The following is a 69,881-nucleotide window of genomic DNA, read 5'->3' on the forward strand; positions in this document are numbered from 1 at the left end:
ATTCGCTGTATTCATAGAAAGTGATCGTTAACAAATTTTAAAGTACGACGTAGAAGAAAATGTTTAATACGTTAAAAATGAAAATTATCGAACGAAATAGAAAAAAATATTTGTAAGAATGTGAACAAGTTCATTGTAACTCGCTAATAACTTTGGCAATTCTAAATAAAAAGAAATTACATTGTAAGTAGATTTTTGGTAAATATAATCCAAGATACATGTGGGAAAAGAACCGGGTGTGGTTATTTGCTAAAAGCTTCAGGAGTGCGTAGGAACATGAAATCATTGGGCGAAAACGCAGGGCTCGTTTTTTCAGCGATCGTCTTCTACTTATTGTAACGTCAATTCCTTCACGGCAACTAAACTGTTTTGTGTATTCGCCTAATTATACTCCTAGCAACAGCTCATAGATGGCGAGTAACACTTAATTGCGGTGGTAAGCATATATGTTAAATTGTTCCATTCTTACGCTTCACGAGCGCGAGTTCCGAGTTAAATGGATAACCCCGTATGGTTGGTTTTTATATATAAACTGGGTATATCAAGCGTTCTTCTGGCTTTAAAAGTAAGTTATTTTCCTTGAATAAAAAGATTACTCTATTTTATGTGAAATATATTATAATTTTATAAATTAAAACAATCTTTGTAGCAGTTGTTTTAATAAAATGTTATAATGAATATAAATATAATTCATAAATAAATTTTCAAATTTTTTCTTGAAAGTTTGTAACATTTTATTCAAAATATTTTTCAATCCTATTTATCAATTCATCTTTTTTACCAGATAATTTTAATCCCAATGTCTCTAACATATGCTTTAATTGTGGCACAGTAAAAGTTGTTATCTGTTAAGAAGAAAATAAATGTATTATGAATTGTATTTAGATATTATTTAAACTTGATATGCATCCATTAATGTACCTGTCCTGTTCTCAAATATTCTTGAATTTTATTCTCTGAAAAATCACTTGGTTTCATTACTTTGTTACTTTTTTTATGTTTTTTCTCTGGTGGATCATCACTTATATCATCTATCTCTTTCATAAATACTTTATCATATTCGTCTAATAAACCATTTACCAGTTTATACATCTTGTCAGTTTTTGGAACTAAGATAAAATTTTAAATTATGTTATAAAGTATTGTACAAATTATAATATGTGTATTCTTAACAATATAACTTACGTGTATCGTCAGGTAGAGGCTCAGGTTTTTCCAAATCCAAAGCTAGAGTTTCTATAATTTGATGTTGATTTTGTACATCAGGATTTGAAAACAATTTTGGATTATATTCGATATTTAATTTTTTTATAATTTGTTCTAGTAAGTCAACTCCATTTGGAACAATTGGAGGTTTCTTTTCATTATCATCATATATATATTCTGGGAAATATTTGCTAATGTTTTGCACATTTTCTAGAATAATTAAAATTAAATGTCAAATGTTTCTCAAATATTCTTTTTTTTTCTTTCTTATTTAGATATTAATATATTTTAAGAGACAAACCTTTAAATGGTATTTTATACAAATAAAATCCCCCACTTTTTACATTTGGTATCATAGTATATAGGCTTGTACCAAACTGTTTTCTGATTGTAACAGCACATATTATCATTAAATCTTTGGCTTCACATTTATTGAGTAAAGCACCAAATAGTAATTTGTTATCTAGGATGAAGAATGTAAAATAATTTTAGTAGATATTCAAACATATACAAGTTTTTAAGAATTGGAGAATAGATAATTGAAAGTACCTTTACGATAACTTTTGCCTGGTATGACAAAGTATGGTGTTTCAACATGATATAGAGGATGATAAGAAATGTGTTTTATATAAATTAAATCAATGCCTATTTCTCGTGTTGCACATAAGCATCTTACTTCTGCTGGTGTAAAATTTATTTTCTCACCACCAAATGTTTGATATTTTTGAATATCTATATCTAAAATAGGTAACGATGCTTGTTGACTTTCTTCATCCCCTACTTCATCCTATAATATAAACAAGAGAACGTTGAAAATTATCAAATCATAATCATATATATCAGTAACAAATTATTATAATACATACTATATCATCATTTTCATCCACTATATGATATCTATGTGAACTCAAAGGAATATTGCTTTCTTTACTTATATTTTCTTTTTTCAAATATGATGTTTTGCTGAAAATAAAGTGGATTTTTGAACTTGTCGCAACCTTCATTAAAATTTGGATCAATTGAAAGAATGAAACTAGTATAATAACAGAAGTAAATAAAACTTTATTTCTTACACAGAAAGACTGCGAAGGGATACATCTATAACCACATTTTCTCCAAGTCTCCAAGGTAGCTTTGCCATATTTCTAGATGGCAATTTTACTTGTTCCACTATATCTTTCAAAGATATTCTATTGTAATCATCTGCATCAATTTTTCCAAATTGCATTTCCAAATCTTTATAGAATAAATCATGATTCCAATTTTCACCCAAACCAACAACTAATAACTGAAGATCTATGTCACTATAACTCGTTGCTTGTACTCTTATTCTATGTTTTTCATTATCATCGCATGGAGGATTATCGCAAGACGTAAAAATAATTACTCTTCTCGTCGGCATAGTTATGCGGATAGCAGAGAATGCTTGTGCTGCATGCCAAAGTACATCATATAGTGGATAAGCCGTAGAGGAAGCAATATCCCTATAGTACTTCCACTTGTTTCCTTCATCTATGTATAAGATATAACAAAAGATACAAAAAAAGATTTAAAAAATTTGAGCACCAGAATAGTAAAGATTGTATTCTCATCTATTAACTTTTTCTGTAAAAATTTTGCCTCTTTCCTATCTAATACTACAAAAGATATCTTTCCTCTAAACTTGATACATAGCTTTTACCCTCAGTAACAAAAATTGCTTTGAAATTATTTTAGTTTTCTGTTACTTGTAGTAATATGTAATATATATGTTTATTAAACTTTATAATTAAGAATTGAACTTGATTTTTAATACCTATATTTATAGAAGTATCTTATCTACAGACTTTGAACCATTTACTCTCGTTCTCTCTCTTCCATTCATATTCTGACTTACTTTGATTAATAATTATCCTACTTATTGCACCCTTTCTTCCTCTCTAAAACTCTCTTTGCTAATACTCTGTCACTTTCTCTACTTTTCTTTTACAGTTTCTTGAGCCTTTCTACAATACTTCTATTCTTTCTTCAGCTCACTACATCTTTCAACCTTGTTAAGTATTGTACCCCCACATAGATCACATAGTCTTCCTTTCTCTTTTTCCCAGTACCTATCCTAATTTTTCAAATTTCCACACCTTGCTTGTGTTATTAACTTTTGACTTCTATCTCCTTTGCTTATATGTCCTGGTATTCCTATTCTCCAGATGTATTTATACCTATTATTGTATTTCGATTGTTCTATTTTTGTATATTGCCTTTATCATTGCACTTTTAGTTTCCTTATAGTAAGTATAGCAATTTACTTTACTTATAGTAATATATATACAGAATATTGATTACCTATTTTCATTATTTCTTTCAAGCTATCTCTTGAAGGTAGACCTAATTTCTGAAGAGTCAATATATGTTTGGTTTCAGGATCCTTGTCCCATATTTCAGTTCCAAATAAAACTAAACCTATCCAATCTTGTCTGTCCCATACCAATTTTTGCTTGAGGACCTCTTTGTATTGCTGAATTAAAAAAGACATAACAAAATAAATTAATGTTCAAATTGTTATTTGAATATATGAGTCATAACTTAATATTAACTATATTGTATAACATTTCTTAAAAATAACATATATTCAAAGACTATAGTAGAAATTAAAAGTATTAATATAATATATTATTATAAAACACGTAATACCTTAATACATTGTAAAAAATATGGATTATCTGGATCATTTTTAAACATTGAAGGTGTCGCATCAATCACAAAAAGTGTACCATCTCTAACACCATAGAGGTCTTCAAGATCATTTTCTATGTCATCATCACTGCACGATTCCATTGTTAATTACTCCTAAAATCATTATTATACAATACCACTCTTAATTACTCCAAAAATCTTCATTGTACGATGCCATTCTTAATTACTCTTAAAATCAATGAAAGTAAAGGATACTTTATATTTGTGAGTAATTTAAGCAGTAATTGAAATGTGAAGTATATTTGATTTGAAGCAAATATTTAGGAACTCAAAATTTTTCACACTGATTGTAACATGCAATGAAGAATCTTAGTGAAAATTCACCTTTAACTCTATATTTGCTTCTATCGATACGGGAGATTCCTTCTGAGAATTACCATATTATCATTTTAGTGTCACATGCAGCGTTATCGCTTTAAGATAGTACTGTTTGGATTAAAACTTACAAACAGTTACTGTTAAAATCGAAGTTTTGTATGAAATAAAAAATAAAATATAGAATACGATAAAGTAAGTAAAAGTTCTTTTTTTCCTCACGGTATGGGAGTTCAAGCAACAATGAGCTCACGCGCAAGTCGGATGTTCCTTATATATACAGGTATAAGGTACGAAATATCTGTATAATCGGTAACATACCCTTGACAAGGTTAGTCGAAAGGTAACGATCTTTGCCGATGTCGTGAAAAATGATTTTTCCATTCTAATACAATCAAATTTAATAATTTTTCAATTTTTATTGAAATTGGCGCTTCCAACAATTTATTGCAGTAATTATTTTTATAATTTTTGTATTTTTTACAAACTAGAATTAAATTAAAACTTCTGTGGCACTAATTTTTGACTTAGAACTGTGTTAAAATGTACTAAATGTCAATTTACGATAAGAATAGTTATACAGTAGTCAAAGATCAAATTGACCAGTGATCTTTAATTAATAATGACTATTACCATTGTATGTAAGTACGTAAGAAATTTCCTGGTTCGCGTAAGATTAAAATAAGTGAAGAAATGTATTACTTATTGTTAGAAAGTTAGCAAATTTAATTTTTATAAAAGATTATTCAAATTAAACCAATCCTATAATCGACGTTTATGATGTTTGCGATTTTATCGTTCGCTTGAATTACCAACCAAATCTAGATCTGAATGATGCGTAAAAATATTACAAATTTAAACTCTTCAAATTTGACGAAACGGTATTTGCTTATGAATCGTTATAGATGCGTTACCTTTTTAACTAACACAGAATCAATTTGCGACTTTTCTTGAGTTTTTGCATTAAACGGTATTTACTGCTCGTTCGATACGCGTATTTCGTTTTTACTGCTCACAACGTCATACAATAAGAACTTTGTTACGTGCACTGAAAGTGAAAATTACACAGTGTTATTAGTAATATTGTTGGAATTAAGTGATTAATATGTTCTCATTTTAAATGAAATATAGATTAGAATATAATCATAACTCGTATATTGTTTGAGTGCCTGATACAATTGTAAAATCTAAAAAACTAACAATTCATTGAAAGAATGGTGTTTATCGGCGATATAAATCCAATTTTTAGTACTGGCTTGCTGTTAGGATGTACTGTACTTGTCGCTGTAAAGAATGATATAAAATCGAGAAGATTTCGAGACATAATATTCATTGTGTTCTCGATGATTCTGTATTTAATTAGTCTCGTGGTATTGCACGTTTATGTATTTTCGTATGAAGATTTGTGTTTGAAATGGTGCTTGGTAATTGCGATATTATTATTCGAGTTTATTCACGGATGCTTCGTTAATCACTTTGTGGAATTGGGAGATTTGATCTATTCCATCGCAGTTACGTAATTTTGATGGAAGTCGACAAAATTTGGTGATTCTTCAAGAAGAAATAAATCGCGAATAATCTGTCGCATCACAGTGGTCACCAGTTTCTTGTATTGGACGATAGTTGCATATTTAACTTACAGGTAGGATTTTCAATGGCGATTAATTTTTTAAAAAGGATTAATGAATTTTTGTAACTTTAAGCGTTTGTAGCGAAAGCTGTTCTTTTGAATTTTATATAAACGTTTAATTCGTAAGAATATGTTTTGGATAACGTAGAAAACGTTTTGGATATTTATCGTCTAAGTTAGTGATCGGAATGAACTAGAGGCATTTATATTGGACACGATGAAAATTGTCGAAGAATCAAATCGCATTGACGTATTCCAGATAAATTTCTAACACGAACGATGCAGCTGCCGAAATGCGAATGCAAAGCAATATACATAGATATACATAGTAAAGTTTTATCGAGCAATATTTCCTTTTTATAGAATTGGACTCAGACTGCCAGTGTTTCGTGGGATAATATATTTCGTCATGGATGCTTCTGTCAATACGCAAATTCTAATATTCGTTTGCATTTCGTTTCTTATTGAGGAAAGGTTTCGTCATCTCTGTAATATGGTGCCGTTTTCTAAAGGTAATTTTATTTTTCTCATTTCTTTTTTAAACATGCAATCTTAAACTTTAGTCGTTTATTTATTTGCGAGTGTTTTATGTATCAGCTGCAGTCGATCCGTTTGCTTTAATCTATTTTCCCTCGTTCGTGGTGCGTGGCTAAGAATCTTGGCACTCTACGAAATCCATATTTTATTATGTTTTATACGGGATATTGATTATCATCACCGACGTTTGTTTTTTTTCAAATCTGCACGTTTGCTCTTCCGTACAGATCTTGCTGCAGGCAGCGATATCTAGGACACATGTTCCGCTATGAAATCGAAGATTTCGCCGGTAGATACGCAATTCCAATCATTTTCCTAATAACAGGAAAGCTTCAGATCTCTATCGATGAGTCAATACTGTCTCGAGCGACATGAATGATTTGTTTACACAAATTTTGATCGTATCCCTTCTTTATGTTCGAGGAAAGAGGGGATCGAACAATTATTTTCACTCATTTTTTCCGCTGTTAGCAGATGACAAGTTAATAGTAACCGACTGATCGATCGATCGAACAGTTCGACCTCTGGCAAATATGGTGGCTTCATTGCTCTCTCGTAAATGCGACCGAAATGTTAAATTCTGTATATGCGATTCAATTATTGCTTTGGATCACGGCTATGTCTTTCAATCTGTTATCAAGGATTTATTGGTTGAAAGTGCACAAATTATCGGTTTATTGGAAGATCAGGGAATTAATGCTAGTGACTGATTGGCGCGTGGAGGCTTATATTGATTATCACTATGTGTCATATGACAGCGAATCAGGTACATTCTAGTGAAAAGTAAAGTTTTGTCGAGATATATGTACACCTATATAACTGGCTATTTGTTTAGGGGAATCGTGCCGGTCAGCTTATTTTCTCTCCGTACTCTTCCGTTTCTATGAAACGCGTGTTTCCGCAGGTAAGCTGAATTCTAGCGAAATCGTTTGAATATTTCAACTCAAAGCAGAAACGTTGTATTCTCTTCGAGCAACTATAACAAACGAGAGTTGCAGACATTTTTAGTTCAATAACATAGCAACACAACCTCGCGACCTTTCTTCATTCTTATAGGTTTTATCTAGTCCTATAGTATTTCTTTCTTCCCTCGAATAATTAATTACATCAAATTAATAGCGCGCTTCTACTTTGTTGTCATAGGTTATACGCTCTTAACAAGGCGATATTCATCTTCCGTTCATTTTATCTACTTTTGGTGCCTTATATTGATTTTTCTAACGTGCGTATAATTACAGGAAAGCGTCGAGGCAGCGGCGTATTTCCAATTGCGGAAGGTCCGTATTGTAGCTATTGCTGGCATTAGAAGTGTCGATCTTCCTCGTTTACTTTCGATAAGTTTTGGCGAACAGACTTGCAGTTTGTGGATTAATACACGTAAATTCCCTTGAGAAAGAGCGGAGCAGTGGGAGTACTTCAGCGAATGATTTCGATTTCCATTCTTACAGATATTCTCAGCAGTGACGACCTTTCTAGTCATCCTTACTTGAAATGTGCCGCGAATGTCTCTACTTCTCTTATATTATACTCTTATCGCCCGTGAAAGAAGCGAGAGAAGCATAAAATACATGCATGTAGCATAAATAAAATGGTATTAGAAAAACAAGCATGAAATAGGGAACATAAGAAAGGAGCATTAATTTCGTGCGCTATCTATCTATTGATCTCAAATGACACTAAATGTCAATAGAGGCGATCGGCTTGCCGTAACAGAATACGCGTGAAACTTGCCTCGTCTTTTGTGAGTAAATTCACTGGTTGCGTAATAATGTCGAAACAAGCCTCTCATTGATATATTCGACGTTGAGTCAACTGTTCAATTGTGCAATAGTTCAATAGTTCGTATCCTTCTTCCATAGAGGTTAGGGATCAGTGGCTAAAGATGAAAAGTGTTTCAGATCAGAACGATTTGTGATAATTCGTAATCTGTTGAGGATCACTGTATCATTTTAATAAATTAATTCTGTTATTTACAAGAACAAAGAACGACTGAGTTTTATAAATTCTATAGCAGATAAATAAAGATAATATCTGCATTTATTACCGCATAGATCAAACAAAAAAGATGTTCTAGGTTAGCATCGTCGTTCTTAAAAATACCGTCTAGCTTTAACTTGACAATAATTTTATCATAACTGTCTCTTCTTAAACGGAGTTTAAGAGATAAATTTATATGAGGTTTAAGGTGAAACTTTGTACAACTCGGTCAAAGGAAGACCAACTCGTTTATTGCGTCAGCGAGTTAAATTTTCCATTTGATTGATAGAACACGATAAATGACAATTTGGAAGTTGAAATGAGTAAAAAATGGATAGAAAAAAATTCAACGATACTTTTTGCAGTATGGGGTTAAGTCTCTACCGAAAAGCCTATATTTGTCTAAAAACGAGCGTACTCGAATAAATGGCATGTAAAAAAAGTTAGAAGAAGAATAATTGTTCGAGGAACGGAAGTAACGGAGGAAGAAGTTTGCAACGCCTTTTAACAGCCTTTCTCGATGGACGATAACGTCGTCACGAGATAACGACGAAACTCGTCTGTCAAGTGTTATGGATTGAGGGATCAAGTCGGATCGACATTTTTTTAGATCCCATAGGTGGAGAATAACAGGGTGCACAGGAAGCAGAGGATACGAAGAGGATGAGAGAAGATGAACGTAACGCAGGCGCGTTTAAAGGAACTCGTGCGCGAGTGGTGTTCACGTCTGTAACGCTTTGAAGAACTCCGGCGGGAGCTGCGATTCTTCCTTTCAGTTTACCGTGGTCCCGCTTCCGAAACTTATGTCGTGTATTATTCTCGCCGGGTAGAAGGTAGTTCGATCGTAAATTTCGATTGTGCGCTTCATCGAAAATAGATACGGAACGATAAAACCGACGTATAAACGAGTTAATAGTTAACCGAGGAAGAAATTCGGAACATAACGCTAATAACAATTTTACGGGGGTTAAATATAGTGGAGATAAAAAGTTTACAACCCGCTAATGATTGTGGTTTAATATTCTCGCCCATTAATTATAGTGGATCGTAGAAACAATTGATAGAATTCGCGGAATATCGTTGATTAGAAAATGTTAAAAAGGATAGTCTATCTGATACGTATAAGGAAGTGATTCTGCAAAGCTGCATTTACTTCCATCTGAAAAAGTAAATATTTATAGCGAACATGGTGGAATTTTTTAAAGTATACGTGTAATTTAAACAGATACACTCAATGTCTCGTTCAATGCAAACCTTTTGCCGGTTTAAGTGGACGTCTCGTAACGTGTAAGGACAATTCATACGTATACTTCTTTCGGTAAATACTCGCGCCATGGCTGTTTGTACAACGACGAGATTTATAAATATCCGAATACAGTTATTTAGCTTGTTTAGTTTCGGGAAAATTTAGTGTAATTTTCAATCTTTAGCACGCTTCGTGTCGCGTTTTGTACATAAATTAGTCAATACGGGTTTTATCACATGCACAAAAATACCACCCTCGATCATCGCATCCTGCTTTTCATTTGCATATATAACATTCAGAAATATTTATAAAATACAGCCATTCTGTATCGCGATTACTTCCTTGAAATTTATTTACCCTTATCCTCACGTCGTCGTTAGTTGAATTACGAATACGAAATTGCTCGTATATCTCAGACGCGTATAGGTGTATATTACACACGATATATTTATGGAAAAACGTGCGATCACTATACAGGGCGATCCTGTTAGTGATAGTTTGATTCCTACGGGAAAAAAGGAAGACTCAATGGAAATGAGAAAACAAAGAGCTACATTTCACGCACTTATTCTCAACTTGGAATTCATCCTACGATCAAATTATTCAGCTATGTATAGTCCATTCTCTCGATTCTAGGCTTCGCGAGGAGAATAAATTGACCAGAAGCTATTTCATGATTGAGAACGTTGACAGCCTCGTTGAATTTTCACAGTTAGATAGATAACGAAATTGATGTTAACGATCCTCTCATACCATTATGTGATTGATCGACAGGTATACTTTTGAGAAAATGGCGAAGATAATGATACGTTAGTTCGTGCCGCGTTCACTCGCGTACCCTGTTTCCTCGTCGTAAATTGACAGCAGAAACGTACTTAAATTAACTTTTTAAATATCCGCGAAATCTTGCATGCGTTTCCCGCGATTGTTCTACATGCGACAGACGGATCGATCCTTTTCGACTTGCCGCGAAATATATCCACGACATAAAAGTTTCGATTCTAAATTCGTCAAAGTACACAAATATCATCGAAACGCATTGCTCTGACGAAGCAAGAATCGATGGATCGAATAAGCGATCAAACGGAATAACGAAATAAGAGAAACGGGGGCAGGGGATGAGCTATAGTCGCAGACGGTTCTCTTACAACAAATTTCCTCGTTAATTATTTGTGTAACAGATACAGTTCCCCTTGCAATCGCGTAATTGAGATTACTTGATCCTGCAATTATAATTACACGATTGATCGTGACAGTTTTCTCTGTCCGAGGTAAATGGTTGATATTCTCTATGCCCATTGAAGCCAGAAATCACTTTCGCTTGCGTTTCATTGCACGAACAAGATCGCACCAGAGAGTTCCATATTGGATTATAAAAACGAGGAAATCATGTCGACGAATGTATACAACGACTCGAGGATATCTTCAGCAGAGTTTAATAGCTCGTACAATGGGACGATGGTGTCTTCAAACGAAAGCTTCAGAATGGACATCACCGGGGATATACTTTGGTATTTTTACGACAAGTTTCACAGCGAAACTAATTACTTGTTGATCATCCTCTATATTCCTGTGATGGCACTCGCAATAACGGCCAACGTTCTCGTGATTGCGGTCGTTTTCAAATACCACTACATGCGTAGGTACGTATATATGGTCCTTTATTCGTAAAAGATTTGTTTGCTTTACGTCCGATTAGAAACATTTATTTAATCGTTTATTTCTTTGTTAGCTTGGTTAAAAATTAGTTGTTTATGTATAGACTTTCCAAACAGTATATTTAGAACAAATTCAAACCGGACACAAATTAAACGCCGTGCTATTCAAAACCCCTTTGAGAAAAGTGCGTGTTACAGTGGGTAACTCCGAAGTAATTTAAACTTTGCCAGGATCATTGTGAAGCGCTATTGAAGTCGGATGAAGGAAGATTTGACTAAATTAAGCGACGACCGAAATAGCCTGAAATGTATAGACTGTTGATTAGAGAGGTTGCTACCTCGTCACCTTGTCGATCTACAATTAGGATATTGCTTTCGAGACAACAGGGTCAACATTGACCGAGTTAATTATAATTTCGGCCGAGGCTCGTTATAGGGTCAAGCAAATTAGTCTCTAAACACAAAGGTAGATGCAACGTGGCGTCATTTTTTTGATCTTTCGACAGCTATTGAATTACCTCTAAAAGTGAGAGAAGTTCCCAGAAGGAACGTTAGATCGTCATTCTCCATTATTTAATATAAACACATCTTCTTGACCCAGTTCCTCTGAAAGGAACAAGATGCGAATGTCTTCAAGAAGGAAGCTAAGTCTACATTGACATCCAATTGTTCGCAGAGACGTATCTCAGCCAAGAACTATCTGTCTTTCTGTGGACTTTTCACGAAAGACAGGTAGCGATTAGCTGCAACATCTTTATACGTCTGTAGACAATTCTGTACAATTAATTAAATAATATACAGTAGTTTATGAATATAATTATTCATAAACTACAGACGTATGATCGAAGATGCAGATCGGACACGTAATGAATACCAATAGCGTGTAGATGCGTCGTGAGAATGTAAACATGTAATATGCATGCATCGCGTTGACAAACAATTGAATGTAAATTGAATTCTCTAATAGATATATGTCAACTCCGATATGAAAGGGTTACGGGTTACGGGAGGTTGTGATTTGCGAATGATGAATTAATAAAATATTTCGCTGGACACAGGGTTCTGGCAAATATATTGAATCGAGAGTTCGTCCGCACCGCGTTAATAGTCGCGATAGCCGGTAGAATGTACCTTGAACATTCTTGAGCGCGTAGACGAAGAAAGACGTAGGCATGTGTGCTTACTTCCGACAGCGGCGAAGCGTCGTGCAAATAAGCGATCGGTTCGTACTCACGATGCGTGAACGAACGTCATGGATATCTCGGTTTATTTGTGAAACAAAAATGATTGCCTTCTCTTTTCGTTATCAAAAGCAGGGATTAGGTTCCCTGTGAACGTGGATACGAATTTTGATATTAACCAATAATGCTTACATCTTTCAAGGATAACATTAAGCGAAGGGTACACGTTATTAGAAACTCTCCAGGTGGACGGACGTTCGGTATGCGAGTAGTTACGTTGAGAATTATTTATTTTTTGCTCGAGATTCGTCCTAGATCACGATGACGATTAGACGAAGAATGGCGGTAAGCCGGTGTTCTTTAGAATTCGAAAAACTTATTGTGTTTACGGAAAACTCGAAAGCCGATGAAAGTGATTCGTACGTTTCACTGAACTATCGAGCTTTATAGTGGTCTTAACATTGACAATGTCAATTTTGGTTATATGACATTCAACCAATGATGGACTTTAGATGGACAAGATTTAACATTCAGAACATTTTTTTTCATTTTCAGCGTGACTAATTATTTCGTGGTCAACTTGTCAGTGGCGGACCTTTTGGTGACTACGATTTGCATGCCTGTGGCTGTCAGTCAAGCAGTCTCTATAGTATGGATCCACGGCGAAATAATGTGCAAACTTTCCTCTTACCTTCAGGGTAATTTCAACGATCTGTCGATACTACAGTCGCGTTTTGCTTTACATATTTTAATTCGAATCTCGCTATCGTCAATCACTTAAATCAACGAAATGCTTTCCACGAACATCATATGGTGTGATATTTTTGGAGATACACTTTGCTTCAACTAGTTTTCTCGCACCAATGCAGGATTGCACAAAAAGGTGCAAACCAAGCCTGAAAAGATATTATAGCCACAAATTGTCGTGATGTAACGCATCTCCCTAAGCATACTTCGGCCTACACCGGTTCATACATAAAAGATTTTATGGTTTGTGTGTGTGTGTTAGTGCAATGCACACGTATATTCACATTTCCTGGGGTCCAATGTTTTCTCCCTTATGCCACCCCTTGGTGGATACAGTTTTAATTTCTCTTTCTATCCGTCGCGACCTTCTCGCCCACGTTCAACCGAGATTCTGTCCGACCGAACAAAGACTAAGTGTCTTATTAGAAGCGACCGAGTCTATTGCGGTCGCCGATGGTGATTGAAAACGATGATGACTCTATCTCGTAGGTGTTGCAGTCGCTGCTTCGGTTTTTACCATCAGCGCTATGAGCATCGACAGATACCTGGCGATAAGAAGTCCTATGGCATTTCGACGAGTGTTCAATCGAAGAAGCACGGTTCTCGTAATCGTGGCTCTTTGGTTGGTCGCTCTAATCATCTTTGCTCCTGTTCTCAGAGCGGTTAGTATTACATCTAACAATAATCACCTAATATCCGAAAAGAATTACTCGTAAATATTCCAACGATGAAAAATGACTCGGAAAATTTTATATTTATTTGTTAAAGCTGCGAATATTAATTTTTACTACGGTTATTGAAATTAAGGTATTTCTATTGCCAATGTTTGTCAGCTCTTGTTACTCTATGAACAAATTATATTTTCCAATCTTACTCCGAAAACGATTCTTCGATCGAATCCAACAGCTGTTCATTTTCTCTTTTGGACACAGTTGTTTCTGATTACTACCTTTGCAGAGATATATTTCCATGAATAGACTAAAAGCAAGCTGCGCTTTGCGTATTAAAAAAGGTTCTCGGTAAAAAAACTGGAAGAAGTTCTTCGGAGTAAAAGGAGCTTTGGCGTGAATAAATCTTATCAAGCAGATTTCCGTTTCCAAATACAGTTTAACAGATGAATGGTGCCTGATCTTCTTTCCAGATGACTCTCCACAGTCCGAGTACGGAACTTAGCAACATATCGTTCCACGGATCCTGGACAATGACGAAGAATTTTTCACAGAATACCTCTCGTGTTTCTCATCTACCACCTGTTTTCTACATTTGTTCGGAAGATTTTAAGCCTCTGGGCATTCAGGCGCCTCTTTTCGGTGCTGTGTGCTTTGTGCTGGTTTATGCGATTCCAGGTAAGACCGCGTGATTAATAACAAACTTAATCTGAACATACATTTTCACCCCATTCCCCTTTTTATTTTGAAAGAGAAAGACAAAATGGTACAATTCGGTCCTATTATCTCTCTGAAAAGGGAGCAATCACTTTGCCCACGCTTACTTTCTTCAACCTTTATGGTTTTCCTTTGTTTGGTTGTTTTTATTCTTCAGGTTTCGTCGTAATACTATCTTATTCCATGATGGGTCGAACACTGTGCGCCCGAAAACCACCTTTCGACTGTGATAGCGTCGAAGGGAGCGCCAGCTCGCAACAGGTTAGTTTGAAAATCACGTAGGCAATAATACCTAATTTTATGAACGTGAATTTGTCGTTTAGGAGCAAATCATCTAACGACACACAGAAGCGGCATTATAGCAAGGCTGACACAGACTTTGCACGCACTTAATTCAATTATATCCGGTCGATCGATAATATAGCACTCTCGTATCTAACTTTGCTTCGTTAAAAAGCCCATTCGTTGGTAATGTAATATAGAGATAACCAGAATTCGACGAAATTTTCGACTCGAGATTATAATATTCCATTATAGTTAGTTTCATCACTATGCGTATGATTTTCACGCGTCTAAATTTACTCAATGAACAGACTCATTCTGTCGCTATAAAATTTCATTTCCACTTTGTTTGGTCTGTTGAAACGGTTGTCTGTCCATCTTTGTACCCTTCTCGTCGATGATTAGATGATGAATCGATGTTGATCTAAATCTAGCCGCGTTTACGACCGAGTACGACTGCATTTTGTTCGCAGAGTTTCAGGCTGGTACGTGAGAGAAGGCGAATTGCTTGGATATTGCTTCTTTTGGCGGTGTTCTTTGCTCTGTGTTGGTTACCATATAACGTCTTAATGCTACTGATAGATCTGGGCGCAGTTGGTGAGTGATCGTTCATTGATGAAAGCGCAGCAATCGCCATACGCCTTTAAATCGAATAGCCCAGCATTACTGAAACGCGCAAAACGTCCACGGGCTTGTCAGTAATACGATACCGTTATTCGTGTCTCTTTTCACGGTGGGAGAAATAATAGATAACAGTCGATCGTTGCTAACTTTAACGAGCTTCCAGCTTTCTATCGAATTACTTGTTACTTTGTCACTCATTCCCAGCAACTACCAAACTTTGACGACATGTATCTAAAGCCTCGAAATTGTTCCATAGGGGGAAAGACAACGAGAGATGCTCTTTCCTATTGCCTGTTTCTGGGACACGTGAATAGCGCATTGAATCCTGTCGTATACTGTGTTATGACTCGTAATTTTCGGCGGAGTATATCGGAGATCCTTTGCTGTGGACCCTATGGGTTCACTCGTCGAAAACCCCGTCACAGGGTAAGTATCGGTGGTAGTGTTCGCCTTTGCGTCGAATATTTACGGGTTTAACAATTTAAAGAAGCCCTTTTGACGTCGTCGACACGGAAGTGGCAGAAGAATTTTTCCAATATACCAAAGTGATTCTCTTTGCCTGTTTTATCCCTTCCTTTGTCTTATCCCTTACACGATCGTAAATCAACTTTGTTCTTTCAAGAGAAAAATTCATTCAACCGTATTGATCATTTTAAGTTTAAAGGATGCCACTTACAGGAGGATATTATTTGTAACAATCCATGACGCGGACCTATGGTTGATAGTTTGAAGAAATTAAAAATCAGAATCAGTTTCGAGTGTGTTTTTTCTTATGTTGTATCCTTAGCCTTTTGTTGTACAGTTGCAGTAATAAAAACGCGTGCGGATTTGATACTGAACCGTCACAAAATTCATTCGGAGATTGACGATCTCAAAAGTTCTTTGATATTTTATGACACAGGCTACAATTATAATTCGTCGCACGACGCGAGCGTAAAAAGATTCGTAATAGGATACAGCGAACCTATTACTGTTGTCGTGGTAGTCTTTGAAAGATAAATGGAATTCTCTTTTTTTCTCTATCTGCGATTGGAATTTATAAATATAAAGCAACGTGAGCAGCAATTTTCGAAGGCGCGTGGGACTGTGATTATCCCAATTTCACCAAAATCCAATATGAATTCTTTACGTAAGCCTGCGGAGATTATAGTTGACGCGTGACATATCCTGCATAAGCATTTATCCACGCTATTTATGAGAATCGAATTGGCCGGCTTCCATGCAAGGAACGCTAGTAAAGTCGTATTCTTTATTATGAAAACAAACATTAATCCGATATATATAGTTCGAAGTCGGAAACTCTGACTAAATCACATAATATTATTGTTTTCTATATAGTTACCTGCAGAGATGAATATTTCACTAATAATATATCTGTTTTAAAAAACACTAAATGACACATTAGATTTCGATTTTGTTCGTATTCGCTGTATCGGATTACTACCATAGGTTCGCAGAGAATTTGATATTAACTCTGCAGTGAATTTTCTAACTTTCTATTATACAGGATACAAGCTCGTAAACGCAATATTTCGCGAACAATATCTCGTTGCATAACACATACCTTTGATATCATTCCTGTTTATTATCAGAATTCTCGAATTTTATTTCTATGGTTGATCCACGAAAAGACGTTTAATATTTTTCAATATCAATATCATCTCATTTTATCCATGACAAATCCCTCAGAATCTCTGTGGTAGTGTCATAGAATATCGATGAAAAAGTTCGCGACGCGCAAACAAAAGGATAGTCTAAAGGTGGAAGCAATAATAACTGTAAGAGATGTTTGACGTCCTATACCTTCAGTGGTTCTGACGTCCTGTTTCAGAGTGCTCAAGGAATCGCCGTGATCGATGACATGTGTGCAGGGTGTAGTGGTAGTAGCACGGTAAGACGCGGATTGCTTCGCAAGCGGAGGTTGTTACCTGGATGCAGATGCGGGCTACCGATTAACGGCCATCACGCAGTTTTGGCCCTCCGACGAACGGTCACAACTAGCAGCGGACACGACAGCTATCATAGCAGACACAGTCCTCATCGACGTTGTTACATGTTACGGAGTCTACGGGGAAGGCCGCAAACGGGGATGGAACAAGTCCAGGTAAACAAAACTCAAGAGACCTGCTACAAGAAGAACGAAGACAGCCAACCTCATATGAATATATTGATCACCACGGACGAACAACATTGAACATAGAAATAAATGATTTAATTTAAGGACTGATTAATGTTGGTTAATTTCTTATAGACGCGTAGAATTTCGGTGTCGTTACGTAAAAATATTTGATGTGCATACATGAAGATGGACAGAAGAGATGCAGTGTCAATTACGATATCTCTCTATAGAATATTTCCTGATCGATTTAGTGATTTTCGGATTCGAGTTCATTGTAGCTTTCATTAACGACCAATGTTTATATCGTTGATACGAAGTAAGATAAAGCGGTCAATGATCTTGAATATCTTTTCACGGGGTGATAAGATTAAAGGCTTAGGGCACAAAAATGACTTAAGGTTTGATTTCCTAAAACGAAAACTTTTCTATCACGATCTGCATTCCATCTACCGAGTATTGCGACAAATAATAAACGAGAAAAGAGTACATACAGTAGTTAACGAGGAACCAAGCAAAAGTGTAAGTTTGTTAAGTGAGACTGAGTGGAGGAGACAAATAGGGCTGGGCTCTCACAAGGGAAAATGTTGAAACAGTGATGAGTAATCGTACTTTCCACGTAATTTATTGCTTGTCGTTCACACTCGTTCAACTTTGACTGAGACAATCTTCTGTAGGAAGGATGGTAAAAGGGTTATGCATAACAGGGCCGCAACTACAACGAGAGTAAATGAACATAAACGATTTGCAAATATTTGTGTACGTTGAGCAAACACGTTCGTTATATGGGCTGACGTTGACGTTATTATCCGGCTCAATTAAATTCGAGTTGAATTGACCTCTTTAAAAATAGGCACGAAAATATGACACTGTTTAAAGATGAAAGCCAATGGCTCGCGAGATATCTGTAAGAATTTTTTGGACTTTTTCCAATAAGAAATCTCGAAATTGAACGAATTATATTTCAGTTAGGTTAGATTGTAGTTCTATTGGGCCATCAAATTCTGAGTAATCTTCTATAATTTCGACGCATTTCGTTCAAACATTTCGAGGGATTAAATAGGGGATGACATAAATAGTCGAGGCAAAGAATTTCTCTCCTACTCACAGAGATTCTCGAAGTGTTGGACGTGAGGCTTGATCGAATAAAGATAGGGATGTTGATGTGATAAAGAGTGCGTTATGTACGTATATGTTGATGCTTACGACATGAATATCCGCCCACGTTTTGTAATAAATCACGTATGGTATACTGGAAAACAATACTTTGAAATTTCTATACAAACATTTATTTTCTCCTAAGGCCTAGCGCGACAAACGACGATACAAGTAACGAAAGAAAGACATAGTCAATTTTTGTCATACATTTGTCATGAACAGATTCGATTCATGTCCTGGTAAATCTGGGAAAAAGAAGGGGGAATTTCTATTAGTAATGCCTTCGTCGTTCGAAAGAGGAAACAACGTGACACCGACAACGCGAGAACTAGAATTGCTTCACGAGATGAAAAATGAAAATACGAGGTCGTCTCGTACTTCGACGCAAAAGAACGCTCTGATTGCGACACGAGGCAATCTTTCCGCGATGCTTTTGATCAGGATACTGGTAGAAAGGCGAACGAGTCACATTGCTTTAATAAAAATTTATTCCACGACAGGTAATACATACGAATTGGACATTATCACATAGCCGCATAAAAGTATCACAAAAAAGTATATTACAAAGGAATTTACACGCTACATTGTCGAGGAATAAACGTTGGACGCGAAGAAGAAAGGATAGTATGCTCACCTTTCGCAGGGGGCAAGTGCTGATATCATGAAAAATGATATCACTACACCATTTTGGCCCCAACAATTGGCTTTATGTGTTACGTACTTATATATTTGTTCAATAATAAATTATTGGTTATTCTTCAAATTCCAACTCGAGAATCATAAAATCTCTAGAGGGTGACTGTACTCACTCCTTTTATTATTCAATGCAATTTTACGTTGAATTAATATTTCGAATTGAATAAATTGGATATGTTCATCCGGTTTTTTTTATCTTAGAACTATAAAATGATCATATATCGCAAGATTCTTCTTACCTAAGAACTTAAAGTATCGTTTGCCTCAAGATGATTATTTCTTTGCTATTTATGCTTGCGTTTATGATGGCTTCGTTTGTATCGAGGCTCCGGCAGTTTGTTCTCGTAGGAACTCAAATTATCGATTGTGAGATTGATTGCTTTACTTTTATGTTCTCATTAGCTTTTCGTAAAAATTTACGTAGGAACGTTAATTTGCCTATACAGGGATCGTAGCTTCTGAAAAGAAGAACGCTTCAGTACCAACTTTCATTTTTAATTTCTTGCATTTAACTCTTCATAAAGTCTTTAATATGAATGGATAAATTTTACTTGGATTTAGCTAGATCGAAAAAAATATTCATTTTGTAAGAAAACTATTTACGAGGGAGAATTATACAAAAATATCTGCTATAAATATTCGCGAATTACGAGTGTTCTTTTTTTCGGAAGCTGCTACCGGCAATATTTTTACCATCTTATAGTCCCATTTCGTAGATCTTTGTACATAGATGCGGTTATTATACCGTGACTTTGGCTATAATTATCTAAAAAAGGCGAGTTCTTTTTCTTTTCATTATTCGTACTTCCATCGGCGACATGTTTCAACTGTGTGCCTACGACGTGGCACCCATTCGGGGCCACGTTCCTCGATCGATTGTTGCCACTCGTAAGATAATTAGTAGACTGATGTAGTTTCTCGACATTGTTAGCGTTACTTCGAAGAATCCGATAATCCGTATTGGTTTTTGTTCGACAGGGGCGCGACAGTGATTGCTCTTCCACTCGTAATGGTACCGTTTGATTCAGATAGTTTCGGATAGCTAGATTCTTCACGGTGGGGTGACACGAATTGTACAAAGATTCGGAGCTACTGGCATTCTTGTTATTACTGCTGCTGGATCTAAGGTAATAAGAAGTCGCGTTATCAGGCGTTCTAGCGAAGTATTTCGTCTGAAGGCTCTTAAGATTGTCGTGATCGAACGAAGTCTTCTGCCGATCTTCTTCCCGCCAATTCACATCTGACGTGGGTCGGCTCGTCGTACGAATCTGTTTGCAATTTCTTCGCAGTTTGTCACGGTTACCAGTTACTATTTGATTTGGTCTTCTTCCAGGTGCACACTGAAATTGTCGAATTTGCATCGACACAAATTAGATTTGTGTAATTATACTGTAAAATTCCTACGGAGAAAACGTCGTTGTATAAATAAATTGCGTGTGAGAAGAGTCGTTCGATTCAGTCTTGAATGGAAAAAAGAGCTACGTCATTTCTGTGCGAGAAGCATGAGTTGTGACACGTATAAGTGATTACAGTACCTAAATGAATCCCACGCGACACGTAGCCTGTAACGACAGAATCGTCGGTTTACTTTTTAGCGAGAAACGCGAGGAGTTATAGAGGACAAGGAGGTCGAAAGTAAGTTAAAGAAATAGTTCAGTTTATCTTCTTACCACCATTGGTTGGTCCGATTGTATAGAACGCTGAGATTTGGATAATTGTCGGTGTTGTTGATTGAGATATAAGCAACTTTTGGTCGTGCTTGGAGTCAAGTTATTCAAACTACCATTTACAAAATTGTGTGTGTATTGGGTTGCTACGCTTTTAGCTGGCGGATATTAAAGCGAAAAATAATTAGATTTATTAGCACACCCACGACACTGGATTATTAAAACCACGATGTTTATCCTTACCAGTTGGTCGAAGATTCTTTGTGTTTTGCGTCTGCGACTCGACAGACACACATATCGATCTCGTTTTCGTAATTCTTTCACCACTATCAATTTGCGAATGCCGTGTTGCCTTTCTACTTGGTAGTTGCGTACGCACTGAGCACAAGATACAATAAGTTTATCTCATTTATCTTCGTTAATCTATCGTTTCTTATAAAATAAACTACCAATTTTATTACCCTCTAAATAGGAAGGCTCGTACGTGTCGCTCCTACCTCTCTCCTTACGTAAATCTTGGTACGAGTGTGTAAGATTTTTACGAACAGTCGCGTCACCTTGACCAATGACTGGGTTACTACTACTACTAACTGTTTCCTTCCTGATGTGCTCCGATAATCGTCTGATTCTGGACTTGGACCTGTTCTCAGTCAATTAATGTATCAATTTTAGGCTATAATAATAATCGTTTGCCACATAAAAATTTATCAACCCACATATTCTTATGTTTGCGATGTTTTTCATCCATCATCGAATAAAGCTTATTCCTGTACTCGTCGACAGAGAGCTGTACATCGTCCCTAAGTAGCGGTACCACGTTCGAGCCTCTTTCTGGTTCGTTGCTTCTTCTATGAAAACTGTGCAAAAAAAAACAACGTCCATAACGAAAGATTCATTTCTTATTTTTTGTTAAAAAAAATTAATGTACTCGGCCACATAAGGGTGCTCCAAAGCCTCCACGGCTGTCAGTCTGTGATTTGGATTGAAGACTATCAGATTGCTAATGAGATCCAATGCTTTTTCCGGCACCTCTGGTAGTAAATCCTTCAATGAACGTCTTGGTGCGTTTGGTGTCTTCTCTAACAAATTAGTACCGTATCCGGCGCTAACCGAAACCAGATCTAAAAAGAAGTCACCAAGACAAATCGATCATTCCCATTCTTCCAATCCCGACCTTGTGAAGGTGTCGAAGAGGATTACCTTCCCTGGTAGGTGGCGGTAGAGTGGCCATTATTCTCTCCACCTGATTTATCGTCGATGAGCCAGGAAACAATGGTTTTCCAAGAAGCATTTCGCCAAGAATGCATCCCAACGACCACATATCGATACCCTTCGTGTACCTATATTACGTCGACAGCCACCGAATTTATGTAAACGTATATATTTGTACGAAGCAGTAAAATACCTTTTTGAAGCAACGAGTATCTCCGGTGCACGGTACCAGCGAGTTGCCACGTAGTCTGTAAGTGTTGGATCACTGGCGGTTTCGCCATCTCCTTCCCCTATTTGAGTGACCGATCGTGCCAATCCAAAATCAGCGATTTTGCAGTGACAGTGAGCATTTAGTAGAACGTTTGATGGCTGGAACAAATATAAACGTGGCAGTCATTCCGATGGGAAGGAGAATCAATTCGCGTAGACCATCTCACCTTCAAGTCTCTGTGTATCACGTTCCCCGAATGAATATATTTGATCGCCTTAAACAGCTGATACATGATGAACACCTTGTGGAGGTCCTTCAGGATCTTGCCCTTCTTAATCACGTTGTGGAGATCGGTTTCTGGGGAAACGGGCCGAAACGGGTTTCAGGCCAAAAGTCTGAGAATCGCCGCGGCACGTGACCTTCGTTCGAATTCTTCTTCGGACCGGGTAAAACTCACCCATGTACTCGAACACGAGATAAATGTCCCGATCGTTGTTCGCCTTGTGAAGACCGATCAGTCGTATGATGTTGTCGTGATTGGCGAACGATAGTAGGAACATTATCTCACGGAATGTGCGCTGCGCGTCCGTCTGGTTTCTGAAGGCGTCGAAGATCTTCTTCACCGCTACCGTTTCCTTGTTTTTCTTGTCTATCGCCTTCCATACGATGCCGTAAGCCTATCGAGAAATTCGTCAAAAAATGCTTGATTGTAGATATTTTTATTTTTCGATACATTTTATTGCGAATTGTTTTGAAATAGCATGCAAGTCAGTTATTCTCAGACTCGATATTCGTTTTTATGATAACGATTATTAACGGCACGAGTATCGATCACTTCCGATTATACTTTTCCACGATGGACGTACCACGACAACTGCTATTAATAATTGTATATACATGCGTATATACGCTAGAATATTTGCAATAGTTTTTTTTTTTAATAAAAAGAATTTGTTCTTTTTATCCCATAAAAAGAATCACGTCCTACATTATATTTTATGGACTTTTTAGAAAATTGCTTTTTTTTCTTATACAATTGAAAAATATTTAAAGAATAACGTTACAATAAGAGAAAAAGTATAGAATATCTGATGTGCTGTAACAGTTTTAAATTCTTGAGAAATAAACAATTTGTGAAAATAACAAAATAAACGAAAAAATTACCCCCTTGCCGAGACGTCGAACGATGTCATAATGTTTGCTGACGTGTGCATCGATCTCCAAAACCTTCTCGCTGGTATTTTTTGACGACATTGCGACTAAAGGTGGACACGATAAAACTTCACAAACTGATATGTCGATCCGAAGGATTGAGGATGTACGAAAATTTTCAGACGGAAACGGCGTTCAAGGACCGTAACGAATTCACATCTTTACACATCAGGAAGGAAGCTCTACTTGATCGGTTTTTTCATTCGAGCTTTGACACATCAATGTGGCTATGTTTGTAGAATTCATGCCAGTTACTATGACGACAATATTCAATGCTACTCATGGTTACCAACGATATCGCGTGACTACTTGCTCGACGCACGTATACGGCGTCATAAAGCCAAGAGGAAAAGAAAATAATTCAAACGTTTAATTTTTACGTTTCAGAAGGTATATTTTTTTTCTTCAAGTCTCATACAAACTGTGGCCAATGTTGTGGGTCTTGTTCGACATTTATATGCTTAAAAGTTACACTAAGTAGAATGGTTCTTTTTCATAGTAAAAAACTAAATAATATGTACATATGTAGGTACAATTAATTAACGAAACTTTTATAATGCTTAGTATAGATCGAAAATAAAAATGCACAAATTTAAAAATAAAAATGCATAATTGTTTGAAGTATTACACAATGTGAACTATAAACTGGTCCCGAAAACGGTTACGAATAGTTTATCATATAACTTGAGATAAGAGCGTGCTATCGTGTAACAATCTAATCTAAGAATTGCGTTTCAATAAGTGATATTTCAGAAAACAAAGCAAATCATCTGCCTAAATGCCGATACAGGAATCTTGCGGCATCATATTAAAGATAAATTCTTTTCTTCTTAATAACAGTAATAAACTCTCGTACTTTGTTTCATATTGCATGAAACCAAAGCTTCTTGGGTTAAGGACTATATGTTTAGGAGATTTTAAGCACATAAAGTCCTAATAGCCCAAAGAAACTTTTAAGTACACACATATATAGATATTTATCATTTCTTTTTTTTTTTCTTTTTTTTTTCTTTTTTTTTGTTTTAATTTAATGGATAAGTATGTAGGCTAATGTTCCTTTTGATAGCCACCAGTTGTTATACAATATGCGCATCATTCATTTCCTTGGCTGATGGATAATAATTGGACGTGAACAATGAGCTGGCCGTGCATCATGAGTTGGAACAGGCTTTTCATGGAAGACTTGCACAGCTTCTGGAGGAAAATCTGCATTTCCTTTTGCAGGAACTCCACTGATCATGAGAGTTTTTGGTGGACTAAAACACAATCAATATATATATATATATATATATAAATATTTTATTAATCATATAATTACTAAATTGTTATTATAACAGATAATATTATATTTTTAGTTGTTTTTATTTCAATACAGAAACAATTCCTTCTTTTATATACGTTCATATTGTTCGTATCATATTATCTTAATGCGTAATACGGATGATGACGCAAGTAAGCAGATATTGCACATCAGGCGTATATTGTTGACTATAGACAATGGTTGTTTCAGAGGTCAATCGTGTTTTTATCGGTATAGTTTATTTACCAAATGATCAAATGAATGGCACTCGTATTTATGTACTACTTTTCATTTATTCATATTATTGAAATATGAAATTATTGTTAGCGTAGATTTAAAGATAAAGATATCTAATTTGCTTACCTACTCGATGTTTTACTTTCGTCCACGTCTTTAATTGGTTTTATTTCCCGATCTTCTTTCGGCGTTTTATGCTGGGTGATTCTCATTCCGCCTGCTTTTACTGAAACAAAGATATAAAACGTAAATTTTGATTAAGAGAGAGCTAAATGAGCAGATGGCCTTGAAATATCCAGACAGGTGTATATAACGTCAACGGTGCCTTAGTTGTGTAAACATATTAACCTTCTCCATTTCGAAGGAAATTGCGATTTATTTCGTTACCTGCAGGAGGATGTCCACCCTTGAGTTTATACTCTTTTGGACTTGACATTTATGCGTCTTTAATGAAAAGACTAAAATATAACTAAAGCACTTATTTTTCTTTCTATGGAATAACACGTCTTGTTGCACTACGACACCAATCACACTGATTCGATGGCGGTTGGCGCTGTAATATGTAGGAGATAGCAGTGGGGATGTAGCTTCAAGACACATTCTTTCCGTCTTATCTTTTATTTTTGTTTTGAATGTTGTTCGTAATTTGTTTGTAATATTGGAAAATGACATTCATAACGATTAAATTACATGTTTACGACAAATAAATATTTATTAAAGTGTAGAACCACGAGTAAAATAGATACAAAAGTTTTGTATCTCAAAGTAAATTTTATTAAAGAAAACATTTCACAGAATACAATAAGCTATAAATGCTATTAATTAAGTCCTTCCTGTTTCTGATCTTGGTACATGTAGTGAAGGTCTTTACAATCTTCATCAGAAATATGCACCCAGCCAGTTGGCTTCATGTGATACACTGTAAAAGATTCACATTGTAACATATCGTGAAATTTTTCTTTCTTTATGATCACATACCTCTTACTATACCACCAGAGTAAGCATCTCTATGAGTGGCATGGTAAATTGATCTTCTGCCAAGTTCATAAGCCTCTTCATCCGTCAAGTCCCAGCGATAGCCAGAATCTAGTGCACCAAATGCATAAATTGAGCCTGATCCTACACTGAAAACCTTTCCTGGTGTACGAGCACCTTCTGAATCAACATAGTACAAGCTAGGTCCTCTTTTGTCCCATCCAGCAAGCATCATACCTGACATCATTGATAAATATTTCGTCAATTTCATTAAACAAATCTATTGTGAATGTTATTGGCCTTGAAGGAGATAAAAGCCCACCTATACTTAATCCCATTCCTTTGTAATTATATATCATATTCGATAGAAGTTTGCTAGCAGCAGCAATGGAAATACGTTCTCTATTCCGTAATTCATATGTACGACATTGTTTTGCTAGGACTCTATCCCAATAAACACAATCTGCAGCACCACCAGCTAAAGTTCCGAGGAGATAATCATTGATTTCAACGATCTTTTTCATGGTGGACGAACCTATGGAAAAAGAAGATATAATATTTCTTTTTTGACATTATAACATTCAATATATATGCATTTGTTCTACCAATAAATTGGCCTCCCGTTGCTCTTGAGTCAACAGCAAGAACAATTCCACCTCTATATTGAAAACCCAATGTAGTAGTTCCATGATCAAATTTGATCTTCAAATGTTTCCCTGCTTCGTCGGTTCCTTCTGCAAGTTGTGCCAATTTTTCTGCTGGCTATTCATATCAAGAAAGAGATTTTAGAAACGGTGAAATTACATGATGTAGCAAATTTAAATTGTAGAATGGTTATGTAGGAAACCAACAGCGGATTTGAATAATTTACTTACATTTATATATGGTGGTACTGCTAGCTGTACATTGTTGATAAAATTTCCACTATATATCTCAACTTGTCGCGAATAGTTATCTTCTTCGCGCGAGACATTAAAATCAACAAACGAATTCAGACCGCAAACTTCAGCAAGCGCCATTTTTGCAACAGGCTCTAATGTCGAATGCTTGTCATCTTGTTAATTCAACTGCTCAATGATAGAGAGCGCATTTGGTGTTTTGGCGCCATATTCTTACACGGTTTTACCGCGTAAATTTTAACCGCGCAACAGTGTCGTTCTTTTGTGCTCGTTGTGCTTTTGTATTAAAATAAGTGTTTTCTTACCAACATTTAATAATATATGCCTAGAAGAATACTTAAATAGTGATAAAACGAAAGTACAATATCAATTTTACAGAAAATGTAAATAAAAGTATAAAAGCAGTTCTTCATGAAATATCATTAACCTGTAACGACCAAGTAGTCAATGGTATGAACTAATCGTAAGTTATAGTCCATATTTGATTCGTTTATTTAGAATTTGTATGGAAAGAGATTATATACATAAAGCTCTAGTATATGATACTACAGATACTTGTCTGTGATAACATGTACTTCTATCATTCACTCTACCATACTGAATCGATAATAATAATAATAACATAGCGAGACGTAACTAGTAAGAGTAACTTAGACACAAGAATGGTAAGGGGTCAGGTCAACTTATCCCAAGGCGTGAAATACCAAAAAGCATTGAATGTCTATTGTACACCTTGTCTGTGGTATTATAACATGCTATAACTATTAAAAAATAAAATAATTATTATAGAAAATTCGATAAAAACGGAGAAATATCTACATCTGTATTATTTCTTATTTTTTTATGATTGGCTAATGAAGTAAAAAATATATACGATTGAAAATTTTCATATATATGTATGTTTGTATTTTTAGAATATCCATGTACTTATCGACTATTGCCAATACAGTAAAATTCATTGCTATATATTCTTTCAGACAATCCCGGTTGATGGCGCTAGGAGTATATGAACGTGCGACGCAGAGGGTCGTCAGTTTGAATTTATTTTCCTAAATAAATGAAAGAAATATTGGAAACCGAGTAAGTACAGCCGAATTAATTTAATAATAATGTTGTATATTTTATTAACGCAAATACGTGTACCAAGAATACTATAAACTACACTTCTGTTTGTGCATAACTATCAACGTTTTAAGGCTATTCTATAAACGTTATATTTACTTCTCTTGTATTTCTTTCGTACTCATGGAGAGACTCCTATAATGCAGGACTGATTTATTGCTACGAAACGATTATCTGTATCAATAACGATAACGAGTTTCCCGAAAAAAAGGAACCTTCGAACTTTTCGTTGGAGTAGAACACGGTCCGAGCGGCGACTTGACATATCGTTCCACGTGGAGGCGTACTCCACGGTCCATGTATCGCGTGATTTATAACATTAAGATAATCAAAAGCGAGGGCACGTCACACTTCGATACCATGGAGTACAAAATATGTTGGTGTTTCGGTAAAACGTTGTTAAATATCGCGTATTATTTTGCTCGTGGGGTCAGCGATATGACGTAGTCATGATGAAGACAGGGTCACGTGTAAGGGGGTAAGGCACTTTACCGTGTTCACTGATTGGTCTGTGTCGTGATCGCACCACCCATGTAGTCGACGTACTATGTGTTACAATACGAAATATGATAATATGTTATTGCATATTTTCCTTGCGATTCTTTGTGTTAAAGCAGTCGATGTTTGCCTGCCACGGAACACCGATAACGATAACATTCTTCTACTCTTTTCTAGCTATATTATCGTCGTTCTGGTCCCTTTCCAAACGTTCGTTGGATGCATCAGAGAGAAACGCGTATCAATTCCATCCTTCTCTCTCTTACAGGTTGATTCGATCTTCCAGTAGATCTTTCTACTTCCCAAGTATGAATCGTAAGGCTGCGCTGGCTCAGTGTAATCGTTTCAACGCTACACTAGACACAATTGCCGGTTATAGTTCTTCTTTTCATTTTCTTCGTTTATATTGTGGGTTATCATAATAGTAAAAAAATGGTATCTGAACTTGAGCCGAAGATAAGGGACGATAATGATCTTGCATTATACACGAGACACCATCGAATTCTAATCAGATCTTTGTGCTGCAATACATGTATAATTCAGGTCAGTCAGCAGGGATTTTACGAATCAACTATGCCCGCGTATCGGTGTTTTCTTTTTAGTATTTTTACTTCTGCCACTGGATAGACGAGAATTTTACACGGACCAGTCTCGTTCGACGATCTTCTGTGGGTAAAGGACAACTGAGATCGGATCATTCGTTCACGGAATACTTTACGAGGAACATAGTCTCGCATATACTAATTGATACGATTATCGTACGAAAACTTTCCGACAACGTCGAATCGTATCCTCCATACATTTTTTTCGTACATTTGTTTGGCTTAGCTCTCTAAATTCTAATATTATGACCATATAGGGACGGTTTAAACCATATAGATATGGAACGTGTGGAATGATATATTCAATGTCACATTTCTTCGAACACATATATAATCGTGCTAAAATATGGAAAAAATTTGTCAAAAAATTCGACGTGCCAAAGGGTCAAGTAACTTTATAGATACCGTGGAATTTTCAATGATGACGCGACAGTTCGGTTTACCACAGGATAAAACAGCTCGATAACGCGCGAACGCATTTGATGTTCGAATAGAAGCCGCTCGTTTTATCGGGTTTTGAGGGTCGACGGGGTCGATGGTGCGACGCTAGATTCGATAAAAGTTAAAACTGTCCTCGCGTTCTATCGCTTCCCCTGCTTGATCACTCGAGTCCTTCGTTTTTCGTGGCACTTCCTCGCCAAACTTCGTACATTGTGGCATATTCTACGGTTCAACGTTATCGGGATACGGCTCGATCTATCTCAAAGTTCATGTCGCGATTTCATTCTTATTCCAGAAAAATTACTAACGTGGGACATACGTAAAGGGATGACGATAATAATGACGGAAGCGCGTCGATTATATCGAGGAAAATAAACAAAATGAACGATCTTGTTGATTCACTAATACACATTGTGTCATGGACAAAACATGTTTTCTCTGTTACTATGAATTATTGCGTAGAAATTCTTCTGCTTTTTTCTATCTCACGATAAATGTCCCTCTTCTGTTCTCGAGCGATGCTCGTTCTTCTACGGTTCTACTGATTTCGTTGGATCGCATTAACTCGATGGTTTTATTAACATACGATATGCCTGGTTATAGTTTAAAAGTTCACGACTTGAAGTTGATTCGGTTTCCTTCTAAAAAACCACCAATTTATCTAAATCTGCACCGATATAAGTATCGTTGTCGTGTAATATCGCCGACTCGTGACCGACTGATGATTCACGATGATCAGCGGTCGAAAAGATGCTGCCTGCTTCGTGTCATTGTCGGAGTTCAACGTTCAATTCGTGCAAGACGCGAGCTTTGTCTCTGAAGCGTGTTCACGCGCGCGGAAAAGTCAGAGAGACGACGTTTCTTATCAAGAATCGGTTGAACTGGCCTACGAAAAAATCCGAAGGTCCTTGGAACCTACACGCGCAGCATACTACGCGTCTCCACTTTTTTATGGTGGTAATCGAAGCGCCAGTTCTTACAAAAAGCTATAGTTAACGACGATATCTTTGCAACGGGTTAATCTTTTTAACAGGAGCTATCGCGAGGTTAATTTCAAAAACGCTTTGATTGTTTCAAGTGACTGCATTAATGTCTCGAGTAACCGTTGTTCTTTAGTTGTTGTCGCCTTGTTATATAATCGTTTGCTTTCGAAAAATTGACTCGCAGTTACACCGTAATTAAAATGAAACCCTTTGTCTTATGATATCTCTAGTAGCTGCTTAATGGATCATTAGTTATCCGTTGTAATACAATGATCTACGGTATAAAAGAACTGAAGTTAAAATTAAAGTCGAAATTAAACTTTCTTTCAAATATAACGTGCCCTCGTTTACATCGTAACTATAATCTGTACCACGAGCGTGTAACACGATATTGTAAGAATACGAGGAATTAATTGAGTACTAACTATAGATTCTCGATATATATCTGAAGAAATAAATCAAAGAAATAAATCCAATGGACGGTGTCATTTACGCGAAGCTATTCTTCGCTGACATCCATTTTCTCGATTCTACCATGATTTGCATTGATCGAAATCGTAGCCAGCTTTCGATTGTTTATTCGTTATACATCTCGATCATAATCCGTAGGTTGTAATTACGAAAATTGCATCAGCAACGGTGAATGCGAGGCAATCCCTCTAGGCCATGTTCGATAACACGTTTGTCCGATAATTCTGGCGGCGCGGCACTAAGCTGGATGAGACGCTGGTTTCGGTGATACTCGAGCTTCTCACCGATTTTGTACTTTGTACGTACGAACGGCCAACATAATTTTATATTACTCGGTATACGCACTTATTCCGCTCGAGTGACGATTTGACTCGGTAATGATCGCGCGCCGGTAATTACGCAACGGGGGTAGAACTCGGCACGATCGCGATCGTTGAGTAAGAGACGAGGTGAAGGTGAGCAGTTAGCGGCGAGAGTGTAAGTAGCGCCCGCCACGGAGCGAACTGCAGCTGATCGTTGGCTACTGTGGACCAACGACCGCGGTTGCATCGTGATCTTCCATCGTTCTTCCTTTCTTTCGCTTTTTTCTTTTTCTTTTCTTATGAAAAAACGAAACACGTGCGAATAACTCTAAAGTGTTTACCTATATCGACGTTCACGTAGAACGATACTTTTACATTAGTGGAACACAGAGTTTAAATAATCGAACGTTCTATATCGAACGATAGTTTGCCAAACGAAGTCGTAGTATGCTTCCAGTATTTTCCATAGAAATTATATAAATATGTCGTTTCGTTAAGTATATATAAAAAAAAAATGTCTTCTCGGGAATAGGAGATAATTTAAAGTATCGAAGGAAGAGCTAAATTTTTTGTAAACTACGAATATCGAATCATGGTACGCGTGTCTGTGAATGGGAAGCTGATGCAATAGCGATTCGAAATTGTATCTCTCGATGTTTGTCTTTGCGTGTGCTCCCTGTACGAGTTAGTCTGCGGGTTCTACATAAGCAAAATTTACGGCGAATGCAATGACGATCATTAGGTACCTCCATTTGTCGATGGCAGCTACATCAGGGAATACCTGGAGGTCCGTGTCGAAATCTCGGTTACTGCTGACTCGTCACACCGGACTCGTATACAAGCGTGCCCACTCGGTGGAACGTGTAGGCACGAGTGGGCCTGATAAAAGTAGGTGTGCGAGTATGCACGTAGGGGGTTTTACGAGGAACCGACGAGAACCGTAACCTACTTTTGTACAGGAGCCGCGAGCGAGTAAATTGAGACGGGAGAGGGGTGTTTCTTGGAATTCGTATAGTCATCAGATAAAGTATTCCTTCGTCGTTCTAAATCTTCCATGTCCCCCTTCCCTTCCCTCCTTCATTCATGGCTTGTTACCTTCATTTCGTCGTTTCAGCGATTTAATTCGATTCGATTTCAGTTTGTTGGAACTTGAAGTTTATCGATGAGAAGCGGTCGCGCGATTTCCATTCCAAATGTTCCAGTATTTGCCATGTCTTTTTTGTCCAAGTAACCCTTCTTCTATCTAACCGTTGATAGGCTCCAGCCATCCGAGTGTGGAAGCTGAGAAGAATAATATCGAGTAGAGGATGAAATTCATTATTTCAACTGGTCCGGCTATCGGTAGACCGGGAAAAGAGTTATCAAAGCTATTATAGGGCTATCGGGACATTTTTCGTTCGCGTTTCTATCGTGTATCGCATGTTGTCGTACCTTCGACAAAACTAGCGATGAAACTCGTATGCATCCCCATCGATTGTAAATCCTACGTTTCTTCCGTTGATCGACAAGGACACGCATAGATCACGGAAACACGGAAACGGGCAAAGACCGTTTCTCTCGAGCTGTTTGAGCGCGATGCTTGAAAATTCCGATCGGTAGCGAGTAATTAGATGGTGAGATTTCATCATCAGACGCCTCTGAGAAATCGAGCACGCGCCATTGACGTCGGTTCTTGATAATCCATGAAATAACTTGGATCGCGTACCACGGAGATGAAAACGGAGAATCTAAGGTAGATACATTGGGTTCGGGTCGACGGAATGCAAAAGCGGAGAGTAGAAAAGAGAGAGGGAGAGAGAGCGTAGAAAAGAGGATGCGTGTGCAACGTTCAAAGTGGAAAACAACAATGACAACGGAGACCCCCTGCGATGCGTATCGCGATACAATTGCGTCATTAGCCTAGTAATAACGCGATCCTAGCAATCATGTCACTCGAGGTTATGGCTCGTTTCTTTTTTCTTAACCTTACTCGTGCCTCTTCTTCGCCGCTCCGCTTGTGATAACAGAAGCTACGCGATATCTTCCTGCTTCTTTGGCTCGTGAAATCTCGCGGCGAAACAACAGGAACGATTTTACCCGACCTTCGCCTTTGCACTCTTTTTTCGTAGTTTTTCTATGTTCCTGGCGTGTGTGCCACGTGATGACCATAAGCTCGTGGATTTTTCTGATCCGGTCTTGTTCGAGTTAGCCTGTATCATGTATAGATTGGTGTAATAGTTGCAGATACTAATTTCTGCGTCGTAATGATTCGATCGATTGTGACGTCTCGATTAGTCCTGACATTGAGCCGCAGTGACGATATTTAGAGAAAGAAAAATTGCAAAAGGTCAAATAGTCGATAACATATTAGACACAGACGTAATTGGAAAAATTTGCATTCTGGTGCAGAATACTGATGATCGCAGCATCACTGCTCTCGAGATAATATATATATATATAACATATTATAAATAAATTAAATAAATAAATATATACGTATCCATTCGAAAGAAAACCCGAAAGTAAACGAAACAACCTTCGGTCCTTTTTCACTACGAATCGACAAATCGTTGCCAGAACGAAAGAATATAATTAGCAGATTTAATCTCCTATATGCTAGCTTACCCTTTGACCTCCGGAATAATTCCACTGACCAGAGCATACATCGTGTGTTTGAACTTAACATTCGACATATTCCGTAACTACATTTGCTAGTAGTTTAGCCATTAATTATTCTATTGAAAGTTTATGAAAAATTCTTAAAGATTCGTCCGTTTCTTATTCCGGTACTCGTCCATCATCTGTAAAGAGAAAAGATGTGTAGCATCTGCCTAGCGAATTTTACGTAGATAACCTGCTAGAGATACTCCGTGAGGAGGACTATTCTTAGTTTAAGGACACACGGATATGAGGCGAATCACAACAGACCTTTTACCCGTCTGGACCATTATGTTCATCTGCGAGTCGTAACATAGAATTCTTCGCTCCTCGCTTCTCAGTCTGCCAAGTTAGCTGTTTCTCATTTACAGGCTGAAAAATTCGTTCTTTTACCTAGATAGATTCTACACGATTCGTCTTAAGAGAACAGAGAGAGCGGAGGTCTCTCGCGAGACTCGTCGCGTCCGAGTGTCTCTGTTCTTTTATTATCGGCGCAAGGAAGTAAGCAATGAAACGGATGCACCAGGAACACATCGGTCACTCGGTCACTCGTAGTGCACGCGGCTGTGTACGCTAATATTAGCGTGGCAACATGGTAACCGCGCATCGTGCTTATTCCTGGCCGAGCAGCCAGCTGCTTGGCTAGCCAGAGTCAAGGTCACGGCATTACTAGCTACTTGTCGTCAGAGCCACAACGCGGATATCGCGCGTGGACCACGTATAGTGCTAGCCAGCGACGTCGTGCCCTTTTCCGGCCCCTAGAACCGGAAGAGCGACGGAGTCTCGTGGATCGAAGCCTACGACTTGGCTTGAGTAACTTCGAAACCTCACGATTGATCGAGTTTTTCTCCTTGTCAGCACGATTTTCGAGGGAATCACATAGGAACAGATAAAAATAAGTCGAAACGAAATTACTGATTCGGTCTTGTGACCATCTGTTATCGTCTGGTCAATTTATATCGAGCGACGTGTCTTCATGCTCGCTTTGTCATGTGTTCGCTAACATTCAACATAGAAACGTTTCGTTACCATTTTCTAGGTTGCCTCTCGAATAATATCGAGATAAGAACGCGGTAGATAAATCTGGTTAACGTTCGACTCAATTCTTTTAGATCGTCTGGCGAGTTCAGAACGTATCTCGCGTATTAATGTTTACTAAAACTTCATTACCACCTTCTCTATCTTGATACTCACGCATCTTTTCTTAAGGAACACGGCTGTTGGTATCTTTGGCATCCTAATCTACTTGTCACGATCTCGTCACATACAAGCGAATAAAGTTACCAGACGAGAGTGAGAAAAGAATAAGAGCAGGAAGTAGGATGAAAAGCGTAAGTGCGGGTCGTGGCTGGTGGTTGTTTAGCCAAGGGTGAGAGGGCGCAGTTACCAATGGTGACGAATGTACCGACCTTGACCTTCGTTTTGAAGCAGCATGCACGAGCGTAGTGCTGTCGCCCGAAGCGAATCGCATGTGTGAGAACGTCTCGTTGCACGAGCCAGCCCACTTTGGTCGCGCGGTTGTATGTGGAGCGCGGTAAAAGTGACAAGACGTTAAACGACCCGGTCGATCTACGTTACGTGCCCCGTTACGGAGTACGGAGCTCCCGCGATTGCTCTCTATATACTTCATTTATCCTAAGCGCAGCTCGTAACCTAAGGCCAAGGTAGTGGGTTACTTTCACCGATGTTATGTCAATTCCTGGCAGCGACGGCGTTTTCTTCGTTGACATTACGAAATACCCCCTCTTCCCCGACTTCATGACGGATCTCCTACCGTTCCGCCGCCTCTGCCATTACCTGGCCGCTCGGCCAGATTTCAAACTACGATAATTTCGAGTCTAATTTCATTCTATTTAAAATACACGAATAACCAGCGTGTCGATGAGATATTTAGAATTTGATCTTACTTCGATCCGCACGTCCTTCCTGCGAATTTTATGTATTTTTGTTTATAGCGCTATTTATTCGACGATTTATTCGATTTAAAAATGGTGCGCGTAATTTTTAAACGGTGAAAGTTTGCGGACCGATAATACTTTCTGTACATGCGATAGCGAAAATATTCGAAAAGTTTCGCTAGCGTTTGCTTCCATGGCCGAAATATACCGAACATTCCGCTCGTATTTTTATGTACTCGATGCAATTGAGTGCGAACGATTTCTTAATTCCACCAGTCTACGATGGAACAGAGTTCGGTTCGAACGGAGTTGTTGCCTAATCTTAAAATCATCGTCTTAGGTCGTAACGAGTAATTTGTCTTCTTTTTCTGCGGCTAGAGCAGATTACACGGCGAGGTTTTTTTTAATGATAATTCAAATATCGTGCGCTACAGTAATTGGTTCTTATCTGCAGAACGGCAAAACGAAGATTGAAATTACCATTTTAAAAACTAATTGAAGCTTCGGCTTCGTTAAAACGTTGAAATTGGAAAAAGGGGGAGAGGAGTAACGAAGGACTGGATATCTTGAATGTTGTCTTCGTGGTATGGAACGTTTTAATTTATACTGCATTAAACGCTGCTTTCGCCGCTATAAAAGTGCTAATCAACGAAAGATAATAATTTTTCCCACTGAGTTTCGTCGATCCGAACAGCGATCATATTTCATAGCGGCGCTTTTGGAGCAAGCGCAAAGATCGAACGGCATTTTGCAGAAGCACAATCTTTTCAATTATCTTTCAACGATACGCCGCGCCATGTAATGTACGTATCAGGTGAAACGTTTGTTGGAAACGCGGCGTCCTGTAATTCGCGTTAATCGCTATGTTTCTCCGCCGGGTTATGCGCGAGATTTTCTTTCCTGTTCCCGGCTGCGTCAAAATCAAAACGATTCGCGGACACACCGTCCTGCCATTGCTTGCTTCGAATATCAATTTCTGTTAATGAAGTCGTAACATTGCGGTGCGTTTCGCCGCGAAATCGGTGATCACTGTTGAACATACAAACTCATCCGGTTCCCCCGGTTAGGCCTAGCGTATTTTAGATCTGGAAAAAGAGGGGAAAGGAAGAGTTCCAGTTTCACGATCGGTGTATCCAAGCAGGCGTAAAAATATAGGCTAAGTGCGCGCGCTCATGAACGCGTATGTATACACGTAGCTATGAAGGAACGAGAGTGAATGAGCGTAAGCGAAGCGCTCCTTTGGCCTCGTAATGAAAGTGAAATCGAGGGCGCCAGAGTGCTTGCTCGGCTCTTCGCTTCACCGCTGTGTGTGTGCCCCACCAGGCCGCGCACCGACAACGAGAGTTACTTTGGATAGCGACGGAATAGTCGATACGAGGCAACGTTACGAACGAAAAAAAAAAAAGAAAAAAAGAAAAGAAAAAATCGCATACAAGTGAACTTTTCCACAACTCGCCGTACTGGATCCGTTGCCATCGAAAATTCTTCCAGTGGAAATAAACAATACGAGCGTATGACGATAAAGATTCGGCAGCGGCCGAGGATTGTCGATCGAAAACAAGCGGAGAGAGACAGAAGAGAGCAGAGTCGGAGTCGAAGGAAACGTTTTATCACCGAAACCTGTCGATTCCGAAGGATTCGAGATTTACAAGTAAACAGTCACAACGAGAGAGAGAGAGAGAGAGAGAGAGAGAGGGAGAGGGTGAGAGAGGAGGGGGAGGTGGAGAAGGGGAAAAAATTCGAGAAGGGCTGAATCGTGGCGAGGAAGAGCGGAGGGTACACAAGGTGTCGGCTATCCGTACTGTTGGCGCAAACTTTCACTTTTTTCGTCTCTTCACCCCTCCCTTGCTATGCTTTGTAAAAAGCGCCATGGCCGGTACCACGTCGTCATTGGTTCATTTTCGTTGAATCTCTTCGTTCATTGGGTTTCCCTTCCATGCACGACTCTCTTTCTTTTTCTCTGCTTTACCTCCACTTCCCCACGCTTCTGTCTCTCTCCTTCTCCTTCTTTTCCCCCCTCGTTGATCCTCTTCTTTCCCTTTCACTCTCCAAGAATCCTCTCTCTTTCTCTGCTCCTCTCGAACTCGTTCTCCTCCGTCCCTCGCTCCGACGATATCTCGTCGATCCCCTCCAGCAACCCTCGACACTTCTGGGCACGGCAGGAGTCCTTATGTAACTGACACCATTCCGCTAGAGTAACCGGGACAAAATGTTTCTGATATGGCCCGGTAGGTAGAAAAACAACAGAAACGTTGAAAAACCGAGTCGCGAAATCGAACGGCGCTACCCGAGGGGATCTCCGTTAATCGAAAATAATTAGTATCGCAGAAGAAGAAAGTCAGTACATGGCGTGAATGTGGTCTGCCAGGAGAGAATCGAATAGACGTTCGTCGGGGGTAGTTACGAGAACAACGCAACTCTTCCGACCAACCACCTCTCTTTTGACGAAGGATATTATTCGTCGAACGACTGGTGTAGGCACAGGTTTGCCAAATTGTCGCAACTAGGTAGAGATGCGGATCGGTTCGTCCCGCGAATCTGGAGCGGATTCGACGGTCGTCCGTTCTATTGTAGTCGCCCGTAAGAATTCCGCTTTTGCAATCTTCCCAGGCTCGATTCTAGTTGCGCGCCAATCGACGCTTCAGAAGCGACGCCCGACAAAAGTTCGCGAAACAATGAACGACGTTGCAAATCCGCCGGAGATCCTTGCGAAATGACTCCAGATATTTCTATAATCATATTCCATTGGAACACCGTGAGACGATATTCGTTTCCCTCGATTATAATAATTATCGCCTGCGTTCTAACCCCGCGAAAGGTTCGTCGAGCGGGCAAATTAACACGGATTAATAAGAAAGAAAATACGAGCAGATCGATCGCAAATAATAAGAGAAAGAAAGATTATCGGCTCATTCGAGTATAAAGCATACGATTAAATTGTCGATCATTATCGTGTATTATCGTTCGAACGGCTCCGATGCGCTTCATCCTGTTATCAACAATTTCTACGTCGCTTAAAAATATGTAAGCGCGCACCTACTTGAATCGGTTTGTCTTGCACGTTCTGCACCGGTTCCATTGTGTACGATAATGCACGATGAATATTTACACGGAAAAGGTTAATCGTATTGCTATTAATTGTGCATTGCTTGCAAATCTCGATCGTTCGTCTGAATTAAAGCAGCATCGATTTCGCTATCGCCGTTCGCTGATATATATTCTATAATTAGATCGTTTTTCCTGCGGAACGCGCGTACGCTTTTCGAGTCGGTGAACGAACCGCACGCGCCTCAATTATCGTCTTAGATAAATCGTCTGATTATTAATCGTCGTATGCGTCGCTGAACCAACGTTTGTCGCGAAAACCGTCTTGGTCTACGGCTCTATCCCCCGTTGGCCGATCTTCTCTAATCAGTCAATATCGAAAGCGTGATATATTTTACACATAATAGAGCGAGTGTGACGATGACGATGACGACGCTACAAACGACAGCTTAGCAAAACGGTGGGGACGAAGTGAAAGTGAGTTGAGTATTGTTTAGGAAGCCTCGACGCTACAGTGATTCTCAGCTTGACGAGGTATTACTCCTACCATGTCTCTCGAACGCTCTACGTCGACAAACGTTCATAAAAAGCGTCGAAAACTATTAAGTGCGAGTATCTCCTTTGTCTGAACACTTTCCCGCTGCTTAATTTCCTAGCTTTCATTGTCTCCGCTCTGTAACGCGTAACATTATTTCTCAGATCGAAATGCCAGTTGTCACTCAAAGGATATAAAAGAAGTTTCTTATAAAAATTAATCTAAACTTTTCTCGAAAATCTCACTCAACGATGGATATCGATTATCCGTAGATACGATTTCGCAGTAGCCTGTTTTCCAAACACGGGAATTGAAGATGCAAATTGTACGTGGCTGCTGGTTGGACAGATTGGAATGAATAATCGGAAAGAAAAGAGAATTTGCATACGCCTCGCCGCGACGATCGCGGTGCATCGGTAATTTCTGAGGAGCGAGAGATACACGCGCATGGTACTGGCATTTGAATGGTTGTTCGGTCGGCTGATGCCGGTATTACCGGTATCTAAGCCGCCAATGAGTCGCTTACATAACTTATGATGCACTCCCAGGTTCACAATGAGATTTGCTTTTGGCGATACAACTTTCCTTTCGATGGATCAGTTCGCACGACAACGCGTGCTTCTACGTCGCTCGAAGCGCTTTTAGAACGCACGCGTTTCATCGCCTCGCCTCACCGTTCGCCATTAGACTTAACCATTAAACTCCACCTTCGATCGTGGAATGTTCGTGGAATGTTCATGGATAAATGAAAATAGAAACCTCGATGATGCCTCTTTAACGTTTAACGAGCAAATCGCTTTGAGTTCTGGCGATCCGATCGTTTCAGCTTCGACCGATAGGAAAGAAAGCAACGAGAAGGCGAACCGAACGCCGTTTAGATGCCTATACTTTCTTGTACTCGTGGGATTTCCTTCGAGCGTAACTCGCTCGTGACCTTCGCCGGGGTCCATTGTCATTAATTATGCAACAGAGCTCGCGTGACATCAGAAGCGATACAGCGGGGATTTCTGTTAATTTTCCTCAAGAAATTCCACGAAGCATATTCCCATTCTGGAATATCGCGCTGTCTCTACGCTACAATGTTTTCCTTCGTATGTTTATTCGTGACCCGCGAGCATATTGCAGTTTTATGACGCACCGACGACCGGTTTCGATCAATTTACGTAAAAACAGATAAAGAAAAGAAGAGGCGGACAAAAAATTGGATGTATGGAAGTATATATATATTTAATGTAAATGGGACTCTCGGAGGTTTCCATTCGGTATAGTTGCCCGATGTGCATTTCGCAATCGGCAAACGTCGCGATGCATCTTTTCCAAATTTGCATAAATGTGAATAATTGCGCATAGACCAGAGGTTAATGAACTCGCGCGTTCGTGTTCGGATGCCTTCTAAATTATGACTCGAGTCATTATTCTCGATTCATAATTTATCATTCGGACGCCTTCATTCATAAAAAGGAAAAGGGAACGGCATTCGTCTCTCCATACGAGTCGAATTAATAAACGAACTGTTGCATGTTTGGTATACTCGGTATACATGATGATAGTAAAAAAGAAGTCGCGGGTGTATAGAACGAGAGGAAGGAAACGGGGGATTTCAGGCCGTGATGTTTTATTCATGCGTCGCCGACACGTGCGAGGTAAAGGAGCCGGAATACATCCGATAGCCTGTAATATCATCCAAGGGGATGATGTCAGTTCGATATCGAACACCGAAAGTACTTGATTTCGGAGTTACATCGGCCGACCATACGTGGACCGAGCCGGCCGATATCTCGTTTCTTGTAGGCATATAGTGCAGGGATCGAGTGCCTCGCGTGTTCTTCCGGCGGGTTCAACGACCGGGCTTGGCTAGCTAGGAATTTGGTGCAGGTGAGGCCCAATGAGGAACGCCTCTCTCTGTCGGCGGGGCCTGCAGGGGGATCATGTCTACTTGTTTGCTTGTCTTGCTGTATGCTCTTGCAGGCCAACGACCCGTCACACGCCACCGTGGCGGACCTTCTACTAAAATAGTTGCTGCTTCCATCATTTTCACGCTACAACGTTACACGTTCGATTCACGAACTGCGAAGATACGAGAATTTTCATCGCCTGTCGCAACCTTAACTTTGACACGCTGCCTGATTTGCTCCGGGCTGTCTCTACTTGAATCTCTCATGAGGTGATCGTGATTGTAAAAAGAAATACTCGCGTGAGTTTTGAATATTCAAACGTTAAGCTGCGTATATGCATAAACGTCGTTGCATTTTACGCCTTGTTTTAATTATCGCGGAACATGTAATCACTCACGCGTCAAGAATTTGTAACACGAGTTAAACGGATCTTGACGACGCTCCAGTCCCTTATTCCATAAATCCTTTGTTTGAGCATTGTTCAAACATGCGCTCGGACCGGTGCTCCGTTCCGGACCGTGTAGGTAAGGTCGACGGCCCGATTTCGGTTCGAGCCGCGCATCGAAATCGTCTTCTAAAAAGGTCCGTCTTCTACTGCCCGGATTTCCAGGAAACTAGGAAGGTGCGCGCGTTCCGTTGCTTCGCCGCAATAACAGGGCAAGGGGGAGCAGATCTCTAATCAGCGATAGAAATGCCTGGCAGCCGGCTAGTATTCGTACATCGATCGCGAATTTGGATGCGAGCCAATTTGCCCGAGCATAAATAAACGCGACCGTACGTCGGTAAACATTCGTATACCTGTACGTCCATTTTTACTCGTGTGCAGAATGTCACAGGTATAACAATGTTCTGTCAGCGAATCTTCAACGATCGCGTTACCCTATTCCAGAGATCCTTTTCTAGACCAAGGATATTTTTTTTTTACCAACGAACTCACACGCAGGATGACGCGTTGAACGAGGAAGAAACCGGGTAATAGCGACAGAGGACGAGCGAGAGTTTCTTTCGGAGTTCTGATGACCGGCTCGTAAGATCGCGTAAAAGCTGATGTTTTCGTTCGTCGTAGTCACGTTTTTGCACATGTGCGTCCTCGATCGTTCTGTACAGTCGTTTGTTTTCGTGGACTAGATAGAGACGAACGGTTCGAGCTCGGACTATTGTTACTTTTTACGATGCTTCGATCCGTATTTACACACAGATTCGTTGATGAACATTTTTCTATATCTCTCCGTTATATTTCCATGCTTGCTGGCATGGATCCTAGAGTTTTGGCTCCGATTATTTGTAGTAGTATACAATCGATCTATAGATAACGTCTATCAACCATGTACTTACACCGTTGTTAAAAATGGGCGTTGCACGTACGACAACGATCGATCGTGAGATATCGATGGAAGAGTCACGTTGAGATTTTATAAAAGAAGTAGCGAGGTTAAATTATGTAAGTGCGTACGCGTAACGATGATAATCGATCGATAGATACTGTGTTGCATCGTCGTTACCGTGGAAGGATTTCCTCCGAGACAATTAAATGTCAATCTCGATATCGATGGCCGTCTCCTCATCGAGATTCTGCGTTGAGCGGGAATCTCCAACAGGAGCTATTTTTACTCGGTTTCCTGACCTACGATAACGACCGTGAGCGTTTACGCTCGTGCGAAAAAGAGGAAACAAAGCTGGAGCGCTTCGCGTTGGACGTTGCTTTCTTTCTCGGCTAAATATACTTGGTTCCGTGAATCTAAAGAGACCGGCGTTCGTGCTTATTACGCGTTTACGCCGATTCTCGCGACTGCTTCCTACGGTTCCGCTTCCTAGTTCATACGCCCGACGCGCGTTAAAAATTCTCATGCGTCGTTACGACGATTACCGTATCGTAAAATTTCGTATCAGATATCCTCCGCCTAGAAAAACGGATTTTATCTGTTTAATTACACGAGAAACATACAGCGCGCGTGATTTACAATGCATCGCGATATTTTCTCTTTTGCACACTGCCAGGAACTCGCTTACTCGTAATCGTTGCCAAAACGCGGGGCATCTCCCAAAGAGTTGGTGTCGTAATAAGCAAGTCAGAGAGCATCGATACTCATAAGGTTGTTTGCAACAGGAAACGGTCGGTGTAGAAGCGAGACGAGGCTTTGTTTTAGCCGTAGGACGCAACCGTAAGCCCGTAGGTCAGTAACGTCGATTGCGAAAAACCGTTTGCTCGCCCAACTGCCTCGCCGACTGACTGACTGACTGACTGACTGACTAACTGGCTGGCTGATTAGCCGTGGCTGACTGGCCTGTCTGTTTGGCGTAGGCCGTACATACAGAGCGGCGTGAGCCAAGCAAGGTCAGGGTTTCGCGAAACAGCTGTTAGGCCTAACCCAACCCACATACGACCGCGAAATGTTACGTAGTACTCGCTCGCAAATATCTCTCCCTTGTTCCCGGTCGGTCCTTTATGTCCGGCGGCCAATGTTGCTGGTTTACGTCACTCTCGGATCGCGAGTACAACCGTTCGCGAAATCCTTTCGCCGAGCTAGTGCCGCTCGAACCAGCCTCATATTACGATTTACGGTCATCCTCACTTTCCTTTTTACTTGGCACAGATAGCGTACGAATTGCTCCTACGACTCATATTCCGTTTCCCCCCCCCCCCCCCAGACTATTCGTCCTTTCGAACGTGGTAGACGGAATACTCGTACAAAAATAACAGGTCGATTTATTTATGCGTCGACACAACGATCTTCTTTCTCACGCGATATCACCGATTCGAATCTGGAATCGAATGAAAGCCTGTTGTCCCCGATGGAATCGCGCCACGAGGCGAGATCTTTTCGTATAGGTCGCGTGCGATCTTTCCTCCTACAAGATTGCAATACGCGCCGGCCTTGGTGACTCGAGGGAGAAAAAGCGCGCGTGATCGTGACCTTTGGCGCGAGCTGTTACCATTCGAACGTAAACGCACGCATGCACGCGCGTGCGTGCACACGGGTGCGCGCGTTGCGTGTCACGGAGTAAATTCGATTGCGTAACGGCTATCGTTACGTAGCGGACAACGCGTTGCATGGAAGTAACGAGGTTGTGTTCTCCGGCGAACGGACCGAAGCATCCTATGCAATGTCCTTTTTTCGATCGTCGAAAGATCGTCGATTTCGTCACGGGACATCAAACGAGTCACGGGGAAAGATCTCGCTCGATGGACGACGTTCTACTGACACGGATTCACCGAATTAATTCAGAAACGATCGTATTACGTTGAATTTTAAATGCTGATTTAGTCGTGGTTCGTTCGATCTGTGATCGTTCGTAGAGAAAACGGGATATCTAGGATAACGCGGATATGATTGTACTGCATGGTTGCTCTGGAAGAAATGTTACGTTTATAGCGAAATTCGTGCTGAATAGCGTCGACGATAAAAATTGGCATGACTCGGAGGATCATCTTCATATTTAGCAGCGGTATTTTAAATTTATCGTCGGATGCAAGCATTAGCGAGAGGTATGGTAAAAAAAAAAAAAAAAAGACGAAAAACTGTCGATGTTCGATGAATAAACATAAGTAAAGGGGATTTACATGTAGAGGATGAGCAGGTTACGGTATTTGCCTTCTTCGATTGTCTTCCGTTTCACACTCAAACGTTATACGACATTCACGTAAGACGACCCGAGAAGGTTTTCTTTGAAACGAAGAAGGGGAACGTTTCTTGTTTTCTTCCTACCGACTTGCACGGAATACATTTCACTCGTTAATTCTATTTTACAGTCGGTCTTTATATGTATTGCGTCTAGACGATGAACATCGAGATAGAAATATCTACATGGCTTTCGTGAAAATTTCTGAAGCGAGAGCGTCCTAGTGTTTTTCGAATTGCGCTATTCGGATGTCTGAGGCAGCGTGAATAATCGGGGCCGTCTCTGAATTGCAGATATCACCTTGGGCAGCATCGTTCGAATACTCGATGCTCGCTTCACTTCCGATGAAATAATCTTTCCATGCCTCAAAATATTCTGAATGACAAGGATATTTTCGAAGGAGAATCCGCCACGTTTTCGTATCAACGCCTGCGTATTCCAAAGAGCAGAGAAAGAAAGAGAAAGAAAGAAAGAGAGAGAGAGAGAGAGAGAGAGAGAATTTGATCGAACGTAACGATCGAATCACGAGACTCGAATTACGGTCGTCGATCTCGCGATTAGACTCGCAACTTTTCCGGATGCGAGTGTTAATGTTCGTGTTTCTAACGAGGGCGCAAAAAGGCGTTGATATCTCTTAAATCGCGGTCGAGCTTTGTCGTTGATGGAAAGGGAAAAATGCGTAGGAAATCGAGGCGTGGTACGCACAATCGTGTGGTAAATTCTCACGCCGAATGACCGCCTCGTAGCGTGTACATACATGTACCAGATACGTGCGAAGGAGCACGGTGTGGGCGGTATTAGGTGTGGAACGGAGGCGAGAAGAAGGTCTCGGCGTTAGATCGTTGTTCGAAAGTAAAATCCAATCTTTTTCAGCGATAGAGTGTGACTCGTTTCGTTTCCGACGATTCTGCAAACGACCATGTCTCGCTACCTGGATACGATCGTTTGGACATAGAAATTTCTTAATGTCGTTTGTTAGGTCTAAGTTCAGAGCTGACTCGATAGCGAGCACGTAGTAGACACAGTAGAACTGGCAAGGGAAGCGTTTAATCTAGTCGAACCACAGGCTACTATATTTCTTCTTACCATGAAGGTAAGGTTGTTTCTCGGCACAGTTCCGACGATGGTAGCTATAATGCTATCGCTGGTGTTGCAACATCGACTAGCGGTCCGGTATCGTCCAATAGGGCGAGTTTATTTATGATCGAAAAGAAGTCACGAATGAGGTTAGCGTTCGGACCATGTTACAGACGTGCAAACGATATCAATGTCAGATGCATCGAACAATTAAGTAATGTTATCATTTACGAATATAGAGGCAAAATGTCTTCACCAGACAGTGATCTTCTCTATCCGCCGTGCAAACATATACAATAGTGGTAGTCGTAGTAACTACGACTTGTCTAATTGGTTTATTTGTCAGTTTCGCAGCTGGTAGCAGGCTTTGTGTACTTTGTTGTTATTTTTTCGTCCGACTTGAAAAATCGGTAGTAAAGATAGAGCTCGGGTAGCGTGGTTGCGACACCAAGTAACGGTCCAGCTTCGTCCAAACTAGCTACAACAGAGAGAAAGGTGTAACGGAGATAGGATTAACCGAGAACGGCTAGTAGAATGACATCCAACTCGCTGTAACTCGCTAGCCAACGTTTTGTGGCTACATGCAGCGCGGGTTTTCTTGTTTTGTAAGTACTCGCGAACGCCGCGTTACGTTTGTTTTACCAGATAAGCGTTCTCGTAGACGCTCGTATAGTTTGTTGCCGGTGGCTTGTTCCGAATCGATCGGACGATCGTGTTCTGCTCGATTGGATTTTCATGAGTAATAGTAAAGAGAGAGAGAGAGAAAGACAGACAGAGACGCAAACGGCTTCTGTAGGGCGATCACGAAGTCCAAATAGAACGACATAGAGAAAACGCGCACGTCTTTTCTATTCTGCGTTCCGCACTCGTCGTCATCGTCGTTGTCGTCGTCTAAGCGGCCGGCCTTGATCCTTGGCGCTGGAGTCGCCCGGAGCCGGCCGAGCTCGCTGCTACTCGCTACTTTCACTAAGTACTCTATCCTGCCTTGTCCTGTCCTGTCCTATCCCGACTGCGCTCGTACGTACCTCGTGCATTATGCTCGCTTAGCTAGATCGAGCTTAGAACGGGTTCTCAACTGGTTCCCTCCTATTCTTTCTTACCTCCCAACTACGCGTCACCGTTATCTCGTTAGATCCCACTAGATAACCAAGTGACATTTGCCTTTCTTTTTCTTTTTTTTTAAGCGCACTTAGCCTTTTCATCTTTCTTGCGTTTGTTTTTCCTTTTTACTACTCGTGTCATATCGCTAGATACGGACCTTTATGTGTGTTCATATTTCTATGCGTAGCTAAAGAAAAAAAAAAAAAAACGGGGCCAAACTACATAAACATCATAACATGCACTGTTAGACATTTTATATATATTTGAGGATGAAAATCCATGTGAATCCCTTCATACGACGAACGGTAAGTGCATAATCGACGGAGAGAAATTGTATGTTGTGAATATCGATGGACTATGAACACTTTATGATCTTCGTCGTTCCTTAAATTGGGGATCCAATACGATGCTAATTTCTTAAACGACTCGAGTGTTTCGTCTGGTAATTTGTAACGCGTCCCATGCCATCGTGGAAGTGAAATAGGGCACATGTCGGCGAGCAGGGGAATAGCCCTCGTCGTGGTCGGACGTTTCGCGAGATGCCCGGCTACGAGCGCCGAAGCGTCGACGAGGAAATTTCGCGGGAAAAACACGACGTTTCAATGCATTTCGAGATAATCCGGGCTGATTAATTGCGTCTGCCGACCCGATCGTAGATGTACGGGCGCCCGCAGAGTTGAGCACCGCTTGTACGTTTCTAGGTTACACGCGCAGCGAGCCGAGTTTCACTTTTTCAGCGTTCGACGCCACGCTCCGCGACCATCGGGAGGTTGATCGACTCGTCTAGCGTCGACGATCGTCTCAGCGCACGCACGCGAGTGTTACCGATTGCCTCGAATTGTATTCCTGTAATACGAGGAATCGTTCTCGAGATTTTGACTCTTCCTCGTCGATACCTTTCAATTATCCCTCCCTTTGTTCGTAATTTCGAGGGAGCTAAGTATCAGTCGGCTCACGAATCCTTCCCGAATTATTTTCAACCTCGAATTTCGCTCGTCTTCTCTTCTAATCTAGATTTATCGGTAGGTTGTCGTAATATCCTGCTTACAGTTTACGATCTTCTTTGTTGCGGATATTTTTCCTATCGCAAAGCGAGATCATCGACGTTATGATTTAACTTTATGACTCGATTCAGCTTACCTGTTCGATTCGATCGTTCGATTCGACGTGCTTCTCGGATAGATGATAATTTATTCTAATTTTTTAACGACGATTTCCAGTTTCTTTGACCCAACGATCTACATCCACTAACGCTTGTTCTTTTCTCTCCCCTTCGTCTCCTCTCTTTCCTCGTTCCTCCGCGACGCGACTTTTCGATTCTTCGTGGATGTTCACGATGTCTACTAAACACACGCATAGCGTATGTTTGGTGAAACTCGCCGGTGCGACACGAGGTTGGAATACGGGAAGAGGCGGGACTTTCGTTTTTGAAAGAGCTCGGGTTCGCGTGGCAAACGCGCGCGGCCTCGAACGCGTCGTTCTTTTAAATACCTAGGCTGCAGCCTAATTTTTGCGCCCTCGACTTTGTCGAATCCTGTCGTGACTAGTCGCACTAACGATGCCATAAAGTGACAACCGCGAAGAAACATGGCCGCGCGATTGATGATCGTTAGATGCATGATCATCCTTATCCCATGTGCATTCCATCGTTCCGTGAAATTTATAATCGTGAGCATACTCGATGTTTCTTGCTCATAAATCATCATTGTAATTGCTGTCGAGTTAAGCAACTCATATAAGTGTAACTTCCCAATGTAACCTGTATTTTGTGGGATCGCGAGAAGCATTCGATTACATTGGATATTCAAATCTCGGTGAAAATTCACGATTCTTCCTGAAAACTTAATTCCGTGTTGAATATACGCCTTGAAAAATAAATTCCTCGGCCTCGAAGCTGAAGAATGCGTATCCCTTTTGAAGAAACACGACTGGAGAGTTCTATCTGGAGTTCCCTACGGCGCAGGGCATCGGCTACGTTCAGACCACCTGTTGCTGCCGCCCAACAATCCCACGGAAAGCGTCGCGAGTCACGTCGTCGATGTGTGCTCCTAGCGGTTCTCCTATAGTCGAGCCCTTTCTCCATTCAGATCGTCGACACGTGTATCTGGCCGTGCGAGAGTTCCCTCGGCTGTACGCGATTCGTCGACAATTTCTGGCTCGTCTGTGCCACCGTAGTTGGCCTCCGATGGCATTCGATGGCCCTCGAAATTTTGAACTTTCTCCGCGAGGACGACATTCGCGTCGCGGGCGCCTATAGGCGGCGGCCCACGTGATACGCCAGGTACGAAAATAACCAACGGAAGCGAGCCAACGAGAAGGAAAGTGAAACTCCGTACATGTAAGCAGGTAGCGCATCTACCAGCGCGTCGCTAATTGTACCTGGCTCATTAGGTATGATCCGGCGCGCAGCCACGCCACTATTTTTAGGCTTCCGTCCTCCGAGAACATTCGCCTGGCAGACTCCGCCGACTCCGCTTATTGTTTCGGACGGGTGAAGTAATCGCTGGAGCATGGGAATAATTGCCAGCTAGTTTCTCATCCGCGCGAATCCAAGCTTCTCCGTGACGGAAGAGAAGCTTCTCCTCTGACGTAACGCACGACAGACCCACTGACACGCATTCCCTGAGATTTCTTCCGTCGCTGAAACAGCCTTCGCCTGTCCGGACTTTCGATTTCAATATAACGAATTTTGGAATCCTGTACTTTCAGAGCAGTGTACTTACTGCCTGAACGTTTAAGCCAAGTTCAGCATGCACTTGCGATTTCAATTTCGAGAAATTCGAAACTATCGTACTCACTGTGTTACTTAGAAATAAAATTTTCGCCCAGTGACTCGATTTCCAAAGGTTGTCTGGTCGAACGTGACAAGCGACTAAGAAAGTACGCTCGTTTCCTCGAACCGTGTATACCTTTCGTTTCTACTTCCACGAAGTAAACTACCTAAATCCAAAAATTCATAATTCGTGTCAATATTTCCAGTGCAAGCACTCGATCGAAAAGTCGCTTAACTCGACTAACAAATGTCCTCCGTCGTATCGTTGGCTCGTCCTGTTCTCGTCCAACATTTGTCAGTGTCTGCTGGACCGTGCTCGCAAGCGGATTTGAATATCGAAATGCGCGTGCCTCGGAATGTCATCTCGGATGTAATGGTCGCGCGCAGCGCATCATCATCCACGTAACGCGGTTACGATCGGTTGGACGCGTCGCCGATCATCGTCACTTTCCCCTGAGCGAGCACGGTCCGCTTCCCGGAGTGCGACGCCTAAGTGTGTCAGCGGGTCTAGCGAGTGCAAATAAAATGCGATCGCCTGCGTTCGTTTCGTGTCTCGGGTTCGCGCGCCTCCCGCCTGCTTTTCGTCGTCGCGTTGTTTTCTTATTGCGTAATGCCGTATCTACGCGCGCTTAAGGAGGTGCACGGACCGAGGCAGCAGAAAATTTTGGGTAAGTGGGTCAAAGAAGGTAACTTACGCTCCTTAAAGCGCGAAAAGGAATTGCACGATTTTTACAAAAATTATCAATGACTCGAATGCCGATGGATAACAATTCATACGTTGAATCCATCGAGCAAATCGATCCATCGATTCTTGATCTGTCTATTTGCGTGACGTTCTCTTAACTTGTCATGGTTTGACGTACACCGCTATATTTCAAGCATAGGAGGATCAAAGAGATTGAAAGTAATTTTCTTGCGGCTTGCCAACGCGATGCCGTGAATCAAGAGCAGAGATAGAAGAGTTTCTCGGAGCTTTCGGTTTGTTGTTTCGAGGATTACACGATTTTCGAGACGTTCGTGTGAATGATGGGATCGTTTATTAAATCCATGATGATTGATACGAACGAGAGACGTGTCGCTTTTCTCGGTTCTAGAACAATCGTAAAGAAGTTCAGGTAGCACTCGAGGGTAAAAACGGACTATGGATAAATTGGCCGCGGTGGAATCGCAAATGACGAATATTTACGTAGGCCGGGTGCAAGCGCGATTCGCTGCACACGAGATCTTTGGCAACAACATTTGTTTCAGGGGTCTGAGGTTCGCGAAACAAATCAGCGAGTGAAGTAATGTTGTGTACCAGCGTGGAAAGGAAAAACATGGGCGCGTGCTGACGCACGGCGAAAATGTTTTAGAGAAAGAAGAAAGATCAGTGAAATACTTTCATGCTGACGTTCGATCGTTTCTATCACAATCTAAATATATTATCTCCTTTAATTTTCATATTACTTCCTTTTAATAACCCGATGCATCTAACCTATTATTTTCTCTAATTATCCCATACAATTATTTCCCGATCGTTGCAAAGATAAGTACGATCAGTTAGAAACATCTAGAGAGAGATTCGGTGGCAGAGCCGCGATAGGGTTAACCTCGGTAGCCAAGCGTCGTTTTCAGCATCTAACGACACGGCGGCAGCTTAATGGCTAGCTGCTCAGGTGAAAACGAGCCCTTTTCTAAGTAGAAGGTTCGTGCACGTGTCAACGATGCAGTTGAACCCGAGATCCTCGTTTCAGAAACAAAACGAAGCGAAGTGTCTGTTCTCTGCGGTGAAGGCAATCACTGTGACTGGCTTGGCAGCGTTCACGATCCGTGACGCTCCGTGACTCGGGATCTAGGCCGATTGTATAATGCCGCGAACGTTTCACTAAAATCGTTAAATAACAGCCTACTTTAGTCGGATCGCTCAGCTCTCTGCTCGCTTGCCTTGCCTTGCCTTGCCTTGCTTTGCCTTGTCTTGGCTTGCCTGCCTTGCCTAGACACTCGAGTCTCTCTCTTTCTCTTGAAATCGGCCAGCAAGCAACGAACCAGCCAGCCAGGCAGCCAAGCAACCAGGCAGCCGAGGTACACTCGTCGCTTAGTCATCGTCCATCGGCCCGCTCTCTCGTCCTCTCCTTATTGTCGAATAAATCGATTTTCGCTTTCGGTATGCACGGCTCGACGCGTTCTAGCTGGATACAGGGTGCCACGTTTCGAGTGTCACGCGGCAGCGTTTAACGGATCTCGTGGAAGAATTATGTTTCCCAATTGGAAATCAACGTCGTCACTGATCCCGGTTTATGCATGTGCATAATTTTGTGTTTAAAAGGAGCTTGGTGACCTTCTAAAAATAATGCTCGGAAAAAATGTTAAAATATCTGGTGTAGATTATATAATGTTTCGAATTTAAATATAAGAACAACGGCAAGTCCATTGGGGTTCGATACCGCGGTCGTAATATAAAATAAAGTTGGTGGAGCGGTCGGTCGTTGAAATTAGACTCGTTTTCGATAATTGCCAACGTATCCTTCGATTCCTTGGGATGTTTGCAGATTCAGCGTAAAGTTAATTGCACGCCGCGCGTATATGAGGCAACAAAAAGCAAAATATTTTATTTCGAAATGATTAAGCTCGATAGGGTTTCATTGATACGAAGAGAAAACATCGGTTCGTCGTATGAAACGATAGGGGTGCGGTGTGGGGTAAAATCTAGTAGCGGCACGCCGGATTGAGCAACAGTCCGGCAATTACGTTTATTGCCGATCCGTGTAAGCGCGCGTACCCACGTACCGTCTCTTTCCACCGTGCGATCCTGGTCAATATTCACGCTAATTACGCCTGACTCCACTCAATTAAACGTTATTTCTGCCGGTGGACTGTAATTATCGTACGCGGATATACGTATCTATCGTATCCCACAATTGCGAACTTTTTGCCACGCTGCGATTCGTATATCGATCGTTGATAATCGAAGTGCCTGTGTAAGAATTATTTTCAAGTGGCATACATACATACAGTCTAAGCAGCGAATCATCGTCCTTGCACGAAGGATACGATCGGGATTCGTTCGACGAAACGATTAATTATTCACTGATAGATCGCGCAAGTTATACATATGGTTCTTTCGAAATGAATTTCCGCGGATTAAAAATTCTATTTGTCGGAGGAAAATTCTCGCCGACCGGACTACTAAACAACTGAATATAAAATCTATCGGAACGATTTAGCGATAATGCGCCAATGACGTGGCAAGGAAAAAAGAGGTTACTAGCTCTATGACTACCTGTTTCTGAGATCAGTTCGCTGTTCGCGGATTTGTTCCGTCGCGTCGCTGTCGTTTTACTCCGAATCCAACCGCCAAGATGCGTCGTTCGGTCAACCTTTCGGAAGGAAATGACGAGCCGGGACGGACGTTGCGGCCAGAAATTTCCCGCAAATAGAGAATTCCCTCGGTTCGTAATTCGGATGACTCAAATGTGTCGATCGCCCACGCGTACAGCCCGCGAACGAGCGCAGATTTCTCGGAGTCTCCGCTGCACTAGGAGATCCCGATGGGCGGAGGATATGACGAATACGCTTAATTATATTCCGCAAAAACCGCGACGTATCCTGTCCGAGTCGTTTATACGAGAGCATTCTGCGAGTTCGCGAGAAACGAGGTCATCGGGAACGTCGTCCTTTCTTTCCTGTACACTGACGACGACCGTTCAGTGACTCTCGGTGGATAATTCCGAATTTTGCATCAAGCAAAGCGATTGTATGTATCATCGAATATATGATTGATCGAGATATGCCAAAATAGTTTGATGCTGCGATACAGTTTCTTCGAATACGAAAATGGGGCAAAAAGAACGAGATGGCTTCACGAAGAAACGAAGTGAATGCAACGATGTAACTGTAATATTTAGTTGCGCGCGCATATTGTTGATCAACAAGGTTTATGTTCGTTTACGTATTTCATTGTTTATCGGCATACATTTTTTGCTGTAAGGTATACGACGAAAAGAAACGATAGAAAAGATAGAGAATACAGAAAATGATTGTATCGAATATTGTCCCAAAGCACAGTTTGGTTTGGTATTTGAAAGCGAAGCCTTCGTTTCCACCGTTTTATCTATGAACATAATCTGAATATATACGGTATCTTCGTTCTTCAATTTTGGTAATGTTCCTCCATTTTCCTTCGGCGCGTCTCAAGAGATCACCCGGGGTCGAAGAAGGTTAAACGTTGATAATTATTGAATCTAGTAGAATAGAACGACGTTACTTCCGACAACTTCGGCAAAAGGTTCGGGTAAGAAAGGTAAAAAAGAGATAAAAGAGAGGTCCCTTGCGCAAGAAGCCTCTCGACTGCGGTTAGCCGTGGTTGTAGAGAGTCACAGTCTCTTCTAAGCCTCTAAGCAGCTACACGATTCGTTCGAGGCGCGAGGTTCGAAAGTAAGTGCCCCATCGAGACAATGCCTCGTGAAAATGGGGCAGAGTAATTAAGCCGTTATATAACCGGTTGAAACGGAGTTCATAGGCCGTAGTGTCTCGACACGGCGCCGCTTACTACAACGAGGTTCCAGAGTAAACAGGGTGTGTTTATCACGTCGTGATAATCGGTCAAAAGAAAGCAATGTTTGATTTTCGCTCATTTTATTTCTATAAAAGTTACTTGAGATTTGTATACATTTTCACGCGATTTATTCTATAGAATCGTGCGACTCGTTTAGTTCCAATGAAATATGTTTCAAAGACGTCCTTCCTATCAACTAGGAACGATCTTTTGTTTGTCATTTTTACGCTACCGTTATCATAAACTATTACCGTTCCGATTATGTTAGACGTTCTGTCTTCTAAGTTATTTTCTACAATTTCTACAAAGATAAGCATCTTACTGGTAGATAGTAAACGTCGAGGTCGCGACTTATCGATGCTTTCTCGGTTACTCTGCACATTGCGAACGTTGGCCATCTAGCATTCCATAGTACTTAGCAATCTTTTTAACCGGTGTGATTGTCGCGATCGAGCGATCTTTCCGTGATTTCGATCCCGGCCACTCGGCAGAATATTTCTCGGGGAAGCTGCGAGATGGCGAAGCGGTGGCCTGTTCAGCTACGATCGCAATGCATATCTAATCGCGTGATCGCCCTTTCCCTTTTTCTTACGTTCTCGCGACAAAACAGCAAATTCCTTTCGCTCTTGAGAGCCAAAGCGGTAGCTCTACGTGTCTATCTCGATGACCGATCGAGCCAGACCGGCTGAGAAACATGTTACGCCACTGTCTGTTTACACTGGAAGTCGACTATGCGCGCGACCACGAAACGTTTTTCTGCCTTCGAGCAGGAATGCAAAGACGAGTTTCGTCGTTGCATACGATGCTCTTTTTCTTCGCGAACCCAGGATCTAACTCGAAGCGAATCAGCGATTTTCGAGTTGAGAAGATGACTAAGAAATCGAGAGTTGCCTTACTGATGACGCAGGAACATTTACGCAGCTTCGAGAAGAAAAGACGCAGCAAGCGAGGAAGATAACGAAATAACAGACAGTTTAGAGGAATAAACGATTCTAGCGACTGTAGTATCGTCACCTACGTAGGCGATAATCATTCGACGTTATTGACACTTTCACGGCCTTCGGAAAGAACAACGCGAACCCATAGAAAAATTTCATTATCCTAATGACGAACGATATCGGATATACAGATAAAGCTGCGCTATCTATTCTCACCTCCGAGCAATTCAGTCGACGAACGCTTTGTTTTTGGTTTTTCGATAATCCATTCAGAAGCTGATTTACTCGTTTCTCAAAGCACTCTCGTTTCAAATTTACTCGCGAGGAACGAACGACAAGGTACAGCGAGGAAAAGGAGAGGTACGCTCACCTTAGGCAAGCCGTATTGGGTGATAATCACGTTCCTAGAGGAGGATTCTAAGGAAGGAATAGTCGCGAGTTTACTGCGATAGAAACAAAAGCCGGTGCAGCGTACGTGGTGGCTCGATTCGTTCCTTGGTGAGCGTACTCTTTAGGAAGCGAGCAGGATTATTGGTGAAGTCGTGGAACAGGATCGTATCTGGTCGTGGATGGGTGCCGGAGGTGGCTTTGTAGATACAGCGGATGGTGGATGGTGGTTGTTCGCGCGAGTCCAAGTCGATGTCGATGTCGGTCCTCTCGGTGTGCGCTCGGTGCTTGTGCCACTTTCACTTGGTTACATAACCCGTGTACGTTGGTGCGCGCGAGCACGAGGGGAACTGGGTAAATGGGAGAACCACAATCTGCGCCTGCACCACCGGCATAGAGGCACCGGCGTAACGAGTCGAGCCGTGTGTCCGTGTCCTAAGACTGCCTCTGCGTATCTCTTTTAAGCTGAAACTAGCCAGTTCTTACAGCTTGGCTGACGAATTCGTAAAAGGTACGCCAGCACAAGTCGCGTGCGTTTCTTGCCTGCCCTATCGTCGTCGTTTTGCAGCGCCTCGCGTACCGACTACAAATTGCCGATCCATCGCTCTTCGTTGTTTCTTCTTCTTCGTGCAGCAGCGCGATCGTCCAACGTGATCGAGTAATATGGGAGGCCACCCAAAAGTTTATCGTACGATCTCCAGCCTATCGTACGAATAGATTCGTGGATCGTTCGTCGATCGCGAGTTCGATGGTATTATACGAGCGGTTCGATCCATTCGCGGCTGTAGCTGGCGATGCACGGGACACTCAAGATGTCGAGTATCATGTTCCAGCACGACATTCGTTCCAGTATCGTCCGAATGGGAAACGCTGGAGGATCGCTGCACGAAGAAATACCAGCCGGAAACGACGCGCGATCTCTTAGAGATTAAAGAAGAACGAATCGAAGCCGAAAAGATAGCAAACTGTAAAGAGACAAAGGGCAAGCTAGGAAGACGACGAGAGAGAAAGAATCAGAGGAAGAGAGAGACTACGTAGGTGTACAACCGCGGTAACAACAATATACCGCGCCCCTTTCCAACCCCCTCGAGAGGAGAATGGCCAAGGGAGGTGAGGAGCCGTTAAAGTGGATGCGATGACCCAAATACGAGGTAGTGAAAGTGGCACACTGGTCAGACACGGCCTGCCGCCACCGTCGTTCACCCACACGCACGAATACACGTGTCTACGTGGTTGTGCATGCCTACGTGACGCGTGTGCGCGCGTAAACGCGCGGCGTTAATGCGCGCTGCGTATCGAAGCGAATAGTTCTCTGGCGGAGAGTTGGCAGCAGCGGTGATGAGGTGAAGGCAATATAGGCGCAGCTACCGACTGATTACTAATTGGAAATTATGGAAATTTGCATGGGTTACGCCCGAACGCTCGGTCTTTCATCGCCTCTCTGTTGGTTGTACGCCCCCGCTTTCGAGGGAAGAAGGCGATTCGTCTTCTGCCCCGTCGGTTTTCCTTTTCGTTCAATCGTTATCAACGCGTGGGTTTCTTTTAATTTCCATTAATTCCTTGTAAGGGCACGCGATGGGGCGCGTTTTATTTCCGTGACGATGGCTTCACGTTTCGCCGCTGACTACGAGCCGGCTTCTCGCCCCTTCGGCGAAACGTTCTAATTGAAAATACTTGAATGGCATCCCTCGATCGGCCGAAATACCTCTAGGTGTTCGCGGGTAAATTTAGCGTGCCAGCGGCAAACTCGGATTCCTCCTCGACCCACGGGAACACTCGCCTTTTCGTTAGATCTCACCGCGGTTTCCGGATGTTGTCTCTCCTCTTTCAAAATCTTCACGGATCTTCTGAAACGATTCAACATACCCTTCTCTGTACCTGATATTTTTCATCTCGAAATTTTCTAGATTTTTAAATTTTATTCCCCTGTTTGTACAACAGCCCTTGAAAAATAGATGATATTTCTTAAGTAATTCGTACGATAACCTATTTATTCCAGGGGCAAAGAGTTTCTTCGCTCGTGATCAACTGGGTCGAACACATATCGTTGAATAATCTCTGAACCACGACCCACTTTGGTTCCTTGTCTCTCTTCTTTGGTTCCTCGGCTCACGAAATCCGCGTTCACCGGCAGCCGGAACTGAAACGCTTTTGTGCCTTCCCGGGACGATCAAGGACGAGAAAGTGAATTATAGCTCGTTCTTCGTCGGCCACGTACTCGATTAAGTCGAGAAGGGCCGCCTCTGTTCTTGCACGGCGTTACACGCTCGGAACGCGTTCACCGCGTCTACTCGCATAAATATTTTTCACTGTGGTACAATCGACTGGTGCTAAGCCTTTTTTTTTCCAATAAAGATCTTACGATGGGAATAATAGTCACGCGCATAGCGCGCACGGAACGAGGCTTCGGATCAAAGTCGCGACACCTTCGAATCTAGTTCTAGTACGACTATGAATAGACGACGAGGCCTTTTGGCCCAAGCGCGCGAGGCTCGTATCCCAATTAAATGGCCACACGATCACCTTACAATTAACTTTAAAAGAAAAAAGGCGCACGTAACACGACGTCCGTCTTCCACGACGTCTATCACGGGACGAATGTAAAAAACCTATCCGATTTAAAATTCATTAAATTTGGTCTTCGTACATGTGTAAAGGCCGCGCGTTCTGTGTTCCATATTTATCAAATGTGCCGTCTCGATTCTCGCGTGCGTTCTCTGAAACTCGTTTTCGTAACGTGACGTTTGCACGTCAGTGACGCCGATTTCTCGGATTCACGTAAGCGTCGATGACCGTGCATCGTAGTTAGCTTTGAACGGTTATCTTATTTTCGACGTCTATCTTTATCTTATCGTTGGTGATATCTCTCACGAATCGGAACATACATCGCGAACGCGACAACGAGCGCTGGCGGAAGCGAATAAAGCCTGTATCAGGGACCCCTCGCGACGGTACGCTGCGACGCGACGTCACGAGTCATCGAAACGGAATTGACGCCGCGCGTATATATATATATATATATATATATGTTATATGTACCTCTGCGCGAGATCGTGACAATATCAATGCTCGAAATCACGATTAGGAGGACGAATGATCGTGCGATGGCTGACGATGCACGCGTTTACAAACTCCGTGAATAGTAAACAAATAGACTGGAGACGATTGAATTTTTCTTTTTTAGGCCACGTTATCGCCACGGATATATCGTGTAAGCTTGATAAAAAGAGGTTTCTGGCGCCAGTGGTGCTGCATCGAAGACGAAATATTGTCACGATCATGCGAGTAAGCAACCGCTTCGCTGTCAATAACGACTGGCAGTGAAAATTATTTTTATGATCCCGCGAAACTCGTAATCTTTTGTTGACTCGGTCACGGTGCACCGTCGATAAGAAATCGCACGTATCGCTGGTACTTGTCGAGTCGGATCTAAGGCAAAGGTTTCCTCGTTTCGGCGAGTCGAAAGAAAACGTATCCCGTACCGTTTGTTCATTGCTTTCTGTTTATCACCTATCTCTCGTTCGTCGTTCTCGCGGGCACGCTCGCGAGACCCAAATCAAATTCTATCTCGTGTAACCGGCCGGCATCAAGGGCTAAAAATTTTCTCGACTTCTATTATTAGGGTACCTGCCCTCAATACCGGTATCTATATTCAGCATATACGCACATGCGTAAGTAGGCGTGCGTGCATGTGCGCATACATACCTATGTATAGCGAGGGTCTAGGGGCAACGATGCACGCGAGGAGTGCCGGTCAGCCTGGCCTAGGCCGCCGAACAGAAGCAGAGACATCGCCGTTCCTCGGACCGAAGACACGAAAACGGTCGAGCTTTCGGCGGTATATTTAGAAAATCGAGCGGAATCGGGACGAACGGAATCAACCCTGGCGGAAGTCGAATCTCCTTTTTCTCCTTGCCATGTCAGCTCTTTCCTCGTTTAGCCTGTCGCGGTTCATTCTCATCATCTTCGGTCGTGGAGAAACACGTTGCCCCATTGCCATTCAACGTAACGACGTAAACATAATTTACCTGACGCCTGGTCGATGTTCTTCATAAATTAGTCCGCTATAACGCGTGTTGTACTTCCCGTACGAAGAAATATAATAATAAAGACTCAGTTCAGAGACTACGCTACAAACAGTAATAAACGTGTTTCTGATATCGACCCGGTGCTTTGACCTAGGCACACAGCGGTGCTTGTTATTAGAAATCACTGGATCGGCATCGTACAGCTCGAGAGCAGGTCAACCCAATGTCCTCTGCCGATCGAACTGACTGATCGCTAGCAGGATCAAAGATCAACGGGCGAGACGGTTGCTGGTAACGCTAGAGTCTAGAGGATCGCGTCTCCGTAAGATGCGGCCACTCTGAGAGATCCGTTCACCGTACGCTCGCGCGGCTGTTTGGATATCGGCCGAACGGATCGACGAAACGAATCGGCCAGGATAGGGACGGGTCTTCGGTGTATCGAGACAGGATGGAATAGGATCGAATCCGCGCGCGACTTGGGATAGTCAGGGCACGGCGCAGCGGTAGTGGTCCGGTCGGTCCGGCTTTCTCGAGAAGTGCACCTTGGCACACTTACCGGCGCAACCCCACGCCACTCTACTTCGCTCCACTCCACTCAACGTCGAGTCGACTCGAGTCGACTCTGCTCACCACTCCACTCCACTTCACCCGACTTCACTCCGTACACGGTTCCGCGCTCGGCCGATCCACACACCGACAACGATTCACCTCCGCGCCGCTCGCCAGCTCGCTCTATCCTTTCTTTCCTTCTCTTTCCCTTCCTTTCCCTGGCTTCTTTTCTCTGTTCCGTCTAATTAGCAGCGCGCTTCTAAAGCTTCTCGGTCGACCGAGTAGCGAGCTTTTTACCATATATCGAAATGTTTCACAGGAGCAGATCTATCGTTAAGGATGGTCGAAGGTTATACTTTTTGCTTTAGAATAAGAAGCGCTTAGAATCGGTAATCGATGGTGATTTTATAAATCATTCGAGCGTTGATTCATTTCGTATTCCACTCTGCGCGAGTATTTTGCTCGAGTGTGTAAATGTTATTCATAGTTCGTTAAATGGTAAATCGAACTCTCTCAGGATGTTTACTTTCGCTCGTTTCAAAGACAGGTCCTTTCTTCTGAATACAGCGACCGACATTACCTTCGACTCCACGTGACCGTGCTCACGCGGTCCGTGCACTAACGCGTAATATCTTGCGCGCGTATTGCATATAGCTATCAATAACCGTGCTTCTCACGGTAATGACTTTCTCTAGCCTCTTCATTCTCACGCTTCGCTCTAAAATTTGATTCATTCCGAGTCCTTCTTCTCCGTTCACCTCTGTAATCATGTTAATATTCGAAAGTATAACACGAATAATAATTACAGTTAATTATATCTGCAGAGAAACTTGTTATTACGATTTATTTTTTCTTCCTTCTTTTTCTTCATTTCAAGCTATATGTGTGTGTGTGCGCGCGCGTGCGTGTGTGTGCGCGCGTGTGTGTACGCACGCGCCCGAGAACCAGCGCCCGATGAGCTCCGCATAAATTGACCTCAGTAGCGCGCGCGCACGTTGCTAGCTCCGAGAATCGCTCGGTTACATAATCGCGGAGGCAGAAGTGCCTCCTTCTTCTTCACGAGCTCCTTACTTTTCCTGGCTTCGTCGATGCGCTCCGTTTTACCTTAGCTCCGCCCGTCTCTTTGCCGCGTATCCAAAGTAAAGAATATTTCAGTTTCGTTTCTTGTTATTGTAGTGCTACCATCGCTACGAGATACTTCGCAAGATAGATGCCTCGTAATTTACTGTTTTTATGTAGCATAGAATATTTTGCGATATACGTAAATTTACGTATTCCCATCAGAATATTCATTTTTGCTTTATTTCTTTTGTTCGTGGTATTTCAATTCAATAAATACCTTTAATTTTTTACGGTAGAGATAAACAGAATTTATCGGGGAACACGTTGTCTGTGTTAGGTATTCTTCGAAACAAAGAGCGTTAAACACGTCTCTGTAAGTTAACTGCAGCGTGAGAATGCGAGGAGAAAGTATGGACTTCGATCGTCGTTAACGATATTTTAATTGCCGTTACTGCGATACGCGGCGTTCTTGCCGCAATATTTGGCTACTAACGCGGGTTCGAAAGTGCGGCCTCTGAAAAGCGAAATGTTCCGAGTTTGAACCAGCTAGCAGGTACGCGATTTTGATATTACAAAAAATCGATGTCTTTAACAACCAAGGCTGAGGTATATACAATGCAAAGGACGAGAAAGAAGGTAAGATATGAACGAAAAGAAACACGCACGGCGTTATTTGATTCTCGCGGTTCTTCTATTCGATTTGTTACGAACTAGCAAAGAGACAGAAAGATTATTTGATCGTTCGGTTAAATTTAATTCAGTGAAAGTGCGTATCTCGCCACGGTCGCTTTGTCAATTTTTTCGGCAGCGTTCGCGGCCGAGAACTTTCGGCTGAAACTATTTTCACGTTCTCAAGAGTAGTCGGCTAGACCTCCAACTCGGTTTCACCAAGTTTCACCGGCTTCTGTTCGCGGCTTTTTGGCCCATTCGCCTTATCATTATGCAACAAATTAAGCAATGAATCAAGTTAGATTGGATAATTTCCTTATACATCCGCATCGCGATGAAGTTGACTGAGCTTTCGTCGCGAGCTCTACACCATCTTCCGTCAACTCGAAGTTCCTGACGGTCGTCACCAATGCAACATTTAACTACCGTAAAAAGTGTCTGGATTTGAATGATTTTCGATCAGCATTGTTCTGATTTGATTAGCGTGTTCAACGCGACACGTTCGATCGTTATCTATGTTCGATAAACAAAATATACGCGTGATTAGAACAATGACAATCATGCAAAGATGACAAGTGCAACGAGTCACGCAACGATCAGTTTGATTGCTTTCTCCTTTTTGTTAGATAAATTCTGTTTCTCCTGGGAAGCCTTTGTTTTGCTTGACAATTACTTACGCAGTTCGTGGGAAACATTCATGACCATATCGATAAGCGAACGCCGTTATCTCCCGAGAATCGCTGATAATCGTCTGCGTTCTACTTAAAAATAGCTACAGATTACGCGTACCGAGACGAATCTCGCGCTGGCGCAATTTCTGCGGTGCATTCATTCATGATTTCACGCGACACGTGCGCGACGTTTCTTGACCGAAGCGTCCACCATCGTGACATCGCATCGGCCAACGGCTAGCTCTCAGAGATTCATCGTAACTCATCGATTCGGAGATGCAAAATAGATTTCCTACATGGAAATGTTAATTACTCTCGTAATTTACGGCGATAATAATAAACTTAATTGCATAATGTTACGAGAAGCCGCGTCGTCGTTTTACTTTTATTCCGATCTAACTCTGCATACATAGCGTATGAAAGCGAACGTTATTGCGGAATAGGGGGAATATTTCGTTCCACGAAAATGAACGTTGACAGTGAGACTCGATACTTGACAACCGCGAGCGGTTAAGTAGCGAATTTTCCTCGAGGCTGTGGCCGTGAACGAAGAACCAAGACCGGAAAGTTGGAAATCACGTAGAGTGACAGGAAATTTCCCGGTTTGATCACGTGAAAATCGACATCACGCTTTAAAACGGTCCGCGTTATCGCGCGTTTGTTCGTGCCCATCTTGTATTTGTTCGACGCAACAAGCGTCGTAAAGTGCTGCAAGTGTGTCAGAGACACCTGTTAGAGCGAAAAGGGGGAAAGTCGGACGATAAGCGCGAATTGTGTCGCGTCTCGAAACGCTTTATGTTTACCACCAAACAGGAATATCGAATCGTTAGCGAATGGCGCACATCGTGATGCAATAGAGTCGAATACAGCTCGCACGTTTCTTATTGAATAAATATTTGCGTTTAAAAATAGAACGAACGACAGAAATACGATTCGGACGGATTAAGAGGATTCTTTGTCAAACCGGAGAATCTTCGGCATACGTCGACTTCTTTCGAGATCTATGTTAGTAAATGTTACAGAAATGTTGGATAGACCTCCTACATTGGCTGATTTTATCTCGAAATCATACTCGTTGGTGTATTCTTCCACCGATCAAAAATATCATACGCGAACTTATCGTAGGACGAAAATTGTACCGCGATTTTGTTAGTCGAGTTCGTGGAAAGCACTGAGTCTGCAGATTCGTAATCTTCAGAACAAGTTTAGACATTTGCCAATTGGTGTGACTTTCAATTAGTGCAAGTATCGCTATACACATCATTATCGTTGCGACAAAAATAATTCTACATCCGCGTTTTCTTTCGATGGTTGAGCATCTACAGAATGTAGAACGAATCTACAGAATGTAGACGAAAGGTAGAGATACAGATAGTCTGACGATATCGTTTCTGATATCATCGAATGATTGTGATTTCGTTCGAACGAACGAACCACTCGTCATGTCAGGTAATTAGCGTTGGAAGCGACGGCTGAATTAAAAGCTCGATGGAAGATGCACGTGGGCCAAGACGTGGGTCGACGAGTGCACCTACGCGTTCTGCCACGTCGATTAATTCATCCAAGTTAAATTCCGGTGCGATATTATCCGCTAAATCGTTCTCCGTCTCTGGTTCTATTAAAAATAGAACTATGTTTCTTCACTGCAAAAAACGCGCCGACGTGTTCAATTTTCTTGGTCATCAATTTCATTCTCAGAACGTGTCGATGTCCACGTCCAGGAAAAACGATCTTATCGTCTGTGACGATAATGCAATCGAAAAGTTTATCTGTTTCTTCCTGCCTTGACGATCTGCGTATCAATTTTTATACGTTCCAATCCTACGAAAAATAGTAAGGGGAAGCGCGTTTATCGCGCGAACGAGCTTGACGAGCAGATCGACGGTCATTAACGACGTGCCAATGGCCTCCATGCACTTACCTTTCAATAATTCGATGACTCACTTTCGGCACACGTTTCCTTCTCTCTTTCTCGAGCTTCATCAAGCTGACGTCGTGGCTCAAACTGACGTCGTGGCTCAAGACGAGGTATCGTCTTTCGAAATTGTAATGCATTGCGCACTTCCGTATCCGTTAATCCTTGTCAGATTTCGACCGAAATCCCCTTAGGATGATTCTATAATAGATTCGACGACGAAACGGTTTTATGTTAATCTCGAAGACGATATAGCGTGGCTGTTGGTGAATCGTCGAATTGCCCATGTCAGACGTACAGCAGTCGACTGGCAGTCTCTGTTACGATCACTTTGATCTGTAGCCCACGCGATGAGCCGGCTCGCGAAACAATAGGCTTTACATAGCCGCGTATCTATCATCCTGATCTTTGCCTAGCGAAAGGTCTTCGCCTATTAGCACTACAATTAATTAGTCTACGTTATTGACAGGATATATCGACCGCAGCTTCCACTATTAAGATAGACCTGTGTCGATACGAATTTACTCAGTCAGTCTCATACGACTCATTTTCTTCGGAGTCGATCATTGTCGTAACTATGATCAATTTCGAAAATTTCAAATATTCATACGATACAGAAACCACTGGCTATACCACATGACGATCCACATGACGATCCACATGACGATCCACATGACGATCCACTTGACGATCCACTTTACGTCGATACATGTTACATTATCGTTACGGGCGAGTAATTCGTGCTTCGTTGCGTATTATCGAGAAACAGCTGTGATTGCAGGCGGCGCTACATCTGCCGTATAAACCAGTCCGTGAATCCGGGGTTCGCTGTATTTTTCCGCTGTCGGACGAAACGAAAACCATCAGTTTGCGACGAAAGTATTTTTTTTACGGTTGCGTCGATGATCTCTCGAGTTAGTCGGTACCAATTTCCGCGCTTCACCGCTGATATCTTTGCGATCGTACGAGTTAATTCAAGTTCGTGGCTACCGTTCGTGATAAGCTCCCGACTGTCCGGCGACCTTTGTATTTTTTCCACTATTGTTCAACAAAATTCTGGACAGTAATCGAATCGCCGCCGAGTCGTCCGACCATTCGCGTCACAGGAGAATTAAATAATCGGACGCGAAGGTAGGTATACACCGACCCGTTCGACCAAGCAAACAGTTGTCTATTATACACGGTACGGTTGCCAAGATTTATCGCAGACGATTTTTGCGCTCATAAAAATTACCAATACATCGAAATGTAAATTGCATAAAGATCGTATTGAGTCATCGATTGTTCGTTATCCGGGCAAGGAACCCGAAATACTTGCAACTCGACTCGCGACACGATCGAACAAGTATACTATCAGTGATTCACAGGATCGAGAGGAACGTCCATTCTCGTGTCGTTTCGTTTCAATGAAACGCTCGAGTTTCGTTCCGCGACGGTGACGTTCGTTCCTCTGACGCCTGCGTATACCAACTATAAATACGCGGCATCGTAACATGACACAATCGAGGGTCACTTTGCGTCATCTGCTCGCCCGTTCACAGTTTGCATCCGGATTGCCAGAGTAGCGGATGGACGTATCACGAAACGTCGACGAATCGGCGAGACGCGGCCGATCGAGAAAGCCGAAAGGAAGAATAAAGAACGCGAGACCCGCAACGCGAGCCGCGTGTATTTGCACGCGTATTACTCTCCAGCGAGAGCTACAGATGCATGATGCACATTGCGCGACCTTGCGAGCCATGCGCGAATAACGGCCTCAGAGCGACGCGGGTGCGTCCGGGTGGCACTGCGCATGTTCGTGAGCGCGTCCCGTGCACGCGTGCACGCACGTGTGAGCGTCCGCGCCTCGTTCCTTCCTCTCTCGGGGAATCCGGCAAGAATTACTCCCGCTGGCATAATTAGATCTCGTAACGGTGTGGCCCTGGCCGCTCGTTTAATTTATTCGTAGTCGCTCGATCGAACGCGTCTCGAACGTTCTTTTGTTTCTTCTTCTTGTTGTCTTGCTTCGGATGGATGAAAGGTTTGGGGCTGTTCGATGTTTCGGAATCGTACAGGGAACCGATCTCTATCGATGATATAGATGATTTGTTCGTTTTATTCGTTGTAGGTGATATCGTACGTATTTATGAAAACGAGCATCTGGGTTGTTATATATGGGGGGGGGGAGTGTGGGAAATAAGTGGCGTATAAACACGAATCACGGCAACAAGCGTACGAAAAAATACCAGAAGTTTTCGATAGACCTAATAAATCGAAGGTTATATCTGCACGCGTTCGATAAGGTCACAAAAATGATAGAACGATGTTGGAAAAAGATTCTTACTGCTGGGTTATCGATTGTTTATCGGAGTTTATCGTCTCGTACGATTCTAGCTATCTGTAACTATCATTGAAAATTCCGTTCTGTTGCCTCGAAAGTTATTAACGATGGTATAAAGGAGTTTAGCGATTAAGCTGCGAATGATAATCGTACTGAATTCCGTGGACGTGTCAGATGAACGATTATTTCCCGCCCCGCATCGAGGTGAAACGTTATCGTGACCGATTAAAACGCTTTCCACGAGGATTGAGTCGAGTCGAGCAAGTTCGTCGGCGTATTTACATTTACGATTGGAGAAGCTTTGTCGTTGATAGCGTTGCACGAAGAAACGCTGGAATCCCGTAATCACTAATCACGCGAACGTCGCGCCAAATGGAGCACGTGCTTGGCCCGGCGGGCAACGTAATCTCCGACGATGGTTGCGCAGAAAGTGTCGAATGAAAAGCACATGCAAAGTCGGGCCGCGCGATGATCGACAAATACGTTTATCTGACTAGTGAAAACAGACTCGGAGTGTAAATATCGTTTGTCGACACAGACTGTACATTCGATATCTCTGCTAAATCACTCAGAATTATCGATTTGTCGAAGCGCTTCGATGCTCGTTTCCGGATGTCTCTGTGTCACCGTTCGTTTCCTCTCAAAGTGAAAAGAGACATCGCGCGGTCTGTCGGACAGTTCCTCGCGAGTTTTTACGCGATTATAAAGTCGGCTCCCCGAAAACTAAGCCTAGATGGAGTCTTGGAGTTTTACTGATAAAACATCTGTCGCGCAAGCGTTCAAGATCATCTCGAGCGTCCGCAAACGCGTGAATTCTCGCGGACGTTACAAAATCTGCGGCCAGACGACAGTTCGGAGGGAAGAATGGAATTATTTCTTCGTCTGGAATAAATACGGAATAGAATAAAAACAATTCGTGGGTCACGGTGATCGCCACCGCTGGCACGATAAAAAGAAGTTCTTATCATTTTTATTTCTCCCCGCGTTATCTGTCTCGTTATTTCTTCCACCTATCTGTGTCTTTTTTTCTTCTCCACTTAATCGTGCCGATCCACTGATTTCTACGCAGTTCGTTACTAAAATTCATGCTATAGATACGTGATACCCTATACTCTCATTCGCAGTTTCTGTTGTGTTCCTTGGTATACCGAAAGATTACGCAATGAATACGTACAACAAACATCGTATGTATGAGGAGCGGGTGTGAAGGAAAAAGGAGCGAAAGAATGCGGCATCGTCGCATATTATCGTTGTGACCTCACTCCAACCTTTTTACTCGGTATCGGTCTCTTGACCGGAAGAAAGCTGTTTATACGCGTCATCAAGGTATTCTGATGACAAATCACAACAATTTTATTCGATCGAAAAATTTCCAACAAATAAATCCCTCGCGTTTATATTTGCAAGCTATAGCTGTTCTTACGCTGACCACGAATTATATTTAAATTCCTCGCTGTAGCTGTCAGCCTCGAAACCCTTATCCGACGAGCGAACAGGAACTCGAAAGAACGAGACTCGAAAGTTTCCCGTTCCTATCCTCGAGCTCACGATGCTGCCATGTTCTTCTCCTACGCTTCTTCGTATCTGGCTGACCCACTTCCCGAGCCACGAACGAGAAACACGGAGAGCTAGGGAAAGGAACGAGCGTGGTAGAGCGCACCGAAATTACTCGCTGGTTCTCTACCTGACCTGTGTTTTTCGAGCAAAATCGTGAACGAGCTCGCGACACACGGGTGTCCTACGGGTTCCTTCGCCGATCTTGTTGATTTATAGCTTCCCTTGGAACGAGACTCGTCGTCGTTGTCGCTCCTCCCTGACACTTCCTTTCCTTTTCGTTCCACCGTGGCGTTTCAACGGCGACACACGGAATTGTTTGCCGATTAAACAAGACGAATAACCTAAATAAGAGTGCGCGATGCGGATTGAGGTCCAAGGACGTATGTGGTGTGTACGTGTGCGCCCGCCTGTTTTTAAATCGCATTCGTTATTTTTTGCTGATTCCGCTGATCTCGACGCAATTTACCGCCGATCGGGACCGTTCTCACAGAAGACTCGCCGACTTTTCGAGCACGGTATCGATTATGAATTACGATTACGCCAGCTGCTCGTTGCTTTTACTCTCCGCAGTCCGTGATATTGTCGCGATACGATTCCTCTCGCCGAATGCACGCGATGTTGCGAGTCGATCGTTGTATCCAGAGTCAATAGCAATATGCTCGATACGTAAACGGATTTCCTTTCTTTAGACTTGGCGCCATCGGGAAGTAAGGTTAACTTTAAAGTCATCTATACGGCACAGTTGAGAAACGAGGAAAATACTAAATATATAGGGAGAGATTTCGAGTCCTACTTTCCAGAGAAAACCTTTTCGTTCTTCCCAAGTAGTTTTTCATCGTATCGACGTGACCGGAAGCTGTCGGTTCGAGAGTTACTACTAGAACAGTCGAGGACGACGTGCATTAGTATTCTTTCAAAGACACGTCGGTCGGCATAAAAGGTGTCCGGGCGTGCTCTCGGTGATCCTCGTATGCGTATACCGTGGAGCACGCCACGAACAATCGCGTATGGACACGTGGCTGAGAAGCGCCAAGTGGATGCACCGC

General features: G+C 41.6%; 6 protein-coding genes and 1 long non-coding RNA gene across 19 annotated transcripts; 2 read left to right on the forward strand and 5 right to left on the reverse strand.

The window, feature by feature from the left end:
- Window positions 1-716: 716 nt before the first annotated feature.
- LOC122566962 (X-ray repair cross-complementing protein 6-like) lies at window positions 717-4,470 on the reverse strand. Of its 3 annotated transcripts, none has more exons than XM_043724960.1 (10): window positions 4,264-4,470; window positions 3,877-4,032; window positions 3,529-3,700; window positions 2,280-2,718; window positions 2,073-2,169; window positions 1,756-1,993; window positions 1,508-1,669; window positions 1,186-1,416; window positions 922-1,109; window positions 717-845 (listed from the first exon to the last, which is right to left on the reverse strand). In XM_043724960.1, exons 2-10 carry the CDS (start codon window positions 4,018-4,020, stop codon window positions 735-737), a joined length of 1,782 nt encoding a protein of 593 aa, XP_043580895.1. In that variant the 5' UTR covers window positions 4,021-4,032; window positions 4,264-4,470; the 3' UTR covers window positions 717-734. The 3 variants fall into 3 exon arrangements, with proteins under 3 accessions (XP_043580895.1, XP_043580897.1, XP_043580896.1); XM_043724962.1 differs by having other exon boundaries at window positions 4,135-4,270; XM_043724961.1 differs by lacking the exon at window positions 4,264-4,470 and adding an exon at window positions 4,107-4,230.
- Window positions 4,471-5,346: 876 nt separating this feature from the next.
- Window positions 5,347-19,150, forward strand: LOC122566964 (orexin receptor type 1-like). Of its 8 annotated transcripts, none has more exons than XM_043724965.1 (10): window positions 5,347-5,896; window positions 6,248-6,396; window positions 10,989-11,287; window positions 13,039-13,181; window positions 13,720-13,892; window positions 14,372-14,576; window positions 14,773-14,876; window positions 15,371-15,494; window positions 15,778-15,947; window positions 17,353-19,150. In XM_043724965.1, the coding sequence occupies exons 3-10, from the start codon at window positions 11,034-11,036 to the stop codon at window positions 17,713-17,715; spliced, it is 1,536 nt and encodes a 511-aa protein (XP_043580900.1). In that variant the 5' UTR covers window positions 5,347-5,896; window positions 6,248-6,396; window positions 10,989-11,033; the 3' UTR covers window positions 17,716-19,150. The 8 variants fall into 8 exon arrangements, with proteins under 8 accessions (XP_043580900.1, XP_043580906.1, XP_043580898.1 ...); XM_043724969.1 differs by lacking the exons at window positions 5,347-5,896; window positions 6,248-6,396 and adding exons at window positions 8,349-9,565; window positions 10,826-10,915; XM_043724971.1 differs by lacking the exon at window positions 6,248-6,396.
- On the forward strand, window positions 6,411-8,006 carry LOC122566969. Its single transcript, XM_043724980.1, has 4 exons — window positions 6,411-7,187; window positions 7,257-7,325; window positions 7,660-7,798; window positions 7,870-8,006. Exons 1-4 carry the CDS (start codon window positions 7,164-7,166, stop codon window positions 7,962-7,964), a joined length of 327 nt encoding a protein of 108 aa, XP_043580915.1. The 5' UTR covers window positions 6,411-7,163; the 3' UTR covers window positions 7,965-8,006.
- A 115-nt stretch (window positions 19,151-19,265) lies between the features above and the next one.
- Window positions 19,266-24,020, reverse strand: LOC122566960 (extracellular signal-regulated kinase 2). Of its 3 annotated transcripts, none has more exons than XM_043724953.1 (12): window positions 23,746-24,018; window positions 23,039-23,258; window positions 22,808-22,938; window positions 22,564-22,739; window positions 22,359-22,498; window positions 22,087-22,279; window positions 21,875-22,015; window positions 21,620-21,798; window positions 21,402-21,536; window positions 21,162-21,316; window positions 21,027-21,053; window positions 20,689-20,891 (listed from the first exon to the last, which is right to left on the reverse strand). In XM_043724953.1, exons 1-11 carry the CDS (start codon window positions 23,833-23,835, stop codon window positions 21,027-21,029), a joined length of 1,587 nt encoding a protein of 528 aa, XP_043580888.1. In that variant the 5' UTR covers window positions 23,836-24,018; the 3' UTR covers window positions 20,689-20,891. The 3 variants fall into 3 exon arrangements, with proteins under 3 accessions (XP_043580885.1, XP_043580888.1, XP_043580886.1); XM_043724951.1 differs by having other exon boundaries at window positions 20,701-20,831; XM_043724950.1 differs by lacking the exon at window positions 21,027-21,053 and having other exon boundaries at window positions 19,266-20,831; window positions 23,746-24,020.
- Window positions 24,021-24,166: 146 nt separating this feature from the next.
- LOC122566968 (death-associated protein 1) lies at window positions 24,167-25,887 on the reverse strand. Of its 2 annotated transcripts, none has more exons than XM_043724978.1 (3): window positions 25,679-25,887; window positions 25,457-25,556; window positions 24,167-25,049 (listed from the first exon to the last, which is right to left on the reverse strand). In XM_043724978.1, exons 1-3 carry the CDS (start codon window positions 25,764-25,766, stop codon window positions 24,890-24,892), a joined length of 348 nt encoding a protein of 115 aa, XP_043580913.1. In that variant the 5' UTR covers window positions 25,767-25,887; the 3' UTR covers window positions 24,167-24,889. The 2 variants fall into 2 exon arrangements, with proteins under 2 accessions (XP_043580913.1, XP_043580914.1); XM_043724979.1 differs by having other exon boundaries at window positions 25,718-25,880.
- Window positions 25,888-26,081: 194 nt separating this feature from the next.
- On the reverse strand, window positions 26,082-27,357 carry LOC122566966 (proteasome subunit beta type-5). Its single transcript, XM_043724974.1, has 5 exons — window positions 27,181-27,357; window positions 26,911-27,067; window positions 26,628-26,840; window positions 26,309-26,542; window positions 26,082-26,249 (listed from the first exon to the last, which is right to left on the reverse strand). The coding sequence occupies exons 1-5, from the start codon at window positions 27,322-27,324 to the stop codon at window positions 26,149-26,151; spliced, it is 849 nt and encodes a 282-aa protein (XP_043580909.1). The 5' UTR covers window positions 27,325-27,357; the 3' UTR covers window positions 26,082-26,148.
- Window positions 27,358-27,672: 315 nt separating this feature from the next.
- Window positions 27,673-34,819, reverse strand: LOC122566970. Its single transcript, XR_006316666.1, has 3 exons — window positions 34,531-34,819; window positions 34,228-34,403; window positions 27,673-33,812 (listed from the first exon to the last, which is right to left on the reverse strand). It is a non-coding gene; the product is annotated as an uncharacterized LOC122566970 (long non-coding RNA).
- Window positions 34,820-69,881: the final 35,062 nt, after the last annotated feature.

This window comes from Bombus pyrosoma, linkage group LG4 (assembly GCF_014825855.1).
Source record: "Bombus pyrosoma isolate SC7728 linkage group LG4, ASM1482585v1, whole genome shotgun sequence".
NCBI classification, from domain to species: domain Eukaryota; kingdom Metazoa; phylum Arthropoda; class Insecta; order Hymenoptera; family Apidae; genus Bombus; species Bombus pyrosoma.

Excerpts from the sequence above, each read along its gene's own strand:
- LOC122566962 (XM_043724960.1), bottom strand. The coding sequence starts at position 4,020 with ATGGAATCGTGCAGTGATGATGACATAGAAAATGATCTTGAAGACCTC. Across the intron at positions 3,701-3,876 it reads ATTTTTTACAATGTATTAAG|CAATACAAAGAGGTCCTCAA; the intron begins GTATTACGTGTT and ends TTTTTAATTCAG. Across the intron at positions 846-921 it reads AATATTTGAGAACAGGACAG|ATAACAACTTTTACTGTGCC; the intron begins GTACATTAATGG and ends TCTTCTTAACAG.
- LOC122566969 (XM_043724980.1), top strand. The coding sequence starts at position 7,164 with ATGTGTCATATGACAGCGAATCAG. Across the intron at positions 7,326-7,659 it reads TGAAACGCGTGTTTCCGCAG|GAAAGCGTCGAGGCAGCGGC; the intron begins GTAAGCTGAATT and ends GTATAATTACAG. Across the intron at positions 7,799-7,869 it reads CAGTTTGTGGATTAATACAC|ATATTCTCAGCAGTGACGAC; the intron begins GTAAATTCCCTT and ends CCATTCTTACAG.
- LOC122566964 (XM_043724963.1), top strand. The coding sequence starts at position 9,633 with ATGTCTCGTTCAATGCAAACCTTTTGCCGGTTTAAGTGGACGTCTCGT. Across the intron at positions 9,686-10,948 it reads AAGTGGACGTCTCGTAACGT|CCAGAAATCACTTTCGCTTG; the intron begins GTAAGGACAATT and ends TGCCCATTGAAG. Across the intron at positions 14,877-15,370 it reads GGAGCGCCAGCTCGCAACAG|AGTTTCAGGCTGGTACGTGA; the intron begins GTTAGTTTGAAA and ends TTTTGTTCGCAG.
- LOC122566960 (XM_043724950.1), bottom strand. The coding sequence starts at position 23,835 with ATGTCGTCAAAAAATACCAGCGAGAAGGTTTTGGAGATCGATGCACAC. Across the intron at positions 22,499-22,563 it reads ATACTCGTTGCTTCAAAAAG|GTACACGAAGGGTATCGATA; the intron begins GTATTTTACTGC and ends GACGTAATATAG. Across the intron at positions 22,280-22,358 it reads ACCGCCACCTACCAGGGAAG|ATCTGGTTTCGGTTAGCGCC; the intron begins GTAATCCTCTTC and ends ACTTCTTTTTAG.
- LOC122566968 (XM_043724978.1), bottom strand. The coding sequence starts at position 25,766 with ATGTCAAGTCCAAAAGAGTATAAACTCAAGGGTGGACATCCTCCTGCA. Across the intron at positions 25,557-25,678 it reads TTTCCTTCGAAATGGAGAAG|TAAAAGCAGGCGGAATGAGA; the intron begins GTTAATATGTTT and ends TCTTTGTTTCAG. Across the intron at positions 25,050-25,456 it reads GAAAGTAAAACATCGAGTAG|TCCACCAAAAACTCTCATGA; the intron begins GTAAGCAAATTA and ends ATTGTGTTTTAG.
- LOC122566966 (XM_043724974.1), bottom strand. The coding sequence starts at position 27,324 with ATGGCGCTTGCTGAAGTTTGCGGTCTGAATTCGTTTGTTGATTTTAAT. Across the intron at positions 26,841-26,910 it reads AACGGGAGGCCAATTTATTG|GTTCGTCCACCATGAAAAAG; the intron begins GTAGAACAAATG and ends CTTTTTCCATAG. Across the intron at positions 26,250-26,308 it reads CTCTGGTGGTATAGTAAGAG|TGTATCACATGAAGCCAACT; the intron begins GTATGTGATCAT and ends AATCTTTTACAG.